General features: G+C 33.9%; 1 protein-coding gene across 1 annotated transcript; it reads left to right on the forward strand.

The window, feature by feature from the left end:
• The first annotated feature begins 367 nt into the window (after positions 1-367).
• On the forward strand, positions 368-47,247 carry LOC143244736 (uncharacterized). Its single transcript, XM_076489933.1, is given in 15 exon segments — positions 368-745; positions 21,258-21,588; positions 23,205-23,333; positions 23,618-23,739; positions 27,080-27,997; positions 31,753-31,850; positions 32,681-34,037; positions 37,682-38,589; positions 39,697-40,318; positions 41,499-41,771; positions 41,774-42,961; positions 44,000-44,797; positions 44,799-45,012; positions 45,781-46,057; positions 46,974-47,247. Coding segments are annotated over 14 exon segments (7,296 nt in total). The 5' UTR covers positions 368-667; the 3' UTR covers positions 46,041-46,057; positions 46,974-47,247.
• Positions 47,248-72,089: the final 24,842 nt, after the last annotated feature.

The raw sequence follows: 72,089 nt of genomic DNA on the forward strand, positions 1-72,089 counted from the left end.
TTCCTGAAGATGGCCTATTTCAAGTGGGTTCTCGTCGTCAAGAATAACAACATTTGTATAGTATCAACTGCGTCAGTTTGAAAAAAATAATTATCACGTGAATCTGTAGTGTTTACTGAAGATTAAAATGTATTATTTCTTTTTACATTTAATAACAATCAAACCAAAACGAAACAATTGTAAAAAAATACCATCTTTTTAACACTAATTGTCTGAGAATTTATGTCTAAAATCTTACGTTATTGTTTCAGTAGAAATAATTAGCGTATTATCTAAATGTTTTGATTGTAGCAAAAAACTATTGTTTAAACCTTAACAGCTGGTATAATAGTGCCCATTACACCGCTGGTTAAGTTTATTAGGTCTTGGGACGTCCCGGGCTTTCTAATCCAGTCGAGTCAGATGACGCCAGTAACGAAGTCGTGAGTTGTGATATGAGACACGAGTAACGTGCCATTGTTGTGGAACAGTAGTCGTGCAGCTTGAACGTAAGATGGAGTGTGCAAAGAACAGCATCACCCGTACTACATTTTACTGACTAAATACAAACGTCTTTATTCCTCCATGAGTTTCACTGTTACTGTTTTATTTAGTCAGTTTGATTTGTTTCGAATTAAATTATTTGGGTATTCAGGAATTCTACAAAACACAGCTATAAAATATTTGTATGATTCCGTACGATTCGCAGGTGACGCTCAACTTCAATAAGTTACTGATATCAAGAGATCTGAAAGTAAACAAAGAGGTAAGGTTTATCGTTTAAAATTTTTTTTTTTCTTGGTTGAATCTTGCATTGGGTATTCGTGATTTTGTTGGTTAAATAAAAATGTTTCCTGTATTGTTATTATTATGATAACAGTGAATGTATCCGTTTCCAAGTTTAAAATATAAAAACTAATTCACTCTGTAAGAAAGAAAGCATCGAACAGTATTTAAATATACAATATAAGATTTTTCTTTTTCTCTGTACTGAAATTCTTGATATAAATCTATCATCAATTTCACACAAGGAAGACACTGATAGCACTAAAATAGATCTAAGTGATTTTTTAATCCTGTTTTTCCTTTTAGAATCCTTAAAAGTTGTATAGAAATAGTTTTTTAGTATAGATGATATTTTGCTTTAAATGTGTGTTCCTTCGACTTAACGAAAATTAAACCGAAATGTCGCCCATTTTCCGAAGTACGTTGAGCATCTTTCCACTATTTATTCGCTTTGCTAGAGACAAGGACAGGAATTAGAATTTAATGTTTGTCTTCTGATGGGTTATCGTGTTGTAAAATATCAAGTGACAGGAAAAGAATTAAAAAGATAAGATTCTAATGCATTGTTTCTGTAGTAACTTATTTCTGTACTAGTTTTCCAGAATTAACATTGTCTGTAACTTCGAATATAATTTTTAATAATAAATTAGCAAGGCTTAGGGAACATGAATCCTGTAAGTGTGACACTAATAAATACATTAAGACTGAAGAGAATTTCACTCATTATAGCCAATAAATGATTATAATAAGAATATTATACCAATACTGCTGAGACCAATATAGATGTTTCTGCTTGTTTTTGATATTGGCACAAAACTGCAAAAAAGTTAGCTCCTCCAGCCACCCTTAATTTTGAGCTAAGAGACTAGAGGGAAGACAACTAATTAATAACATAAACCGTAAATTATTGGACTACTCTAACCAGATAAATAGGATTTGAAATTTACTGTTATAATGCAACCGTGACACATTTGCTGGCAACGGAACACAAACTATAAATCCTCAGATTCACAATCCAGTATGCTGACCACTAGACTGCGTCCTGCTTACCTACATGCAGTGAATTTTCAAAAAATGTCTTGTTACACGTTCTAAAATCTACAAATTGTAATAAAACAGATCCGATTCAGTGTTATTATAACCTAAACAATAACAAAAGTAATACAGACCTAGTGTTATTCGAACTTAAATAATAAGTAAAATAGTATAGATATAGTGTTGTTGGAACCTAAATAATAAAGGCCCAAAACATCCTGAACTATCGAACTAAATTGGAAAATTGATAAACTTACTGTTCTATATGTCTATTGATTGGTTTGTTTTGATTTTCGCCCGAAGCTACACGAGAGCTATCTGTGCTAGCCGTCCCTAATTTAGCAGTGCAAGACTAGAGAGGAAGGCAGCTGGTCATCACCACACACCGCGAACTCTTGGGTTACTCTTTTATCAACGAATAGTGGGATTGATCGTCATAATATAATGCCCCCAAGGCTGAAAGAGCGAGCATCTTTGATATGACGAAGATTCGAATCCGTGACAAGTCGAGATATCTATTGATCACTTGAGAATAGATAAAATAACTTTAATAAATTGGTCCGTCTATCACGATGTAAGTAGTTTTTCCGGATCTAAGATTAACAAATGAATATTTACATGTTTTTTGAATATAGTCTTTGCTTTGTTAAGTTTGTTTGAACATCAGGAAACAAATATAATCTTATAGAAAAAAAAAGAAAAGAGACGAGTAATGTAGAAGTACACTGACTTTGAGGTTATCAGGAAAAATCCCAATGACCAGTTCCGTGTGTCAGAAACAAGATCAACAACAACAGTACATTTGTAAAAAAGACAACGCTTGCCACAAGAACGAAACATTGTTAATCTAATACCCCTTTACCCCTGTGTGGACCAAACCGAAGTGACAAAAAGGTGCTTTTTGTCCGGCCTATTGCAAAAACAATAGTTTAAATTCTTTGGGTGTAAGATTTTGGCATTTTAGTGACTGTGTCGTAAACAAACAAGGAGAAAACTTTTTGTCAACGTCTTCAGGTTAGATGAGATACTATTAATACAATTTGTATTATTAACTGGGTAAATAAAATTAACAGCAAACGTACTTGAACTTAGGGTGTAATATTTCAACAATACACTTTTTAGTTCATTTTTTTTCATTGATTTTTTTAATCTTTAATTCTAAGATTTTGGTAATTTTGAGCAATTCACTTGTGTATATTTTTCTAGTTGTTTGAGGAAGGCGAATCCAAGAAAACCTTTATAATCAGACATGATCAAATTTTGTTGGCAGTGATAAATATAAAATGAATTATTATTTGAATTGGAATTTATATCGAATTTTATCTCTGATTCATATCTCGAACACAAGCCCCCAATTTATTATATTAATTTATTTCGGACGAGTTTCCGATTTATTATGGTACGTATGTTAACGTATTACTATTTTAAATAATCGGAAATTTTAATTTAGAAGTTAATTAAATTTTAATGTGTATTAAGTTTATGTCATTTGTCAACAAGATTGATACACATAATTTCTTTTTTAACACAAACATAAAACAATATAATTTAAAATAACGGCTATTACTAATAGTTATTACAAATGATGGTTTATATACAAGAATTTTACAAACTTACAAACGATACTGAGTTTTATATCCACTCTAGAACTGAATATTTTATTGACGATCTAGGTCCACGATGAGCACATTAATTCTGAGTTGATATTGTTACACCTTGCTTAAGCTAGCTAGGTTGGCTGGGATAACGTTGCTTATAAGCTGAATTTTACCAAAAGAGATATTTAATGTCTTCGTACACACACTAACGTTCAAACTTGGTTCACTGAAGATGAATGTTTTGTAATGATCGAAATATATAAAAGTTCCTGTCCAGTTCCGTAGTTTTCTAATTAATAGATGTCAATCATAGTTATAACGTCTGAGGCTTATAACACACTGACAGTAGCTGACCATAATAATCTATTACTGTCTCTTGGCTAGCTGCTTTTATATACGAATCACAATGCTCAAACACGCTAGAGTTTTCGTAAAATTAATATTGCTGATTCTTATTCTCAAGAATTTTCTATAAATTTACAGAACAGGCTGGACTTGAGTAGTACACATTGGACAATATACGTCACATGAATAAAACTGAAATACACGTGGGTATCAAAGTAAATGTATAACGATAAATCCTTTGAAATATTCAAAACAAGGCCCCCCAGTGGCGCAGTGATGTGTCTATCAACTAACAACGCTAGAAATTGAATTTCGATATACATGATGGGCAAAGCATAGCTCATTATGCAGCTTTGTGCGTAATCAACAAACAACTTAAAAGGAATTAAAACTGCATATATTTTTTACACTAATAGTTATCACAGTTGTATCCAAAGTTTTAAACAAATGTATCTCTTTTGCCAAAATTTAATTCCTTTAGAACACCCTCTTGAGATGACAAATTATTCTCCTGTATATCTGTTATTACATTACAAGCTGTGAATTTAACTTTAGAAGTCTCTTATATATTCTCTTTATGGCAAGACTCACAATCACGCAGCCTTACTTTACTTTCACTCTCACTAACTTACTTAACTTTCACTGACCTGGTAGTCCATTTATATTGCCCGACTGAGGCTTAGAACTTTATATAAACTACGAAATGTTATGATGCCACAATACTCATACAAAACAACAAGAACATTAAAAGGATTTGAGTAATAAGACGTCATTTCGAAACAACTGAACTACGCAACAAGTGATTTGTGAACAATTAAATAAGCAAACGTGCCATTACTATTGCTTCTAAAAAGAACTTCACACAATATAAACTAATTGATACTTTTGGATTAAACTTAAAATAAGCAATGATGTATATCTAATAATAATCCCTAGCAAAGAAAAATACAAAGACTGTTTTTAGGTCATAAACAAAGTCTAATCATACAGTCTGCACCAATATTTGCAGTTCCCTTGATGGTTTCAGTACGAAACTGGTAGTTCAGGAGATACAATACTCACCTCATGATTCTCACGTTGCTAATTTTGCACATCTGGATATGTGCAAGGTGCTGATGATCCATCTGTATGATGAACTCCTTTCAATAAAAATAGATCTGAAACTTGTTGGCCAGACACTCGTTCAGTCAGCTCTTCTCACTACTCAACAACTTCTTACTTATATACACGAGAGTCTATCTTCATGTTTTTTAGGAGTACTGCTCCAATTTCAATATCTGAAGTATCGGCTTAAATGATGAATGGGTTGTACAAGTCTGACATTCTAAGAATTGACAAACTTGCTAACATGTCTTTAACTTCTGGAATACCATCTACTGTGATCGTTGCTACTTCACCGTGTTGGTCAGATCAGTCAACTGCGCACAAACTTCAGCATAGTTTGGGACGTACACCCTGTATTATCCTGCTGTTTGGTAGTTAGAGCTGGTGCATCTTGTATGTGGGCTAGTTTTTCTTTTCCCACGTAAATCTGTAGTTTGCTCACCTTATGTCCAGTAATGTCAAGCAAAGAATAGCCGATGTAGCACTTAGCTGGTATGGTTATCACACCTGCTATCCTCACTTTTCTGAACAACTTTTAAGCTGTTTCCTTCTGGTTTCGTTGGTCGGAATGCCATCCATATAATTCTCAGTACAACAGAAGTTAAATGTTGTTGCTGTGTTGACTAAATCAAATGGCATTATTTTAAGCTAGTAAAATCTGCTTGGTGTAACAAAGGCTGTGTTCTTTTTAGATATTTTCTATATCAGAATCTGCCAAAAAACTTTTATTGAGATAGATCTTTCAAAAGAACTTGACTGTGTCTAGTTTCTCCATGATAGCTGCTTGATTGCCTGTAGGTTTGGGGTCACACTTTGTCAGTTTCTGGAAGTCTATGTAAAATTGTTTTGAACTATCCCTCTTTTTCACGATTACCATTAGTGAACAGTCGACTGAATTCGAAGGATAGATGATTCCAGCTTTTAACATTACCTTGACTTTCTACTTGATCAAGTCTCTCATTGCATAGGGCATTTGATAGGACTTCACCTTGACTGAATCCCTGATTGTGGTCTCGATATTGCGTTGCACAAAATCTATCTTGTCTGGTTTGTCTGTGGTATTCGCAAACAGGTGTAGTACAGTTTATAGCTCTTTTCTTAGCTTGCTTGTCAGCTTTTCACTGATGTTGAAATCTTTTATATGTTTTATCTCCGCTCAGTGATCTTAGGTCTAGTAGATCTTCATCTTCTATGACAAAAGTCACTATCTTCTGATCTGTGTCTGTGACAACTTCATGTGCCATGTCCATCCGTGCTTCAATATTAGTACCTATTAGGCCTTTTTCCTCTCAAAGTATCTTTTCAACAGGCGTAGTAAATCTTGGTCTTCCAGTCCAATCTCACTATATAGTCCATTCTGTTGACTAATTCCTGCACGTACTGCATGGGAATTTGTTGTTGTCTGTAAGTAGCAGAACCAAGATCTTCTCTCCGACCTTAAAATGTCGATACTTGTCCTTTTTGTCATAAAAGAGCTTTTGACTGTCTTTGATGTGTTTGGTTTCCTTAGTAGAACTGCTTTGATTAATTTGGTACAGTACTCCTTTAAAGTTCTCTGGTTCGTAAGCTTCTATTCCCTTCATCTTGTACTCGACTCTTTCTTGGGCACAGTCAAAATGTTTCTGCAGTTTAGGGTCATTCTTCTCCACTTCTTTCAGTTTCTGTAGACATGCTTTCAGAAGTCACTTTTCGAGGATTGCAGGGACTTGTTTTCGTATTTGTTTTTTTCTTGAGCTATTGTGGTAAATACCGATGCCTCACCAGTCTCTTTTTGTCTGGTTTCTTCAAACTTCTACTGTCTCATATACTGCCAATTACCAAGTCGTATATGGATACCTTAAACATGGCCTCAATGTCTCCCATGTTATGGGAAACTTTCTCACTGTACCATTAGTCAGAACACGCAGACATGCTTTCTCGTTATCTTATGATCAGATACTAGACTTGTTTCTACTGTTGCAACCAGTGTCTTGTCGGACTTCATTTTCTTGTCCATGATGTACCCTTTACCTGCTGCCATGTTGTAATTTGTTGACATTTATTGATGTTTGTTTCATGATCCAATCACAATTGGCACTGTTGATCTATTTGATAACTTGAGCTAATCATCTGTTATGCACTATTTAATCATGAAAATACCAGTTTCTTCTTGTGGTGAATCTGATGCATTTTTTGTTGTTTTTTTTGGCAGTAGCATCCAAGGTGATAGTCACTCGTTTCTTGACAGATTTGCACTTATTTACAATGTTCACCATTTTAAAACAAATATAACATCTTTTCAGCATTTTGTCAATTGTGTTCTTGTCACCTTTGGTGGTAATCCTTTTCCTTGGCAGCCACCTATAGTTTCATTTTAACCGATTATTCTTGTTAGTTATACTCTCTCCATGGGCTTCCGTATACTGTTCTGGCAGCTTTATTATTTCATTTACATCTTTTGCTGCTCTGTCTTTTAGGACCAGTGACATGTCAGTGGAGTATGTGTTCATGAATTGTTTACGTATAATTAAATCTGCCAAACCCTAAAAGCAATTTTCACATTTAGCCCTATGATTCATTTTGTAAGGTATCTTCGTAAACGTTCTAGAACCTGAAACTTAGTTTCTCCAGTGTCAGGTTTGACTTCTTTAAACTTCTGACAAAAAACTTCCTCGGTAAATTCATAACATTTCAATAAGGCCACTTTTAACTTGTTTTAGTCCATGGCATTTTCCGATATCATACCTGCATACATTTGGAGACTTTTTTATGAAAGAAGTGGGCTAAAACAGACTGCCTGATTATCTTTATTCAAGTTCTGACTTTGGATGAATCTTTCATATCTCTCCAGGGAGACATCCGTGTCATCTTTCTGTTCATCAAATTTGAGCAGCTTGGGTCTGGTGGCTCTGACTACATTGTCATTTTGTTGAATGTGGTTTGTGCTCTCATTTTGTGATCTCATTCTCTTTGTTTCTGGTCTCTTTTCTTTCTCTATTTGCGGTCTTATTCTCTGTCACTCCATTTCCTTTTCTTTTTTTTCAACAATACTCATTTAAAGTAATGAGAAAAATTTAGCAGTTTCGAATAACATGATATCAATTCCTAACAACAGAACTACGCAACAAGTGATTCGTCAACAGTTACGTAAGCAAACGTGCCATAACTATCACTTCTAAACCTGACTAACGTTCACAGAAAATAAACTAAATAATACTCTCATATTGAAATTAAGATGAGCAGTTGTGTATACCTAACATTGTGTAACTACTATTTATTATCAGATTAACTGTGGAATGGATTAGAGATTGTATGTATAAGTGTCGGTTTAACTACTGTTTAAGATGACAATTAGGTGTTTGGTGTGGTATGGATTAGAATTTGTTTGATGTTTTTGTAACTATTTCTCAAAGCCAGAATTACTTAATTAAATGTGGCATTTATTAGAGTTTTTCGGTTTAGCATTTATTATTATTATTTTGGTTCATAAAGTTTGTCAACAAATTCGTGGAATTAAAGTAAAAAACGCTTAAAAACATTATTAAAACGTGTATGTGTGAGATTTTCTCTGAAGTGATTATAAAATTACATTTCAGGTTAAGAACCTAATGATGTGGAACTTGAAATTTTTTTTTTCATTCAGTATTAAGTTATTTGATTTTAATAACAGTTTGATCGCTGGTGGCGAAATATTCCATAAAATGGCTTGGAGTTATTATCTTGTGTGATGAATATTGCGGTTTTTGATATTAACGCCATTTCAATCGTTGATAAAAACCACTGTATTTTTACACTTGAGTTATTATTTTCTGGTAGGTTTTTATCCCCATCAAATTTTATTATTGGTTACATTGATTATTCATTTGACCAAAATGGCACTTTAGAGACAACGTACTTAATGTGGTTCAAACTTAATAACCCAGTTCATGAAAATTTCAGCATATTATTAAAATATTTACTAATTTGTAAATAATAGGGCGTGAGCTTGAAAAATCATAATTTCTTCTCTCTTTTGTATTCGAAAGCGTGCAAGGAGCAGAGAAATAATAATGCAGACAAATTAATTATAAATGATATAAGATGATAAGATTTTTTGATAGTTACTTTGTATCAGCAGGGAAACTAATAACTGATGTTTCGTTTGCAATTTTCCTGTTGTGAGGAGTCACTTAGCTTTAGAATAAGGCTAGTATGGTCTAGTTGTTAAGGAACTCGACCCACAATCTAAAAGAAGCGGGTTCGAATTCGGGTCTCTGAAGCTGCTCACACTTTCAGTCGTAGGGCATTATAAAGTATCGGTCAATCCAACTATTCGTTGGTAAAGGAGTAGCCCAAGTATTAGCGGTGAGTGATGTTTACTAGCCACTTTCCCTCTAGTCTATCACTGCTAAATTAGGGACGGCTAGCGCAGATAGCCCTGGTATAGGTTTTTGCAAAATTCAAAACAAACCAAACCAAAACTTTGAAAACCAAAATTAAAAAATTAAAAACATATCTGGAGGTAATTACGTCACTGATAATATTTGTTAGGCTATAAAATTTTTAATAAGTGTTCTACGTGAAACGTAATAACGATTTTTTCCCTTAACCGAAACAAAACCAAATCATAATCAGTGATGAGGAGAAAACCCACTTGTAGAGAAAAATATATATGTAAAAAACAGCTGGTTTGGGTTGAGAAAATTTTTTACGTAGAGGAGCCAACAACGTTTCGACCTTCTTCGGTCATCGTCAGGTTTACAAAGAAAGGAAGAGGTACAGTTACGATAGAAAGTGTTCGTACTCCTGCGTCGTGAGTAGTTTTTTCCTTATAACTTAAAAAGTATCAAGATTAAGATAATGAAAGTATAGTTAATTATAAATATTATACTAACAAATATGTACATAAACTTGTATGTAAATTGAAGGACAAACAAACTGTTTATAAACAAATAACCAAACATAGGAGGGGCAGAAAGTGTTCGTGCATCTACTTTAATGGTCAGTTGTGTAGCCTTTCAGGTGAATTACTTGGCGCAATCTCTCCTCATAGCCCTCCATGATCGTTTGACAGTACTCGAATGGTATTTTCTTCCATTCTTCTTTACAGAAGGCCTCCAACTCTTGCAAATTTTTCGAATGACGCTGATGAACCCTGGTCTTCAACTCATGCCAAACGTTTTCAATTGGGTTGAGATCGGGTTACTGCGATGACCACTCCAGAACGCTTATATGGTTCCTCTGCAACCAGGATTGCATATATTTCGATGTATGCTTAGGGTCATTGTCGTGCTGGAAGATCCAACGACGCCCAAGCCGCAAGTTACGAGCATCATTCTTGATATAAGTGCCTAATATATCAACGTACTCTTCTTTTTTTATGATCGAGTCCTCTCCGTGTTCTTTGGAAGATTTCGTTCCCCTTTCTTACGGAAAATATTGCGAACGTCATTGTGGCCGAAAAGCTCGATTTTAGTCTCGTTTGACCAAAGAATACTCTTCCAATAGGTAAAAGGTTTATCTACATGCTTTCTTCCAGAGCTCAATCGTGCTTCTAAATGAATAGGCTTTAAATATGGAGTTCTACGAGGACGGCATGCTTTGAATCCAGAAGAGCGTAACATGTTCGTAACTGTAGTGGTGCTTACTTCAACCCCAGTTTCCCTTACCACTTTCTGCATGTCATTACGTGTTAAATGAGGGTTCCTACTAAATTCTCTGAGAACTTTCCTCTTGGTTCTCTCTGGAGTTTTGGTGGGGCGTCCGGAACGAGGGAGGTTAGCAGTTGATCCTGTAAGCTTAAACTGACAATTATGCTTTGAATAGTAGATTTAGGCACATTAAGTTGTGTGGCAATGCCGGAAAGAGACACACAAGACTTGTATTTTACAATAATTCGGTTTTTTAAATCACTGGACAATTGTTTCCTGTTCGCCATGATGACCAAGCAGATAATGACGGAGATGGCGCTAAATTGCCGGAAGTAAAATTTTTTGCTGGCTAAATTCCAATAATTATAAACCCAGTGTCTAGTTCTGGAATGGTATAATGTAGTTTATTCGCAAACTAAATAAAATTTTTACGGGAATATCAGTTTTTTCATACGTTCTGAAATGTACGAACACTTTCTGCTCCTCCTATTTTTGGTTATTTGTTTATAAACAATTTATTTGTCGTTATTGTGTGTTATTGTAATATTTATGATATACCATACGTCTATTAGCCTATTCATGATACTTTTTAAGGTATGAGCAAAAAACTACTCGGGACGCAGGGGTACGTACACTTTCTGTCGTAACTGTAACTGACCACATGTTGTGTAACTGTGTGTTGGAATGTATAGGGCGTGCTTAAATTTTTGAAAATATATTATTTTATATTATTTATTATATTTTTTTAATATAGGTATAAAGGTGTTCCTTTATATTGGTTTAATTGGTATAATACAAAGGAACACCTTTATACCTATATTAAAAATAATAAAATAAATAATAATAATAAAATAAATAATATAAAATTATATATTCAAACATTTAAGCTCGCCCGCTACATTCCGACACTCAGTTACACAATCCCTTTCAATCATGCGGTCAGCTTCCGATCAGTTACCTCTTCCTTTCTTTGTGAACCTGACGATGACCAAAGAAGGTCGAAACGTTGTTCGCTCCTCTACGTAAAAAATTTACTCAACTCAAACCAGCCGTTTTTACATATATAAAACCAAATTATCTACTAGAATATATATTTTTTCGCTACTTGATTGAACGGTTTCGTTTAACTGTTATTCCTTTCTCACACACGAAAAAGTGTTCTTCCTATTATCTTCCGATTTCAGGATATGGACAATGTCTCATCGAAATATTTTTTATATGGTGTACCTTTTTTATTTATTTTTATTAATTTTTTGAAGAGATCTTGAAATTTTGTTCGTTTCAAAGTGAGAATATAATTAGATAGGTAATTTAGTAATCATAGCTTGCATTTTTCAAAAAGTATTACACGTTGTTGAAAAAATTCGGCACTTTGTTGTATAAAATTATCAAACATTTTTCAGTTAAATACAAGAGACTAAAATTTGGAAAATACAAAAGACATACAAAAAACAATTTTGTCTGAACACAAAACAAAAAATATGACGAATAAATTCATGTAAAGAAAAACTTAGAGCTATTGCCCATAATTGAAACATCGTTCAGAAAACTTCTTGAATATTTATAATAACTAAAAAAGTTTTGGTGGTCGACTTCTTTTAATGACTTCATTCAAGTTTTGTATTTATAATTCTTCATAAAGTATTCATTTTATGCTATATCAAAGTAACGCCAAAGTTTTGCAAAAATCTGTGTTTATGAATAGAAATGTAATATCAAAAGTTAGTTTGTGTTAAAGCAAGAGTCAGTAACCATGGAGGTGAGACATTGTCCTGGATACTTCGATTCCACTTGGAGTATGTTAAAGATTAGTAAAACTTTTCTCAATTTTGATGTCCTTCCCCAATGGTTCAGCAGTAGAATTGAGGGCTTATGACATTAAAATACGTATTTTCATCCCTGGATTAAGAACAGTACAGATGATCCACTGTGCAACTTTGTACTTAACAAATAAACAAATTTTTGATTGATATACATGAGTTTTTAGAGTTTAAGCCTTCATTCAGACTTACCGCTGCGCTGCTGGAGGCAAATATATATTAAACAGCTTTATGTTGTCGGTTGAGTTTAAATTTGTTCGAGAGTAAAAGCAAAAAATAAAATGAGTGGAAGAAGAAAAGATAGATGTAAGAATAATAAAAAAGAAAGAACTGAATGATAAATTCAGAAGAAGAAATTAATGCACGGTAGATATATCTTCCTGATTAAGAATTATGAAAGTTCCGTTCCCAAAATAAATAAACATATAAAATATGAAATTGACGATAATCTATCACCACACCACAACATTTGATATTCGTATATATTTTGCCCCGACAGATGATAGATGCTTGTAAGTTATGTAAGAATAGTAGTTTATCTAATTTAGCCTTGAGAGTAAATAAAAAATATTGTTAGGAGCATGGTGAAAATAATATATATACGTCTTAGTTTAAAAAAAATTGTTTCGGAAACTTGCAGTATTCTTAATATTTAAAAATTTGTGAAAATATGAATTGGTTGATTCAGGTTGTAGATTTGAACACTGCTGATTATAATTTTTTTCAAAAGTTACTGCTAATGTTTCAGCAAAATAAGCATAGCTGTTGCTAATATTTGGTAGCTCTAGTTTGATATTACTTAGTATTATAACGAAGTGATTTTGATACTATTTTGATTTATCTGTTATGCATTGTTATAAAATATCACTCGATATCATTTTGGGACTTTACTTTGTACCTTTTGTACGTCCTTTGACTCGATCTCTGTGTGGGAAAGCTTAAAGCGTGAGAATTAGGCTAGTCAGGTCCAGTTTAGGTTTAATTTGCTGAGTTTATTTCCAGTGGCATGTGCGTTACGTGCAGTTTAAAACTCAAATCTTAACACTTGAATGATCTTTGGAGCACGTTTAATAGTATTAACCTGTTTCTGTGAAAATACACGTCGGAGGCGATTTATTGTGTTGTTTTAACAGAGTATATACAGCTTAAACAGTCAGTTTTTTGTAGAATTTTACAATAACTCCAAGATATGGTGACTTCAAAAAACCAAAACCTAACGATGTATAAAATGTGAAAATGCGGATTGATAGATGTGTAAAGTAATGGATAATAAGATGAAAAGTCAGTAAAACCTTGGCTGGGTGTATATTGGTGTAAATAATTGTCTGAATACATATCATTGGTGTGAATAATTGATTTAAATTTATAATGTTGGTGTTGAAAATTCATTGACATGTCCTGGAAGAACGTAGTACTTAAAACTAACAAAGAGTACAGACCATTGCCATCTTTCTTCACGGAAAATGTAATTAATGGATATTTATCCTCAGAAACGATACAATTCATATACGATTTTCTCACTAAACTTATGGTTCATAGATATTCTTTGTTATGAAAAGTATAAATCATGAACACTCCACACGAAGAGTGCACTAAACAGGTATTTTTCTCCATAAAGAGTAAGTTTACTTACGTGATAAAAATAAAGAATATTAATTTCAAAGTTTTCATAACAGCATTATAGCAATTTGCTTTTAAAACCAAAACAGTTGTTATGAAGTTTAGATTTGCAGGCCTGATTAATTAATCAGGTTTGTTTATGTAACTGTTTATGAATCATTTGTTGTGTTGTTTAATTGTTGTCAATTGACGTCACGTTACTCGAACCTTGCGAAATATTTTGTTACTTTAAGTGAGTACTGTTAAAGCATAGTGTATGAAGTCCGTAGAAAGTTCTAGGCCTCAATCGGGTTATGTATATATAAAATCATTTATTGCATTCCTGGTTGGCCCGGCATGGCCAGGTGGGTTCGACTCGTAATCTGAGGGTCGCGGGTTCGAATCTTCATCGCACCAAACATGCTCGCCCTTTGAGCCGTGGGGCGTTATAATGTGACGATCAATCCCACTATTCGTTGGTAAAAGAGTAACCTAAGAGTTGGCGGTGGGTGGTGATGACTAGCTGCTTTCCCTCTAGTTTTACACTACTAAATTATGGACGGCTAACATAGATAGCCCTCATGTACCTTTGCGCGAAATTAAAAAATATACCGTTCCTGGTTAATCCTCTGTAATCATAACGGATTAAAGCTTGGGGTAATAGCACCCAAAAAACGTAGATATCTTCTCAATCAAAAAAGAAGAAGAAAATAAACCAAGTTAAACATCATGGAAATTAAAAGAAAAAGATAAAGAGACGAATTCTTAAACCCACATATTCTCACTTCCTACTGCCATTCGCTGTCGGGAGCCAGAAGTGAGAAAACACTTATCTTTAAAGTTATTCAAGTTTTAAAAGTAGAAACAGAACAACTCAAAATTTCTACGTTATAGAACTCCCAACCACTACCCTTATGAAGTAAAAGTAAGAAAACGTACTTATAAGTTGTCGAATATGTAGATATAGAACGGGAAAGCTGAGACAGGTTCAAATACTTGAAAATTTTCTTTCCAGTTCTGGCATACTGAATAAAAACAGGTTGTTGAACTAAGTCAGTTATTAGAAGTCACTCTTGACAAAGTAAAGACCTCTAAGTAAGGTGTGTGTTTTCTTATGGCAAAGTCACATAGGGCTATCTGCTGAGTCTACCAAGGGGAATCGAGCCCCTAATTTTAACGTTGTAAACCGTAGGCTTATCACTGTACCAGGAGGGGACTCTAAATAAAGAGTTTACCATAATTGAAAATTTATTATAAATATACTTTATTAGTTGAATATTTCTCTCTCCATTATTTTTAATTTGTTTATGAATAAAGAAACATTATCTATGAAAGAGTTATTGATATTGCATACTATTAAAATTATTTTCGTTTATGATATAATAGTCCCATTCAACAATACACTTTAGAGAAAAGGTAAACGAAGAATGGAGAAATTAAATTTCCTTCTTTATATGAAAAATGGTTAACTAAACTCTGCTTTCTACAAAATAAATTTCCTTGTCTAGATAATTAGCTATTTGTCGGTGTTTAACTGGCCACTCATATTACTTTCAACAGTTCTAGATGTTTAACTTGTCCGGCTACCATGGATTTTTAAAATATACGACAACATATATAACTTTGTGAAATGGATGGTGTTACTTGTCTTTAAACTTGTGGTATAGGTGGTCTAAAATATGTAGGGCAAACTTCTAATCCTTAATCTTAGGATTAACCTACATAGATCAAAAACAAAAAATGATTTCCTCATACAATAGAAATATATCATTTTAATAAACACTCGTTAAATAATGTCAGAATAACTATTTTATAAAAAATATTTAACACTAAGCTATTAACAGAGTGAGAAGAATATTATATTCTAAATAAAAAAAACCTTTATCTGTACAGACTAAATCAGGACTTTTAATAAAAAATACTGAAACATTAAGTAAATATTTGTATAAAGATTTTATTTTAAATTCAAATCTCTAAGTTAAGCGCAATAACGTAGGGGTAAAGATAAAAGCGTCTGATAAATGTTATAAGTTAATAAAATTCATAACTGAACAGTTATTTGAATTTAAAAAAAAAAAAATTAGATGTTTTTCAAAGTATTTGTTCAATTTTGGTTTTTATTCATATAAAATATTTAATTTTTGATATAATAAAATTTAGTACAAGTTGTGATGCAAGGTGTGATGTCTGTTTATTGTTGAAATTTATCGCCAACAAGTCTCAGACACCTATCATAAAAAATTTCGGCCTTTATAAAACCTGACAATATATATTTTTAATGTTGCTTAAGGTAGTCAATCACGACAATAAAGGGATGACGGGATTTTATTTCTTGGATGTTACCCTCTTTTTAACTACAGAACTTTATTCGTCAAAATCGTGATTAACGAAAAGTAGGTGCTTTTTTTTTTCGGCACAAAAGCTGTACGCTGACCCCATAAATTGATCGAACCCCAACTTTAAGCAGTATAAACTAAAAAATAAAACTTTTTAACTGGATTCAAATTTAGTACACAAGAAGTATAAGCTTAAAAGACCAACCATCATAATCAAAGGTTTGTTATTTTACTGATGTACTTTACCAGACAAATAATTCACTGTAGTTTGTTTCATATCAATTTAAACAGAACAGTTCATATAAACCTGAAATTTTACCAGACAAATAATTCACTGTAGTTTGTTTCATATCAGTTTAAACAGAACAGTTCATATAAACCTGAAATTTTACCAGACAAATAATTCACTGTAGTTTGTTTCATATCAGTTTAAACAGAACAGTTCATATAAACCTGAAATTTTCAAAACTCGCCTTACAACTTTGAGAAATGGTGCTGGATAGTTAAATATTGTTTATTGTATGAAATAAATGTTTGACTTTTATACAATAAACAATCATGATGTTTTGAAAAAAAAAATTATAAACTCACAGCTAGATTTCAGTCTCTGGCATGAATAAAAATTAAGGACTTTTAAACAACGATCTGCATTAACTTGTCTAAAACTTTATTAAAACGTTTTTTGTATAATTTTATTCACTGAATTTATAGTTTTTTTATGAATGGAGTTGGAAGGGGTTGAATACTCAAACGTGAACACAAATCTGATTTGTATTCTAATTTATTACATAAAATTGAGTTTAGGCAAGATCTGCGTTCTTTCATTCATTTCGAACACTGTAGGGGGGGGGAAGTACATTCTGTTTGTTTTCAAACAGTTTGCTGTGTGTATAAACAAAATATTTAATGTCCAAAAGCACATTTTTAGAAAATAATATGTTTTGATCTTTGACTTCCGTTGTTCTGTTAATACTTGTATGGACATTGTCGTGGGTGAAGCTTATATTTCGTTTTACTCTTTGCAACTCATTTGTATTCTCTGGGATATGTTGTGAGTGTTCCTTTTTTGTTATAACTTTACAAGATTTGTTAATTCAGTCGCTACAGCATTAGTTCTTTTAAGTGAATGTCTCATACTCGGTCTTGGTTTAATGATTTTGTATTTAAATATTTCAAAACCTAATCTTCAAGCAAGTAATTAGCTGGAGTCTCGATGACACATATTTAAGTAAAGTGTTACTTGGGCATGAGAATATGTGGGTTTTATAGAAGAAAATCATCTATCTTGATATACGTATGTGCGTGTGTGTTACATTTCTGAAGTATAATTTGGATTTAAAACAAGAATTGGAAAGGAAAGACAAAATCAGATCTATTTCTATTGTTATTTTTTGTTATAGATTTTTTTTCGAAATTACTATCATAAATGATACAATAAGCAAACAATTTATCTGTTAACTTCTGATTATAATCACTAACATGCACAACAGATGACAAAAAAAATGATAAGATATAATGATTTGTTTGGATTTGAGACACTAATCCCATATTAATGGACGTAAAATGAGAAACTAATTGAATGAGATAAAATGTTGTACACGCACAACATTGTTTTTAAGTTTTAAACAAAGGACGATTCTTTGATAGTATTTTAAAATGGACATTGTAGATGTATTTTATTCAATTTCTCGATCATTTCTATATTCTCTATACTGTAAAATGTAGTTGCCATTGTTATGCAACTTAAATTAGAAAAATAAATATGGAAGTACGTCAGGTCGATATGCAGGAAGAGCAACGGTAGTACATAAAGCGATCAGAAGTCAGAACTAACGGTAATAGGTCAGACCGATCGGAATTCAGACACAGAGTAAACAGGCAAGGTAGATCAAAAGTCAAACCCAGCGACTGTAAGTTAGGCTAAGTGAACCACACGTTTCACAAACCTTGTAATTCAAAGCTTTTTCACTAATATTTTATATTGTTAAGTGATGTTTCATATAAATGGAGAATATAACAAATTCACACATAAACCGGAGTTCACAAATATTTATTATATATATGACCGCATTTTCTATGTAAGTGTAGTCTGATGCCACGCCCTGAGTTGAAATAATATATCCAAATCTCATTTTTTTGCAGAAAAGTTTGATATATTAGCAGGCTTTTCCAGTGTTCAGAACAATTCAGTATTAGTTTAGTGTTTTTTTTCCCTCAGAGATGTTATATACAGATAAAAATAATTAAAGTCTAGAAGTACAAGACGACATGAAATGTTGTGGTCATTTGTTAGAGCCGTACGATTGGAAAAATGAAGTTAATGATTTTGCAGGTGTTCAGCTGGATGACTATTACTGATGGAGGTTCCGGTAGTGACGCCAGTGATCCACTTTAATTGTTCTTTGAAGGTGTTGAGAAGTTTCCAACAATGACAATAAAAGCTTTACTAGACTAGATTCAGTAATTTTGTAGCCAGTTTCAAGTGCTATTACCACTTGTGGAAGAGGGAAAAAAGAAGAGGTTACTTTGGGGATTATATCTAGGGTTTTTATAATTCATTCAGGTTTTCTTATTCCTAATCGAATGTTGAGTCAACATACACTGACGGAAATTGTTCACCTTTGTGCACTGTTAAGAGTAAAAGGCTCTACAATGAGTAATGATATGAGGCTTGTTCGACACAAGCTTTCACCTTACTGGGTCCGGTGTAGCCCAGTGCTTAGCGTGCCGGGTTATAGATCCGAGGATTCATATTTAGCGGCTCATTACCATAAAAAAACCTGTGCTTCGTACTTTTGAGTAGTAAATGTGTTTTAAGAGGGACGGTAAAACCCTATATTTTAATGACAAAAGTCTAAGAGTTGGTAGTGGATTCTATTAGCTAACTGCCTTCTCATTAATCTATCAGGTCATATTATGAACAGCTAGAGCGAATAACCTTTAGGTGGCTTTATATTGTACCGTTAATGAAATAACAAAAACAATAAGAAAGTTTGTGTAGGTAGAAACATGTTTTTAACATGTTTTATATCACTGTTGCTTGTTTATATTATTTTAATACAAGGTTTAACAATGGGCTATCCGCGTTTTTGCCACCGCGGGAAATCGAACCTGGAATTTTAGCATTGTAAGTTACCGGTTACCTGCCAGAGACTTTTGTTAGCACTTACTTGATATAGTGTTTTCAGTTGTGAATTTAGTTGATTATAGAAGAAAACAGAATGCGTGATTATGTAATAAACACTTTATCCCTTCTATTCCCCACATAGGGGACTAAAACACTATGACAGTCATGTAATAATAACTTAGCCAGTTGTTAGGGGCTGAATTTGGACTTGACTGGAGAAAACAATAAAATACTTTTTTACCTTTATCTTACACATGAGAGTCTGATTCTTCCTATTTAGTAAGTTACTGGGTTATTTGTGAGAAACATAAAGTGAAGAGTTCTTTACTACGAAATAGTTTTTGTTTCTTCTGTAGCCACTTTCCTTTAATATAAGCGGTACTTTAATTTACTGATGAGCAGAATTATCTACGATCCTTTTGTTGCTTCTGAAAATTCTTAATAGATAATATGTTCCATTTTTAATTAACTTTAGTTATCTAAGGAAAACTCATATAATTAAAGTTCTGTTTACTTGTTATTAGTACAAAGATACACATATTTGTTCTCTGTTTATAGAAATTGCCTGCGTCAAAGGCGAGGACTGTGGAGTATCTAGATTGTGTATCTTTTGGTCAGAGTGTTTCCGATGTCACAGAAATAAAACAAAATTGATTTAGCTGTTTACGATCACGTCAAGTTCGAATCAAGATTAAAGTGTTGATATTATGAGACTAAAATAAGATTTGGAGTTAGGTGCAACTTCTATGTACTTGTTTACTCACCAGTCTTCCCACGTTGTTCTCAGCTCAACTTCACATTATGACTTGGTAACATGTACCAGTAACTATAATTTGTGAACTGTTACAATTTTAGAGTGAGAGTTAGTGGTTCTGAATTAAAGAGCACCATTTTGGTATTTCATCATCATATGGCGACGTCGAGGTATGATCAAATACACTTATATTAAAAACTTACTTTTACAGCTTAGTTTTGCTCTCCTCGCCAGTACAGCGGTAATTCTACGGATTTATAATGCTAAAATCAGGGGTTCAATTCCCCTTGATGGACTCAGCAGATGGCCCGTTGTGGCTTTGTTATAAGAAAGTACACACACATTTAATTTTAATTTGTTATTATGAACATTAGTTGCGTGTGTGCTAGGTGCATATGATAAAATTTTCATTTGTAATAACCAAGACTATTTTGTTACTTTGCAGAATGTCTTTGTGTTGACCATATTCATATAATTTAAATTAAAATGTTTTACGGTCTCTTTATGATCACCGAGATATTCATGTCTTGAATCTAAAGAGACTGATGAAAAGTTGTTCATACGTTCATTACAAATAGCTCACATGTTTGTTGTTGTTCTATATTGCATAGTTATACTGTCTATCTGCACTTTATTCAGGGTAAAAGAATCTTAGATTTTAGCATTGTAAGTCAGTAAATTTACCTCTAATAAACAGGGGAATATGGAACTAATTTTGGCCCAAATCCAAATCTCCAAACCAAACAGAAAAGATATAAAATCATACAACCCTAGAATGCTTTAAATATCAAACAGAAACACGAATAATTTGTATTTATTGTACACGTTAACACTAACATGATCCGGTAGAGATCTTTAGAAGACCAAAAGATCCTAATGACGAAAGATTTACTCAACAAATCGCGCAAGTTTCTTATGGAGGATCGTTTATCAGGACTTAGTTTAAAGAAGATCCCATTAAAGCAGTTAAGTTTTATTATGGGAACCGTTTAATATGATTCAACCAAATATAGAAGAAAACAATAGAAGCTCTTAAATTTTATTATGGAGGATTCTTATCAGGATTTCATTTAATGAAGAAGAACCCATATTTTAAACCCGCTTTAACTAAGGATCAAGAAAAGATGCCTGATTAATCTAAGGTTATTTGTTTTCTTTTTTACAGATTAAAGAAATGTCTTCATTTTGTTATACTTCTCTCAGTCTTTTTGCCCTCGTGTCTATCCAGTGGTCAGTGATTAGTCAAAATCCAATACTTAAAGAATGCCTCTCACAGAGTCAATATGTAGAAGTGTTTTCAGATGCCGATGTTTTTATTGGAGTCCTGCTTAACATGCATGATCAAGGAAGAGGAATTTATGGTTGTGGTGAACCAAAGATAGAGGGTGTTGAAACATATGGAGTTTTACGATGGGTGATATCTTTGCTAAATCAAAATAGTACCGTCATTGACGGTCAAGATGTTACAGAAACATTTATTCCTGGTATTAAAATTGGTAAGTTTATTTTCTAAAATCTCGGTTTTCATTAACTGATGGCAGAAGTTAACATACATTTAAGTATGTTATATACATTAACATGCATACAGATGTATACATACATTCAACTAGTTATATATAAACATTTAACTAGCTGTCTTCTACACACAGACACTTGACTGTCTCGTACAATCATCTTAACAGAAATAAATAAATTCTCGTTGAAAATAGTTTGTCCTTACGTAGGATTCGTTCATGAGCAAATATCAAATATTATGTTGTCGCTTCATAAATTGTTTGCTTTCTTAAGTATTAAACTATTTTCTTCATGCTAACGATCTTTTTGAATATGGCAGACGATATGTTTTTGAATTTCGTGCAAAGCTACTCGAGGGCTATCTACGCTAGTCGTCCATAATTTAGCAGTGTAAGACTAAAGGGAAGGCAGCTAATCATCACCACCCACCGCCAAATCTTGGGCTACTCTTTACCAACGAATAGTGGGATTGACGGTCACATTATAACGCCCCCACGGTTGAAAGGGCGAGCACGTTTAGTGCGACCAGGATTCGAACCCGCGACCTTCGGATTACGAATCGAACGCCTTAACCCACTGGCCATGCCGGGCTCATCGCAGATGAAGTATAATGTGGTCTTTCTTTAAAGCGAATCTGGTTTGTTTTGGGAATTTCGCACAAAGCTACTCGAGGGCTATCTGTGCTAGCCGTCCCTAATTTAGCAGTGTAAGACTAGAGGGAAGGCAGCTAGTCATCACCACCCACCGCCAACTCTTGGGCTACTCTTTTACCAACGAATAGTGGGATTGACCGTCACATTATACACCCCCACGGCTAGGAGGGCGAGCATGTTTAGCGCGACGCGGGCGCGAACCCGCGACCCTCGGATTACGAGTCGCACGCCTTACGCGCTAGGCCAAAGCGAATCTATTATTGACGTTTGTAAGTTATATAAGTCATTATATATTAAGTACAGAGATATAATTAGTCTTAGATTTTGTCTTTGAATTAAACAAAGATTGTGTGTTTGTTTCTTTTCGAATTTCGTGCAAAGCTACTCGAGGGCTATCTGTGATAGCCGTCCCTAATTTAACAGTGTAAGACTAGAGGGAAGGCACCTAGTTATCACCACCTACCTCCAACTATTGGGCTACTATTTTATCAACGATTAGTGGAATTGATAGTAATATTTTAACGTCCACAGGGCTGAATGAGCGAGCATATTTGGTGTGACAGTGATTCGAACCCGTGATGCTAGGATTACGAGTTGAGCATCTTAACCACCTGGCCATGCTGGACCTGTTAAACAAAGAAATGTCATATTTCTTATAATCGATATAAATATATGTCATAAACTTTGTGTTAATTAAGAGAATTAATGTTCTGAATGTAGTTAAATGTCAAGTTGTAAAGAACTGTTAATTCAAAATATTAAATAAAAAGCCTAACGTATATTTCAGGTATATTTCATTGTTTCTGAATAAATAATATATTATTTTTATATCTAGAAAGTGACATCTTATCAGAACATTAATTCTAACATAATAATATTTTCTAATAAAATTTTATGTCATGTTGAAAAACTGTTAGTTAACCAATTTTAATCGAAATATTTAGGATTGAAGATTTATGACATCTGTAGCCACCAAGGAATGGCAATAAAACAACTGACGGATTGGTTTCCTGAGTTACTACCCCGATCCAAATCCTGTTCAACTGTGTCAAATTCTTCAGAACTCATTATTGGTATTCATTATTATTATTTTAAATTTATAATTATACGTTTTCATGTATCATTTTGAATGTTTTGTCATGGAGTGTTGTATAGCATTATATTTTGTTTTTCGTTTAATTTGTCAATAAACATAAAACTTCCAACATAAACAATTCAGGCTTTTTACACCATTAATTATTTATTCGTTAAAAGTTATGAAACAGAAAATTCTTATTTTTCGTGTATGTATACCATTTGGTTATCTTAACTGTTACGGGACATAAAGTTTATACTGTTCGTGTATCTATACCCTCAGGTCTTCTTGATATGTCAGGAACAACGAAGCAGCCTCACGTAATTGAATCATTGCGTGATTACGTCATTCCTAGTATTTCCACAGAGTTTAATACAGCGGTTCCACCAGATCATCTAGCTATGGTACGTAATTAGCTCGAAGCTTCAATGATAAAAGCAAAATAAAACAAGATACTAAAAATATAAAAAAAATGTATTTTTGTGTGTTTTCACACTGGTAATATTCTTGTTATTGTAATATTCTAAATAAATTTGAAGTATGTGTTTTTCTTATTGTTTTTAATAGAAATTTCATCAACAACTAATTCAGGAAAAGATGAAAGAATCCTAATTTCTCCATATTTAGAGTCCCCAGTGGCTCAGCGGTATGTCTGCGGACTTACAACACTAAAAACCGGGTTTAGATACCCGTGGTGGGCAGAGCACAGATAGCCCATTGTATAGTTTTGTGCTTAATTCAACAACAACCATATTTTAGAAATAAGGCCCTACGAATGGACTTCAGAATCACAGAGTGCTTAGTTCAGACAACATAAACCTGTATTTATTGTGTCATAGCCTTTTATTTCTTAATTTTTTCACATATTTTGTAAACATTGTTTATATATATTAATAATACAATGCACTAATTCAATTTCATGCAGCTAATAACTTTGAGTTTTTAAACTTACTGCATAGCTTCATAATAATGGCACATCATAAAAACAAATAGTTATAATGTCTAATGATTGGTAATATTATTTTTTTACAATGAAAAATATCGATATGTTGGTATTGTATGCAGCTTCGCAGTTGTTGGAAAGCTGGAAATGAACGGTAGGATAGGGCCCAGCATGACTACATGATTAATGTAATCCAAGGATCGCGAGTTCGAATCCCCGCCATACCAAATATGCTCGCCCTTCCAGTCGTGGGACGTTATAATGTGACAGCCAATCACACTATTTGTTGATAAAAGAGTACCCCAAGTATTAGGGGTGAGTGGTGATGACTAGCTGCTTTCCCTCTAGTTTTACACTACTAAATTAGGGAAGGCTAGCGCAAATAGCCCTCGAGTAGCTTTGCACGAAATTCAAACCAAACCAAACAGTAAGAGGGTTCACTTTTGTCATATAATTTACATTAATTGCGTTAAATTAAATAAAATTCAATATATAATATTTAGACAAAAAACAACAAATAATGAAGAAAATATCTGGCAGACCAATTGATCCTTTTTATCACTGGTGAAATACCTAATTTTGCTTACAACAGGCACTCTGTTAATTTCTGGTCTGTTGTTTACCATAATCTAATCACATAGAACAAGCATTCTCAACCTTTTGACTTAGAGGCCCATTAAGTTACTTCAGATAGTTGTAAAGACCTTCTTATGCATTTATGATTCGTTAGTTTAGGGCAGTAAAATGTATTCCTTCTGGTGGCGTCCCATAACTGTGCGCGTAACTGCCCAGTATACATACTATGCTTACATTAATATTCAGAGTACTGTATTAATAGAGTATTATTGTTATATAATCTATATGCCATATGATGATGACTGGTTTCCTTCCCTCTTGTCTTATACTGCTGCCCTCCGCTAGTACAGCGGTATGTCTTCGGATTTACAACGCTAAAATCAGGGGTTCGATTCCCTTCGGTGGGCTGCGCAGATAGCCCCATGTGGTTTTGCTATAAGAAAAACATACACACACACTTACACTGCTAATTAAGGGAAGACTACCGTGTAGCTTTGCGCGAAAATTCAAATCGGGCCGATTGCAATACAACAAAGACAGTAGGGTCTATTCTTTATTCATATAATTAGCAAGTGATATGATATGAACTAGTTAAGTAAGTAAATTTTAAAGATTATCAATTTTATTTATGTTATTTACAAACCAGATTTTTAGGGTAAGGACTAATAACAGAATACACATCAATTTATATTATGATTCAGTAAATCGAAATGTTTTTATTTTCAAAATGAGAAATAGTTACATAAAACATTGGTCGAGCTGTCCTACTGATCAGTATGCCCAAATTGTGAATCTAAGATTCATAATTCAAGACTCGTTGCCTTGGATGATGTCTACAAGAGTAACTGTCAAATCTCACTTGAGTGTGTGTTTTGTGTTTTTCTTATAGCAAAGCCACATTGAGCTATCTGCTGTGCCCACTGAGGGGAGACAGTGCATGCTGGATGAACAATATTATGCGCATATGGGGTATAAGAACAGAATTGTACTAAGTTTCAACAACAGTAGGAAATTCTTTAACTTTCTGATTTACAACAACTAAATTTCAAGTAATGATTTTTTTAGTAGTGATAAATTTGTGACCACGCTTTACAAAGTTGTTTAACTTTATGATTTTATTACATTTGAATTTGAACAAATTTTATGAACTGGGGAGAGCAGAGAAAGATACAGTGAGGCCAAATCTAAACTTAGAATAGCTATAGCTTTCTAATTTACAGGTGTTGAACTTTAGTGTAAATGCTTCTTGACGTTGCTGACCACCAGAAGTTGCTGAAGTTGTGAGAGTAATTCGTTTACTTATGTATTGAATTTACCGTTTCTTTTATTAGCATATCGTTTATTTTACTTTGTATTTTATAGCAAATTAACACATTTTGCATTGTGAAAATCTGGGGAATATAAAATGTCCATGTGAGAGATAAACATGATTTTGTTTGTTTGAAGTTAAGCACAAACCTGCATGCTCTTTGTGCTCTGCTAACCACGGGCATCAAAACCTGATTTCTAGTACGAAGACATGCTGCTGTGCCACAGACAAGCAAGAAAAAGAATCGTTAAATATTCAATTTGTTCATCAGAATCTATAATTCATACTGCTGTGGTTCAGACATTTTCGAGAAAAAAGATATAAAAATTACCTGTATATTCCAATTAATTCAAAAATATTTTTATTGCAAGACTTGTAACCTACGTTTCGCCATTACGGCTTCATCGGGCCTTGCACAAAAATTAATCCGTAGTTTGTATTAAATTTTTTTTTAATTATGTGGAAAGCTTAGTTTTTTGTGTAGTGTAAAGCTATACAATACAAAATCTTGACTTTGTCCACCACGGGGAATTTAATTTTGAATTTAAACGTTTTAAGCCCGCAAACTTATCACTGACCTAACAAGAGGTCTGTTTGGTTAGTTTGGATTGTCTGGCGTTACACAAAAACCAGATAGCGATAATTTTTTAATCATATTTATTGAAATCTGTCTAATGATATCGTAAATTCGATCTTTGGTGATTGAAATTGATATTGATTGCCTTATTGTATTTTTCAAATCTTAAAAAAAATACATTTAATATGTTACTTTGGGCAATTATGAGTTTAAGCCCCTGCATATTTTGTTAAAGATTCTTTATAAATACGGTAAATTATATATTTTTACCTCTAGATTGATTTAATCTATGTTTTAAAGACTAAACGTTAACGCAGAGAGATATGATTTTTGTTACAGACTATAGCAGAAGTTGCTCATGACATGGAATGGCAGGAGGTGGCCGTCTTTCACGCAGATGACGAACATAGCATTGCAGTGACCAGAACACTCGGGAACATAGCAACAGGTGGAAAATTATGCATTATTAAATTTGAAGCCATCTCATTAGAACAAAACGGAAAGAGGTTTGAAGCAAAAGCATACCGTAAATTACTTAATAGAATTGCTACAGTGTTAAAGGATAACACACCTGTTATCATAATTAGCGAAGGAGAAATTGTTCGTCATCTTGTTAAGGCGATGGGTGATGTTCCTCAGACAGTCTCTCGTTTTCAATGGTTATTTTCATGGGTCCCTGACACCGTTTCTCTTGCTCGACTCCAGAACACACTGAATCTAAAGAATGTCTTCTCTCTAGCCCCATATCCGGTAGCTATTCCACAACTGGAGCAATATTGGTCGAAACTTCAGGATTTAGCAATTACAAAGAAACAGCATGACCACTGGCTTCTAGAGTATTTTATGAGCATAAAAAAATGTAGAGTTCCAGATCTTGTTGATTCAAACCATAAACATCTACCAATTTGTTCAAACATTGTTTTTACTGAGTCTCCAGGACAAGTGTTGTCGAGAACAGCACATGCTATTCCAAGTGTTCACGCACTGTTTACCTATGCGCATGCTCTTCGAAAGGCCTGGGAAATCATGTGTCAAGGCAAGAGCGGTGTTTGTCCAGCACTACGCCTGATGTCACACCAAGAATTTGTTTTGCAGTATCTAGAACCTTTAGAATTTATTCACAGTACTGAGAATAGAAGCCCACCGGAAATAAGTGGTCGGAAATCGTATGGTAGCAGACCAGGAGAAATTGATTATCTTCATTTAGGTTTAACTGTGTACACATATGATGCAACTTTAGGAGTTAAACCACAACAGGCGAGTAGATTTCACAAGTATTCTACATCGTTAGATACTTAACTTTTATAACATGATATATTGTTAATAAAGGCTTAATTGTGTATAAATATAGACAGATGTTAAAGAATGTTGTTAGATATGTATATGTTTAAAACCCCTTGAACAATTTTTCATGTTCTTCCTGATATTACGTGAACAGCAACAACAAAAAGTTGTACAAATGAAACAACTAAATATTACTATACATGTGTTTAATCAGTGTATCTGCTATTCGGTTTTAGACAATAATTTTCAGATTCAGGTGAAGAGATCGCCGCTATTTACTGAAATAAAACGAAGGATTTTCAATTGATTACTTTTTATTTTTTTGCATTTTCTTGGTACACAGTTAAATTATTAAAGTAACAAATACATTATTAGTTATTCCAGCTCTTGCGTAACACGCCGGCAGAGAGCGCCACAGTTATGTCGACCTCAGGCAAAAGGGGAAGGGAAGATGCCATCACAGTTCCACAAAATGTCATCAGAGAGACACTTTGCTACGTCGCCATGAGGTGGTACCAGCATAACATGTTTCAACATAACTATATTTAATACATTAGATTTAAATAAGAAATTTATTTTGTCTTAATAAGGGCGCTTAACATTAAACTATTAGTTAATTACATTTTCCGACCATTTAAATCGTCATAAAAGGATGATATCATGCAATAATTAAAACTTTATTTTTATTGTCTCAGCATGTCTATATTTAATGGCCTGGCGTGGGTTAAGACGTACAACCCGTAATCTGAGGGTCGCGGGTTCGTATTCTCGTCGCACCAAACATGCTCGCCTTTTCAGTCATGGGGGCGTTATAATGTGACGGTCAATCCCACTATTCGTTGGTAAAAGAGTGGCCCAAGAGTTGGCGGTGGGTGGTGATGACTAGCTTCCTTCCCTCTAGTCTTACACTGCTAAATTAGGAACGGCTAGCGCAGATAGCCCTCGAGTAGCTTTGCGCGAAATTCAAAAACAAAAACAAACTATATTTAATATAATCAGTTTAAAATACCAAACCATTAGTTATTTATATTTACTAACCACTTAAATCGTTTCAGAAAAGAACATATACCACTAATCTATTAGTTACCTTCCCTTATCACTTATACGTCATAAAAGGACAATATCATGAAATATTATGAATCAATTAAAATTTACTGTTACATATTATAATTTATCTTGGACAAGTTTCCGACTTATTATCTTATTATGTTTCGGCACAGCATGGCCAAGTAGGTAGGGTACTCCATTTGTAATCTGAAGGTCGTGGGTTCGAATCGTCGTCACACCAAACATGCTCGCCCCTTTAGCCTTGGGGGCGTTATAATGTTTGGGCAATCCCACTATTCATTGGTGAAAGAGTAGCCCAAAGGTTGGCGATAGATGGTGATGACTAGCTTTCTTCCCTCTGGCCTTACACTTCTAAAGTAGGGACAGCTAGCACAGATAGCCCTCTTGTAGCTTTCCTCGAAATACATAAAACAAACAAATAAATTTACGTATGTTAATGTATTACTATTTCAAATAATTTGAAATTTTAATTTAGAATTGAATTAAATTTTAATATGTATTAAGTTTATGTCATTTTTCAACAAGATTGATACACACAATATACATAGTTATTACAAATGATGGTTTATATACAACAGTTTTACAAACTTACAAATAATACTTACTCTTATATTTAGTCTAGAACTGAATATTTTATCGATAATTCAAATACACGATGAACAAATTAATTTTGAGTTGATATTGTTGCACCTCGCTTAAGCTAGCTGGTTCTATTGGCCTAACACCGCTTATAAGTTCACTTCTTGCTGAGGGAGATATTTTAATATACTCGTAGAAATAATAACGTCCGATGTAAGTTTCTGAAGCTCAACGGTTTGTAATGTTCAAATTCTATAACACTGGTGGTCAATTCTGTACTTTTCCGATTAATAGACGTTAATTACAGTTTTAGCTTCCTAGATCTATAGCCCACAGACTGTAGCTGTCCAATAATAATAATCTTTTTCTTTCTCTTGCTAGATACTTTTTACATGAATCATGTAGACATTTCAACAGTGATCTAGCTTGTTTTCGTAAAATAAATATTATTGATTGTTACTGTCAAGAATCTTCTACAAATTTCTAGAACAGGTGAGATTTGTACAATGTACAGTCAAGAATATAAGTCGTATGCGAAAAATAAAATTATACAGAAACAAGTGTACGAGTGTGCACTAAGATAAATGTACAACGGTAAATATGTTACACCTCTCTCAATGGAGAATTAAGAATTGGCGTTAGACAAGTTTTAACCAAGATGTTTTATATACATACACATTGCGACCCTTACATTAAATATAATACATTGTCAAATAATTATACAACTTCAAAAATCATGACAATATACAACATAATGAATACAATTAATCTTATAATAATAATATCACACAGCACGTGAAAGTGCCTAAACACAAATGTTATCTTTTTGGCTTAACACAATTATTACATGATTGAGATGTTCTTTGAATATTAAGTTTTTAAAGGAGTAACACAAATTTTCTTATTAGGTTTTCTAGTTACTTGACATATATGACAAGTTTTACAGAAGTGAGAAACATCTTGCCAAATTTTTTGCAAAACAAAACGTCTCGTAATTTTGTAATATGTCTTGTTTACATGTAAATGACCTCCATTGGGTAGTTCATGGGCAACTTTCAATATTTTCGAATGATATGCTTATGGAACAACAATTTGATTATCTACAACCCAGTCCTTCGAAGCTGGTACATTTGGTGGTTTCCATTTTCTCATGAGCACACCATTTTTGCAAAAGTGACCATATGGAACTTTTCCAATTAATTGTTTAGAAGTGCATATTCAAATACTTGTGAGATCTTTGGATCATTTTCTTGCTCAATGATTAGTTTACTTCTAGCAAACGAAACTTCACCAGTTGAATCAGATCCCTCACTACATTATTGTTAATCACCAAAGACTTGTCAGTAGTACAATCATTCACAAGATCCATGTAGAAGACAAAAAAAAAAACTAATGTGACAAATCTATAGTGTTGCCCTTTGACTTAACTTCTTAGCTTGAGCTCAAGTCACAGCACACGAGGGAAACACGTCTAGATTCTCCTCAACAGCAACATCATCCTTAGATGAAATAATGACCAGCTCAATAGCCATCTTGAGTTCAGCAGTACATCCTATATTTCGTTGAACTATTATTATCTGATCGTTCGTTATGGCCTCTTGCCATGGCTATCTAGTAGCGCGTCTCCAACAATGCGCCCTCTGACTATTTGTTCTGAACTATGACATCGTGACTGTCTATATTGGCGACAGAGGTAACGCGTCCCTAACATCGCGACCGCTGGTGACATTTGTGGAATTATGACTTCATCGGCTTTGATGACATCATCCCACACCATTTCCCTGTTGCCTTAGGTAGACACCAATGTAGCGGCCTCTGCCACCATGTTGCGCAAGAAATGAGATAACTACTCACATTAGACTGTACATTTTAGAAAAATGTATCCCGTGCATACAAATACATAGTATTGCACATCTTAATAGAGTGTATTCTGTGTGTACAAATACAATGTACTGTGCCTGTTACTATTATGTGTCCTGTGCATATAGAAGTTCGATTTTTTCATTTTCTCTGCTTTGAAAATCTTACATTATTTCTGTTTTTAAAGACAGTATGAACAGCTTCTTGTTTTTTCTATACAGTTGGTGTTTTACGACAGCGTTCAAGCGCATGTTATTGACAAGGATTTCAATTATCGCCCCTCTAAGTGCCCAAAGAGTGGGTGCAACCACTGTCTCACGTAAGTTTTAAGAACTTAATATATCCACGTACAGTGGAACGTTTTCGCGATAGTGTCTTGTTTGTTTGTTGTTAAGTGCAGAGATATTGGTACTTTTCACACTACGTTTCTGAAACCCGATATAATAAGCCATTTGACTATCACTTAGAAAAAGGGGGTGGAGATAGCCTCTTCCAATTTACGTTGATCCTATAGTATGCTGGAAATTATTCATGGACTGGTGTGTTTTAGCGGTTAGTGTACCTGGATTTTGGATACGATTATTTATGGTTCGCAGCTCATTGCCGTAAAAACGCACTTCACACTTTAGGATCAGGGATGCATTATAAGAGTGACAGTCAAATGAAAGAAAACACGGACTGATTTAGATTCCAAACAAGACAAGTGTTTTTAGAAACGGTTTGTTATTCAATTTTATTTTTATAGAATCTTGGACTTATTTGTTTGTTAATAAACGAAAGAGTTTTTCTTTTTTCTCTAGCAATTCATTGTTCTCTAAGTGAATTTATTGAGACACGCCGTTTTCTTTCGTTATAAATTTGTTTGATATCAAGATATCAAACACACAGTTAAATACAAAGAGGTAGTTTATAAACAAATTTATGTTTTAGGAATAATATTATTATTTCAATGTTAAAAACCCTTGAATAAAAGAAATAGAGAATGTGTTATAATGTGTTACTTGTCTAGAAGCTTTTTACGTCCGTACTTTTAAGTTCAAAGTAATTCAAATTTATTGCTACGTAATTATTTAACTCCAATATTATAGCTAAACAATTTTATTGTTTGTTATGTAGCAAACTGACAAAACAAGTTAATATTTTTGGTAGGATGCGGCAAGGTCGACTGGAAAACTCTGAAAGGGAAACTAGTGAGTTTTTCATAATTGAGCAAAAGGCAGATATATTGATACCAATACTTCTACCAATTCACAAATCAGGATCTACGCTACTAGAGTGCAGCACGTCCATTAACAGTGACGCGATACAAGACTTAGAAGCAGCATTGTGGATACTGGATAAAATTAATAGTGATCCCAAAATTTTGCCAGGAATCAGATTAGGAACCGTTGCTATTGACACCTGTGGATCGTATTTGAAAATTACCCAACAATTATCCAGTTTTCTTTCCGTTCAGGCTAGCAGTTCTGAGACGATAGACGTCAAATCTATTTTAGCTATTATCTCAGATACGTCTGCTGAAGAATCAAAAACTATAGAGGACATAGTAACACCTCTGAACATCACAAGTGTGAGTACAGGTGACCGCTTGGCTGGCAACAGAAGGAGTCCCTACAGCTTTCAGATTGCTGTCCCAGCTACCGTCAGAGCCAAAGCGATAGTGGAGGTCCTGAAACACTTGGGTTGGTCATTCATTTCTGTAGTTCACAGTGCAGACGAAGAAAGTGTTCGAGGCTTTCAGGCATTCAGAACAGAAGCTAAAAAAAACTTTATTTGCATTAGCAATCAACTATCTTTAGAGGATATAGGTGATTCTGAAGTTGAAGAAGTACAAAAATTTAACGACACAATTAAGAACTTGCTTGAAGCAAGAAAAAATGGAGCAAAAGTCGTCGCTCTTTGGCTTAATAATCGTGATTATCAGCTTTTCTTTCTAGCTATTCAGAAAGCCATCGCAGAAGAAATAATCAAACAAGACCACTTTATTTGGCTAAGAAATGGCATCTGGGGAGATGATACGAATATTTTACAGAAATATGGAAACAAAGTTGCTGGTTCTCTTGTTTTCAAACAGGGCCAAAATGATCACATTCAGGAATTTCTGACATATTTTCGGTGTCTTAAGCCAGAGAACAATAAGAGAAATCCGTGGTTCCAGAAGTACTGGAAGCAAAACGTTGGGTATGAAAGTGAGAAATGCAATAGTTCTTTGTTGTTTACTCCAGCTCCGAAAACTATTGCCACTATGCAAGCTATAATGGCTGTTACAGCAGGTTTATCTCGCTTGCATTATGAAGTTTGTCAAACCGAAAAAGGGCTTTGCCCTCGCTTGTTACAGCAATCATCGTTACGCCACTTATTGAACGAGTACATCAGATACACAGCATCCACAAGACTCGATGAGAAGGAAAAAATGTTTATGTTTACGAAAGATGGAGTTGGAGATATTCCAGTGGAAATTTTCAATCTCAGGAGAGGGATTGGAAATATTTCATCTTACAAGAAGGTAAGTTTAACCGTATATTCAAAGAAAATAGTTGTCTGTTATGACAGAGTTTCATCTTAAGTAAGAAAGTAGTGAATATGTGTTCGCTCTTTCAAACATGCTCGCTCTTTCAGCCCTGAGGGCGTTATAATGTGGCGGTCAATCCCACTATCCGTTGGTAAAAGAGTAGCCCAAGAGTTGGCGGTGGGTGATGATGACTAGCTACCTTCCCTCTAGTCTTACATTGCTAAATTAGGGACGGCTAGCGCAGATAGCCCTCGAGTCGCTTTGTGCGAAATTCAAAAAACAAACAATAAAGTGAAGTTTAATTATGTTGAAGTTTTTGACAGTATTTGGATTAACTATCTCCAGAATTGTTTCTTTTGACATAATTTATAGTTCCACGTATTATCTTGGCAAATTCACAACTTATTTTATGAGCAAATTCTCTTATACGTAGAAGAAATAGTATGACCACTTTTTACATCATTTTTGTGTTCAATGAATTATGTTATCCAAAGTTCTACCTCTTTCATCAACATAAACTTTTTTGCAACTTGGACACTCTGTTCTTTATCTTGAAGTACAGCTTTTTGAAGGTACGAACATTTTTTAATGGTATTGGGATATTTGTGAACAACTATGAATTTGCCAGTTAGGAGGCATTTCTCTAAAGGCACAGTATTAGAATTGTGATTAAGGCTTTTTTTCACAAGTAGATGGTGCTGTTGGTTGGCCACTGTTTCTAAAATTCTCTCCCTTGCTTTTTCATGTGCAATTTCGTTAAAATACATAAGATACTGCAGTTGTTTAAATTATTCATAAATATTTAAAATTTCTTTATCAAGGGTCATGTATGACAAACCCTATAAGCTCTTAAATACATTAAAGTTATAATTCATGCTCTAAGCTCTAACTGTTTTATTGTGGCGTGAGAAAAAACATGAACGTAGCGTAATGAGTTTGCTGGTTTTCTATACAGAGAAACAACAGGTCCAGTTTCTGCCTTAGTTATGAGAATGTCTAAAAGCGAATTATTGCTTTCCCGTTCAACTTCAAACTTAATAGTACTGTGAAGTTCATTAATATTGTGGAAGAAACCTCAACAATTACTTTATTTGCTTTCAAAGTATTGAGGAAAAGGGGTTGTTCTTACCCATACATGCAAATGTTACCTTTAATACATATTTCCAACAGGGAGATAAATGTGTGAACCAGCACCGGAAACAAAATTTTGAGTTCAGGTAAATTTCAGGTAAATTTAAGAAATTTAGGTTTTGTCAATTGAAACATCTGTAAACAAAGGATCAACGTCAAAACTGATCATTTTCCATCATTTATATTAGTTTTTATAAAACTTTTATTAGCTAGATCTATATTGTTCTAAATATGGGGCAAAGAGAACTTTCCCAGGAAAATAGATAGGTATTGTACTAGTCATTTTGACAACAGATGGGCAACTGATCCAACATAAGAAATAATAAATTTAAGAGGGCAGTTATAGTTACGTGTTTTAGGCAAGTCATACGTGTAAGGTAGCGAAGAACTGATCCATTTAAATGCTTTTTTAGGAAGTTAGCGAGATTAGCTAAAGTTATTCGTAGGAATTTTTTGAAATCAGGTACGTTTTTGGAAACTGGATTCAATAGTTTCTCGTAAGTATTTTCGTCCTACAGTAAATCTTTCAAATTCGTTTCGTCGGTGGATTTATTCAGGATAGTGATTTATTGCTTTGTTTTGTCAGATTTAGTTTATTACTATCTTTATTCTATTTTTTAAAAATTTTCTTAAGGTTTCTATGAAACAACGAGAGGCCTTTAAGCTTTCATTGCCATTGTGAAAACATGTGGCTTAAACATCTAGAAAGTTCGGATTTTCTTTGTTGCCTTTAGCCGATGTAACAACATCCGGAACTAAGACTTATTATAAACGTTGATGTCAGCGTTTTTAAACGAAGATGAGAAACCATAATCATATGTTACTTATTTTAGATCATTAAAAGTGTATGACGACAGACTTACAACATTCTAATACTGTTATAAGCTTAAAACAACATACTCTTTCTGAACAGTTTGCCAAATTTATTGGCCCGGCATGACCAAGTGTGTTAAGGCGTTCGACTCGTAATCCGAGGGTCAAGGGTTCAAATCCCGCTCGCACCAAACATGCTCGCCCTTTCACCCGTGGGGGCGTTATAATGTGACGGTCAATCCCACTATTCGTTGATAAAAGAGTAGCACAAGAGTTAGCGGTGGGTGGTGATTACTAGCTGCCTTCCCTCTAGTCTTACACTACTATATTAGGGACGGTAGCGCAGATAGCTCTCGAGTAGCTTTGCACGAAATTAAAAATAACTAACCAAATTTATTTTTAGTATTATAGTCTTCGTACTCTAATTTTCTTGCATCTAGTATTTTTGATAGCTTGAATAAATAATTAACTTTGTCTGTAGAAGATTGTGTTTCAAGTTGTCGTGCAACTTTTCGGGAATTGCAAAAGGATTTGTTAGTGCCCAATTTATCTTTTCAATTTCTTTTATCTGGGTTAAAATTAATTTCGCTGGAAGGCGAAGAATAATTCTTTAACTAGTGCTTAGGGCGTTCAGTTTGAAATCCGAGGTCGTGGGTTCGCTTCCATCACAAAGAACATGCTTCTCCTTTCAGCCGTGGAGGCGTTATTAAGTTTTGGTCAATCCCACTGATTATAAGTAAGATGGTAGTCGAAGAGCTGGCGGTGGGTAGCGGTAATTAACTTCCTTCTTTATACTCTATAACTGCTAAATTAAGGACGGCTAGCGTAGATAGCCATCCTACAGCTTTGCGCTAAGTTCAAACCAAACAAAATTACTCTCAAAATAAATAACAGGATGTCTATATAGTTATAAAATAAATTGGAAATCAGCCAAGATAATACATAGAGCTACAAAATATGTCAAAAAAGAATAATGGAAAGTTCATTAATCCAAAGGTTGCAATACTTCACTAAAAGTGAGCTTTCAGTTAAACCTCTTTCTGACGTAAAATGCCATTGAAGCAATTGAAACCAACGTTATAAAATAAGCAATGAATGTGTTTCTCTCACACACAAAAAAAGAAAACAACAAAAACGACATTAATGTGGATTTAAACTTTATAGTAATTTACCTTACACGGTTTTGTGTATTTACCTATTATTATAAGTCAGTGTTATATAGAAATATGTCTGTTATAAAATACCTATACATGTGAGATGCCTTAAGTACCTATTTATCTGAGTTACTTTCAGTAACATTCACCTATTTCAGTGACTGCTTACTTGCCAATGAGACATAAATAAAGGAGGAGTAAATAATTAATATACTTGTCTATCTGTTTATTCCAAGTTCCAGAAAATGTGCCAAACGTTATATGGAATTGACGATTTTGTTTAGAAATATGTAATTGATTGTGTCATTTGATATTTATTGAATAAATCTGAACCCTAACAAAAATATTTATCTTATTTTTAGTACAACCAACAAGAGTAAGATATAAGATTTCAAATTTTTAAAATGTGTTTTAATCAAGTAATCAAAACAATCCCTTATATTTTTAGGAAGTGTAACAGGCAAATCATTTTAATATAACAACAGAGAATTTTCCCTTTTTAGCAGTTTGTAGTCGGTATATTTTATGGTTATTTTGTAGGTTGGAGAATTTCATGATCGGTTGAGCAGTCTTGACGCTATGGTAACATACGGGAGTCATGGCGAAGAAGTACTTTTCGAGGACATTATATCGGAATGTAGATTAGAATGTAGTCACTGCGGGAATCTAAACCATAATTATTTAGTAGAACATTCTACGAATAATTTGTACTTGGGCGCGACCTTTGGTGTTCATAGGTCATCCAAGAATCCTTTGGCATGTGGAAAACTGAATCCATTCACTGGGCTTCAGCACGTGGAAGCATTTTTGTGGGCACTGGACCAAGTAAACAATGACCACCGACTTTTATCTGGAGTCACTTTGGGAGCTGTGGTATTTGACACATGTGGTAGTAGAGAAAGAGCATCACAAGAGATTTACAACTTTTTGAGCCAATCCTCGATAGGTCCTAAACATGTTGGTCAATCAACGATATTTTCTGAATCCACTAATCAATCACTTAATCAGCCTGAACCCGCCAATGCTGGTGCTAGTTTTAAACTACCATCTGTAAAGGATGTACTTGGATTCGTTGTAGGTGAACAGTATGAAATTGTCAAACCTGTTGTAGATCTTACTGTTGCCCAGAAACTGACCACATTGGCTTCAGAGGTTATCTCCACAGAGTTTAACAACTTGAACTGGTATGATTACCTTTTAAGACTTTCATTGCCAGCTAACCTGATTGCTAATGCAATAGTTAGAATTATGCAAACTTTTCGCTGGAACTATATTTCTGTAGTATATTCTAGCGAAGTTCGTCAGCAAACAGATATTTTACATAACTTGAAGATTGGAGCTGAACAAGAACGTATTCAGTTGGCCCTGACTGAGAAAGCTCCGAATAGTAAAAGCAGTTGGACAGTGGCCATTCAAAAGCTGAAAGCTAAAAAAGAAGAAGGAGCCAGGTAAAAAAACATATACCAAAGCTTCTGTTGGATCTTTTACATTTATTCAGTTGTTGTACTCATTACGCGCTTTTCTGGGAAATGTCTTTATAAACAGTGAGGTTGGTCCGTTAGTAAAAGCAATGATTGGGAAGTTTTAATGCAAATAGTTAATTTGGTGCGTCAGAAGTATGTTGTTGAAAGTTTAATTACAAATTGTGGGACTGCTCCGTTAGGAAAAGTAATAGCTAGGAAATTTTAATGTAAATTGTGAGGCTTGTCTTTTAGGAAATCAGTAGCCAGGGAAGTATCACTATAAACTGTGCGATTGGTCAGTTAGAAAAAGTAGTGGCTGGGAAGTTTTGTTATAAATTGCGAGATTTATCAAATGAAAAATGTATTGGCTTAAACAGAGTGAAGAGTGCATAAGAAAAATAGGTGTTACTATGAAGTAGGTAATCAGTTTTATTACATTTAAAGCTCTCATTCTTTTTCTGTAAGATATTTTGTCAAGAGTGTATCTAGCAAATATCGCCAAGTTTATTCGTTGGTTATTTCACATTTTGACGACTAGCATGTTTTTGACCAAAACAGGAAGAAAGAAATTAGTGTTTTACTGGCAAATAGAAACAAAATAATCCTAATGTTCACTTTGCTGAATAGTTTGCCCAATAATGTGAGTGGACTCAAACTGATTTTAGGGATGGAGGTAAGGGTGTAAAGATTTGATTAACTTTAAATAAGAATACTTGAAATAAATTGAAAAATCACTCAGTAAGCGATTATCTTGTCTAGTCATTATGTTAACGTGTTCTAAGTTTATATTAACGGCTGAAAAAACCCACAAGTTTGTCTTCACATCAAAGTTGAGAATGGTATTATATAGTGGACTTCGTGTTCGAAAACTCTACAGAGTAGCTCGTATTTTTGCATCCAGTCTGTTTATCTGTTACAGAAAATAATTATACGTTCACATACTCCTAGAAATCATAATACTGTAAAACATAACTTTAACAGTTTAAAACACTTTTTGGTGCAGTTTGTCATCACATTACATTTTATTTATTCAGTTTACAATAATCATAGGGTTTGGTCTAAATTGTATTTTGAAGATTATTTATATTTCAGAGTTGTTATTCTGCTACTGAGCGATTATCATCTGAATCAACTTCTCCAAGTCCTCTATAACTCTAGAAAGGAAAAAACTGGCCAATATGGACACTTTGTGTGGGTCTCTTATGGTAACATTGAAGGTTTTCAACAATTTCCTCAATATTCAGCTGCTACCATCTGTGTCCGACCAGAGTTTCGAAACGTTCCTGCTTTCCAAGAATACTTCCAAAGTCTGGATATTCGAAATAATTCCAGAAATCCCTGGTTTTTTGAATATTGGAAACAGGTATTCAGATGCCGAGGAGCAGCCTGTTATAATAGATTTCAGAGTAACCTCCGAGACGTTCCATTCAGTGAAGACCCAGGTGTATTCAATGTAGTTGCTAGTGTCTTTGCTCTTGCACATGGTCTGGAAAAGACAAGAACCACTCTTTGTCCTGGCGTGTCCATAGGATTGTGTTCTGATTTCAAAAAGAGTCATGATTTAAGAGAAATCATATTCAAGTCAACAAAGCTCGTACAACTCGATGGACTTAAAGGAAGAGTCGACTTATTTACAAAGAATAACTATGGAACTGGAGGATTAGAAATTTTAATCTTTCGTCAACTAGGAATCAACGATTATTCTTTCGTGAAAGTAAGTATTTCAACAAGGTCGAACCAGAAAATAGTTTACAAACTTGTAACGAGTAATGAATACATGGAGAGATTAAAGGACTAAATTAGTTAGATTTTGTTCTTCTAGAAAGTAGTTTACTGTCTTAGGATTTTATTATTAGTTTTAAAAATTCTCAAGTCAAAATAAGAAAAAAATTATACATATATGACTAGAAAAGGAAACAGAGAGTGCAGCCTTCATCGTGTTAATTTATGAGTTTTGCAATAACAAATCAATTGGCTTCCACTTCCATGATCTGTGAAGTGACTGGCCTTCAGCTTGATCTTGAACTTAACGTATATTCACTGAAACTTAATGTGTTTTTGAGGGAAGCTCAATATTTGTAAGAAATTTGATGAAAATCAAAGAAAACATTTACTAGAGGAACAGAAAAAAGGAAAAAAGACAAAAACATTTGAATATTTTTAGTGTTGCTCTTAAAAACTTTTTTCTCAGGGCTAGATGTTTGCGTTTTGTATGAACTAGGTAAAAGTAACAAACGTTTTTATATAGCAATTTCCAATTTGTGTACTAAAAATCATACCAATCGTTTGTTTTCTAACTACTGGACTAATTTTAAATGTTCAGAGAAAAGTTTATAAGTTTCAGGGAATGATGATTAGCAGTGTGAATATAGAATTTCTAATTTTACAGTTAAGTATAATTATAATAATATATATGATAACAATAAACAGATGGATTGGAAGGGTTACAAAGGAGTAAATTATTTTAAAAAGTGTCACTTTAGCTGTGACGTTATTTCACTGCTCTATAATCCACTCTAAGAACATTACAGCAAACAGTAGGTCGTTTTAGCGCTTTATAATCTGTGTTAAACGCATTAAGGTAAACAATGAAGTATTTTGAGTACTTTTTAATCCGTTGTAAACACATTAATTAAACAAATAATGAAGTAGTTTAGTGCTTTTTAATCCTTGTTAAATACAATAAAACAAATAGTGAAGTCTTCTGAGTGCTTTCATGTCCGCGTTAAATGCACTCAAGTGAGGAAAGAAGTTGTTTGATTGCTTTCTAATCACGTTAAGTGGACTAAAGTAAACAGTGAAGCCATTTTATTGCTTTCTAATCTGTGTTAAGCACAATAGCACAAATAATGAAGTCGTTTGAGTGTTTTTTTAATTTCTATGTTACTGTATAGCTTGGAACTTACACGGAAAAGGATGACTTGAAGATTAATATAAGTCAAGTTCGTAACTACGACAGCAATGGTCGAGTGAGTAATCTTAATGATGTCATCTCCACCTGTTTAAAGAGCAACATCTGCGGTGAGAGAATTGGTTTTCGTCTTCCACAAGAAATGAAAATGGTTTCAGACAATTCAAGCTATGTCATCACTTCTTTAATGTCAATACACCAACGAGGAGAAACGTTCTTTTCGTGTGGATCACTGAATCTGAAAATTTTCAGAATCTTGTAGCGCTTACTTTTGCCTTGGAGGAAGTGAACAAAAATGTAGGGTTAAACATGGGCAAGGTTTTCGGGGCGTTAATACTAGATGACTGTGGTAGTATTCAAAGGGCCCAGGGAAAACTGTTTCGCTACTTAGAAGATGAACGTGAGAACATGCTAAGGACATCAGGCTCACAGACCCAGACTGTCGTTACTGTTCTGACTTTTGACTATCAGGTTGCATTAGAGGTTTTACCAATTGTACAGGCTAATGGGATCCCTCAAGTTAGCATGTCGCCCGTTTTGTCAACTGTTACCAAAGAATCGATTATTGCGATTCCAACCTATCTCTACCTACAAATATCAGCTGTAATAGCGCTTTTGCAAAAATATCATTGGACATACGTGAATATCATCCTAACCAATGACGAATTCGGAAAAGAAGCATTTTTTCAGTTTTCGAAAATAGCAAAAAGGAATGGAGTTTGCATGGCTCAGCTTATCAGAGTTGATATAAGTTTCAATGTTAAACAGATAGCAGTGGAGATGTCTAAGTTCTTCTCCAAGCCAAATGTTAATGTCGTAGTACTTTTAACCAATGAAACCTTAGTAAGAAATGTTATTTGGCAAGCCGCTAAAGAAACTAATATTCTTGACCGCTATATTTGGATTGCTACTGAGAGCTGGAAAGATGACCATAATTTAGTCAGAGCTATAAAAAACACTACAGTAGACGCTTTTGTAGTAAAATTGGAAAATCATGATGTCCCAGAATTTCACCAGTTCTTCACTAATATGACACTAAGTAGACACGAGCCCTTCCCTGAAGCTTGGTTCGAAGAGTTCTGGCAACATCATTTTCGGTGTCAACTAATGAGCAGCCTGGTTGTCCAGCAACAGTACCCTAATGTTTGCACCGGACGAGAACTTTTGAGTGAAACAGATTTTCAACAAGAGGACCAGGTTTACTTCACAATTACAACTGTAAAATTAATAGCCCGAGCATTACGATCACTGCTGGCCAAACGCTGCCCACCGTTTTCCAACATTAAAGACTGTGAAGACGTTGTAGGTTTACTACTGGCTCAAGAAATTAAGAAAGTACTAAAAAACCAAGAAACCCAATGTGAAGATTCTAGATGTGGTTCTATCTTTGGATACCAAATACATAAAGTGCACAAACATTCTGATGGACAGTATTCTTATAAAGTGGTAAGTTTTGTTTGAAATTTTAACTAAATTTTGACCTCTGCATACGCACTTGTCTTCTTTCCTAGTATAAATACCCTATGAAGTGATGACTTACAACATAGACATTTAAATTAGAAGTGTCTTTTTATAGTATTTTTTATTAGAAATGCTGTTATTATATAATATTTTTTCTCTACCCAGTCCTAGAAATTTGATAATCTGACACTTTCCAAACAGTTTCAAGGACGAATTGAAGAAGTCATCCCATAAAACAGAAGTTTCACCTTCTAAACCCGGTTATCAGGTTTTGAAATATTTAAAGAGGAAATTCCCTTTTCAAAAGCTGTCGGGTTATTGAATGATCCCCCGAATAATTCGCTTTAGGAATTTGATACTTCATATGAATTATTCAAAACATCACACATAAACATTCAGTTATTTAATACTCTCTACAAGTGAGCATAGACGGTCTAGTCTTACCTCAGTTCTTTATTTGTTTGAGGAGGGATGAGCTACGATGGATGTAATTATATTGTTATAGAACAAAGCTGTAAACTGATAATAGAATGCGTCTTTATTGTATTCATTGTTACTATTAAGTGTTATAATAGATTGTGTGGGTGTGAAAGAGAGCTCATGCCCTTTAGGCCTCTGCATTAATTCAGTCATGATTAAGATTCTAGAGTGCTAAATGGTTTATTACAATATAACTGTCACTCATTCGATCAATTTACCATAGTATTGTTAATTATTGTTTGTTATTTTTCTTTCTTTTGTTTAGGTTTTTATGTATAACCGCTTATTCATTACTGTACGAGGCCTTTGCTTGTTTCACTCTTTCAAACAACACTGATGAGCTGTGAAATCAATAAAAATAGTTTGCTGCAGCAAAAGTAGCGAAACAAAGAATAGGTTAGGCCTTTTTGCCATCTTTTATTCATTAAAAATTCTCTTTTGGTGAGGAAAAGAAATTCACTTCTGTTTAATCAAACTTTATTAATAATTTGTATAGTATTTGAGGTGAACTTTATTTTGTATACAGTTTTTAATTCCATACAGGTGGGATTATGGAAGAACCACAAGCTTGACCTCAACGAGAAAGATGTGACCTTTTCCTATAGTAAGGTTCCAACATCTGTGTGCTCCGAGAACTGTGAAAAATGTAACAATGAGCAAGATCGTCTGGTGTATAAACCTGCATTGTACACGAATTTCAAGACCATTTGGGGAATCATTGTCACTTCTTTGTCTCTTTTTGGAATCAGCTTGGTGGTTATTTGCACTCTGTATTTCCTGATGGTTTTACCAGCAGTCACTGAAACCACCAAGCTTGGTTTTCTTATATTATTTGGTATTCTGGTTCTATACGGGCTAAACTTTGCTTTCATTTTAACTCCAAACATCTACACATGTGGAGCGCGCAGATTCTTAATGGGTTTGGCCTACGCCATTATTATTTCAGGGATGTTAGTGAAGGTAATGAATGCATGGAGGTTTATGGGTTATAAGAATAACAGGGTTCTAACAGATTGTTCTCGTCTTACCAGGCCAACTAGTCTACTACTGATGGTTGTGGGTCTTGTCGCCATCCAGGTCGTACTAAGCACGGCTTTGTTAGTTTTGCGTCCTCCAGAAGTTGATGTGTACAGTCAGGTGTGGAGGTGTTCTCCTTCTACGTTTGAAAATGAGTTGGTTATCTCCTTAGTGTACGTAATGCTTCTCTTGGCCTTGTCCATTCTCTTTTCTCTTTTGTCTTGGAAGAGTAGTGATGGAAACAAAGAATCACGTTGGATACTACTTATTTGTATCTTGAAGGCGGTAGTCTGGTTAGTCTGGACTGTTTTTTTCCACCCAGTTATATCCACAGTATCGTGATGTTACGATAGTGGTGGCCAACTTAGTGTGTGCTACCATTGTTATGTTGTGTCTACACCTTCGCAAGGTCTACCTCTACAGTAAGCTCACGCGCAGAGCGCGTGAGAAAGGTGTAAGAGAACAGCTACAATTATGCACTAAGTTTCGTTCTAGATATGGGACTCTGCAGAAAGAAGGGATATCACTTTCTTTTTACGGTATGTGAAATGTTATTTACTTGTATTTTAGAAATTCTGTGAACATAAACCATATTTTATTTATCTATCTGTGTGTTTATTTTAAGGTTTTCAGAAAGTTTGATTTTTCATGTATTTTGAGTTGCCTTTTGCTGAATGCTTCAAAATCCCATTTGATTTCGAAACTTTTTTTTTGACGAAATATTATTCAGGAATAAATGATTTTATTAACACGTTCCTGTGTATAAAATGTGATGAAATTTAATTAGGTGAAACTGCTTAATGAAATTTCTACAATATCATGAACATCTAAATAAATTGTCCCCCAATTGCTCAGCGGTATGTCTACGGACTTACAACGCTAAAAAACTGGGTTTCGATACCCGTAGTGGGCAGCGCACAGATAGCCCATAGTGTAGCTTTGTGCTTAATTCAAAACAAACTAAATAGATTATTTTGAATGTTATTCTATAAAAATGGATCTAATCTTCACGGCTGCTGTTTACAAGCCATATTAATAGTTCAGTACATTCAAAATATTATTACATCAATAGTTATTCACTTTTATATTTTACTTTTATAATTTTAGAAATTAGAAAAAGGAAAATTGTTATTGGTCATTGCCAAAAGTGTTGTGAAGGCTCGTAATAATCTCTAAAAGTTGCACCTGTTGTAGAGTTATATCTAAGTTTGATGCCTGAGTTTGTTTTTCAGTTACATGTGTGTGTATGTGAAGAGAAATAAAATCTTTAAGTGAAATTTAAAAGAATTAATAAGATCTTTTTATAGGTTCAATGGCGTCTCTGCATAAAATTATGTACGGTTTTGGCCCTTTTTCACCTCGATCTTTTCGAAATGCACCGTCAGATGGCAATAGCTCCAACTTTTCTCAAGTTCAGGGAACAGATCTGTATCCGTTGGAGATGTATAGCGGTGGCAGCCAGTTCCAATCAGCTGGTGTCCTTACTGAAAACGAAATGCTGGCGTTGAATGACAATATGACCATGACGCAGTATGAACAAACATTACTGACTAACACAGTGCTTTAAACTGTAACTATAACATTGTAAGTATCGTTTAAAGTTGACATGTGTTGACTCGAGAAACGTGCTTATAAATTTTAATAATTTATCTTAAAAAACAGAAATAAAAAGCAATCTATATCTCTTCTGGTATCATGAACTTGGTACGCATGCTCTAATAGGTAATTATGTTTAGATAAAATTAAATTTTACGTCATTTTTACAGTTGGTGAATACAATTGTACAAACACTAAATGACCAAGCAAAATTCCAATAAATAAAATACTAAAAAAGTAAAAAATTCTATTGGTACTTTCAACCTAATGATGCTTAATACAATATAAGTTAAAACATTCAGTTTATAGATCTCCAAGATTTAGGCATAGCAGCGCTTAATTTAGGGCTATTGAGCATAGAAAGAAAAAGGGCAACAAATCAGCAGCACAAATAAGGCTACCCTTAACCGAATAGTTGGGTTGATTGTCAGCAGTTAAAAGTGCTAAGTATAGTGAGCGACATATCATTGGCTCGACCCATAAACTTTTAGATCTACCGACATACATGTTAAATACTAGGCCACACAGACCCTCACAAAAACATGAAGTTGCTAAAATAGAACTTGGTATAGTATGTTGGTGTTAGGTATTTTAAAAATCTATAAATCCCATAACTAAGACACAGCAAAAGCTCGTGGCTAGCATTAATTCAACTTGTGGGAAACATTGCTTCTGTGTGATTTCAATTTTGCAGTAAATTCTCCTGGAAGGTGAGTATATAGGTTTGAAGCGTCATAAATTGACATGGTAGTTTTGTGTCTTTACACGTCGTATTACTTTACCCGTTGTTTTTGTGTGTTTATTAACAAACTAAGATTTACATGTTCATGTTAAAAATGGTTTCATATAATAACTAAATTTGACTTATATAGTGGGTGTGTTTAAATAACATTTTCTTTCACAGATGATGGCTTCTACGTGAACCACCTGCATTTTCAACTTCTGAAAACACTACAGTTAGGTACATTTGTCGCTCAATTTTCGGTAATTTATACGAAATACCGCTCTGAACGAGACTCGACGAGACTGATAAGATTATTTCCATAATGTTGCATGAGATAAATTTTATTTTTATTTTATTATACAATTTTCTACAAATATAAATAATATAGTAATGTTTAATTTAATAATATATTACAGATCTTTAATAAAAAAATAAACAAATTCCGCATGCGTCTTATAGCAAAATTGTTTTTAAAATAAAGAAAATAAAATTGAGTTTTGTTTTCATAATTTTCACATCTTCAGTGTGGAAATGTTTTTTTATTTTTTATTAATTCCACCATAACATTGCAGTTTTTGTTGTACAACAATTGTCATGGTATGGACGCTATTTTCTAAAAACAAAAACATTATTTTAATCAATTACATTTATCATAAAACAAATATAGAATGATGTTTCTCTAAGTATAGGAAAGATATATTTGTAATAAGACTAATATAGATATTGGAAAAGCGAATTCATCTTTGTAGAAACCTATACAAATGCCTCCTTCTGCAGACCAAGGCTATATTTCATATTATCATTCTCATCCTGAACGGCACCTCATGCGACATGAGTTGCACACACGTTATAATGTGCTATTGTAATTATATTTGATAAAATAATCAAGCCTGATAAAAAAGTATTGTACAAGTAATTAATGTTTTAAAATACAATAAGCCTAATAATATTCTCTTATAACAAAAACAATTGATTATAATAACAATTTGCCACCAAAGGACGTTCCCACAACAACAATTATTATTCTAACAAATGGATTATATGAATAGCGTTTCGACCAGTATTATATTTGTTGTGTCCAAGCCGCCCTGGGAAGATCTATATAGAGTGAAATGCCTTGTTGGCAGTAGATAGGTGTATATAGTGTGACGACCAGAATGAAACATCACATTTACATACGTCTTTTTTTATTAATGACACGGTGCAGACTGCAGACTTATACTACTACCAACCGGATTTTGATACGGTGGGCCGTACACAGATAACCCTTTGTATAGTTTTGTGCTTAATAACAAACAACAAATATTTCGTTTCTTTTTACAAATTTTATTTAAAACATAATTACGGCCAAGAAATAAATATTCTAATACTGTGAGTTAAATTTGCTGCAAAGTGTTCAGTTCCGATAAACATTTAACAGAACCTTAATTCTTAACTAGTAAGATGAATAAGGGATTATATTTGTTAATAACAAAATTTCATGTTAAAATTTATAAGATTAAAAAATACAATATTTTTGTTACGTTGGTGAAATGCTTTTTAAAATACAAAATCATGCTTCTTTAAAAGGAAGTATTAGTTTTTTCTGAAAAAAAAGGATTGTGAACTTAACAACACTAAAAACACAGGTTTTTTTCCCTTTGTATAACTTCGAGCTAAAACAAACAACAACAAAGTTTGGGTTTTTGTGACTCCACTAAACTCATTCCAATAGTGAAGAGTTAATATTAATGAAAAATTTTCGATTTTTTAATTATTTTAACCATGGAACTGTGTTGCAACCATATTTACGTGTAGAATTGTTTTATTCTTCTTAATTATTGCTATAGATATATTTCTTTTAATACAGTGTGGCTTAATACAATACGTGGTTGTGTTTTGTTGTTAAGAATTAGTTTATTAGTACATTTTTAGCTAGGTTAAAATTTTATTTTTTATTAATCCAATCAAATATACATTTACAGTGGTAGAAAAAATTACATCACCCAATTTCTTTCACATTTTCTTGGTTCCTGTAATGTTTTACAAGATTGGGCATAATGAAAGTGTCAGAACTGCAAAACGGTTATGGACATTGTGTGGCGTATGCTGGCTTATATTTCAGTATATATGTATCTTTTAACAAACTAACCGTGACACAGTATTACAACAGATGATCATTAGGTATTTGGCAAATACAAATATGTTTGCTGTCTCAGTTGAACCTCATCTTTCAATGCATGTTTTCCTATCTTAATTTTGACATCTCATTAGTAAACTCTGTATCAAACCATTTTGCTACGTAATAAATGTGTTTAAATACTATTACAGAATAACAACACTTACCTTTTTTTTCTTGATTAATCTCTGAGGACAGATATAACTAAACTTTCTTCTACATTAGAGATGTAACTGACACCACTTACATTTCAAGTAGGCAGTTCATCATACTTTAACTAAAACTTTTGTATGTCACTAAATTTAAAAGTCAATAAACATAATTCTCTCACTTTACATACTAATACAAAACATTAAATGCGTCTTCTCGATATTTCACTGGACATTTCACTTAGCATGATTTATATTCAACAATGTGCCCAACATACAACAATCAGTCAAAAGCTAAGACTGAAAATGAAAGATCAATTAAATTTCCCTTGTGGTGATACACAGGATGATAACACAATCAGTTGTTTCTGGGTAGTGTTGATAATTTTCATCACAAGTTCAGTCTAATCTTTATTTTTAAATATTTATAAGCTTCTGACCTCATATTATAATTGTTTATCGATGTTCCAGAGTAAAAGTATAAAAATATGACAGTTGTAACACATACTGAAACATTTATTCACAAAACCAAGAAACATTCTCAGACTTAAGTATCACACATGCTTAAAACAATTGCTAACAAAACTTTAAGGTACACTAATATACTATTTACAAAAACATTTTAGTTGATAAGATACTGATCTATATATGTCTAGTTTAGTCTTGTATGATAAACTACACTTCATGAATCTCAGTTTCTAATTATACGTGCAATAAAAGTTTTCTCTTTCACAGAATGTAATAAATATTGAAAGAACTTTCAAATTTCATATGCTCAAACAAAACAGTTTTCATCAGAAGAAGAATAGCATTCTTCTTCACTGTCTTCAGTACGAATATTCACTGGAAATACATTATATTTGTTTTCTATAATACCAATGGTCCAGTGAAGTAATAATTGAGGAACATATGAATGTGTAAATAGAACAAATATCTAAAAACAAAATAAATAGGACACTCATAAAAATTAATTGTACATAGATGATTATCACATAATTTGAAAAGTCACCACAGAGTATGCACTCATAACCCCTGACTACTGTTGTGTTTATTTATTATCCAGAACTTGAGGAAAAGTGATGTGTTCATTTCTACAAAACGGACAGAGAAACTAGAAATTATGGTCATATATTTGATTACAAATTACAATAGTTTACAGATATAACTTACCAAGATTTGGGCATTGTCTAATTTCTTCAAAGTGTAATTATTTAAATATAAGATAGTTCTAGTTTTTACATTTTAAACATTAGTGAAGTTGTTATAATATTTAAGAAAATTTAGTAATGTGCACTATAGTAACATAAATAAGTTGCAGTCAATACATATTATCACACATTCTCCTTAAGTTACAGTTACCTAAGTTTTATAACCAGTGTATAGCAGAAAAGATAGAATATTATTCATTTGTACAGTAGTTTTGTGATCATCAACACTAAACATTTTGTCACTGTAGTGTTATTTCTGTTGGTGGAAAGAAAAAATATGGACCTAGTGTTTAATGGCAGCAAGAGCATCTGAATTCATACGGATGCTGGATAAGACCTTTTGCTAGTACCCAAGCTCATAGTGTCAGCTGAAAATGTAACAAAGTATCAGCCATTAAAGTAACATCATTTATTAAGATGTTTAACCTAAGATGCGACATTTCCAGCCATTTTAGGTTCTTCCCCTGTGATGTTGCTATGTACGTTCTCTCGTAGGAAGGATTGCCGTATTCCAGTCATACTTTGTAATTGAAGACAGTGATCGTTTTCTCTGACAGATCGCGTGGCACCTTAATATCATGTCTTCCATTATTTTTATATTGGAATGGCTAACGGTGACGTGAGTAATGCATGCACGCTGAAAGGAATTGCATTATATGATCTTGTATATAATACTCTGATTTTATATAAGCACATAAGTTAATTATTAAATCGATATTTTTATTTCCAGATGGAATACTGCCAGTGAATATAGCGTGCTTGTTAACTATGATTTTTTGTTGTTAATTGATAAAAGTTTCTATGCACTTTATTTTTACATTGTGTCTGGCTGTTTTCTTGAAACTCAGTAAGAGTTAACAAGTTGAATATTAGTTCTATGGTACTATTCCTGACGTTTTTCAAGCCATCGTAATTTGGTTGGTTATTATAATATGTTAGTGTTATGATACTCAAAGTGTTGGTCATTACAATTTCCTAGTGTTATGATACTCAAATTGTTGGTCATGACAATTTGTTAATGTTGTGATACTCAAATGGACGGTCATTATAATATGTATAGTGTTGTGATACTCAAATGGTTGATCGTTAAAATATGATACTCAAATGGTTAGTCATAGCAACATATATGATTGTTGTTGTTGTTTTTGAATTAAGCACAAAGCTACACAATGGACTATCTGTGCTCTACCCACCACGTGTATCGAAACCCGGTTTTTAGCATTGTAAGTCCGCAGACATACCACTGAGCTACTGGGGGCCGACATGTATGGCACACAATATATTTTGTGATACTCAAATGATTGGCCATTATAATATGTATAATGTACAATATATTTTCTGATAATCATAAATGGTTGGTCATAATAATTTCTGTAGCGTTTTGATATTCCAATGGTTGGTCATAACAATATGCACAATATATTTTGTGAAAGACAAATGCCTTTATTTAAAAACAAAAGTCAACAAGTGAAATATAGGATAAATGGTAGGGTTCTTCTAACTTGCTACTTTCTCTCTGGTGAGTAATTCCAAATTAACGATGGTGACAGAAGGCATTACCAGATTTACTATAATTTCTATATACAGTTAGTGTTTTACAAAATGGTCTCGATGACAACAGAGTGAGCATCATTTTTTATTTATTTTACTGTTGGATTAATGAAGCGTTCTCAAAAAATATGACAGTCGAATCCAAGTTCTCGATCTGAGAAGAATAATTCAAGAGTTAGTGGTGAGTAATGTTGATTAGTTGCCTTTTCTCGAGTCTTTGACTTCAAACGTAAGAACGGTTAGCGCAGACAATTGTGCAGTTGTGCGTGAAATTAATATATATATAAATGAAAGTTCCAAAAATTTGCAAGATGTTTTAAGAGGTGTCGTATTTGAAATATTCTGACGAATATTAGGTATCATGTGTACTGCGTGTGACGTAACAATAATACTTAACTATTTTGTTAAAACTTTACACCGTAAATTTTAACAAAGTACACTGTTTTAAAGATGATTAAAATTAATTTTATTATGGAAAGATGTAAAAATAATGCATAGTGCTATAATTTTACTTTGAACGTTTCCATCAATCTCGTTTGTTTATTAACTATGACATGAATATTTTAGTACAGCTTCCCTCTTGAGTCAAAATATTAAAGTTATTATCCTATTATCAAAGTTTAGTTTGATTATGCTTGAGACTGTTTAAATGTTTGTATTGAAGTAGCTGATTATGAGCTGTAAAGTGTGTGGATTATTTGAGTAGGGAATACTTAAACCTCCAGCTGTGTTCCATAGTTAACATTAGAGTTAAGACTCGTCCAACAAAAATGATTTAAAGAATACACTATCTATTTGACATAAGCTCAACAATTATTTTTCTTAACTGAGAGCTAAGAAGCACGTAACATAATGTCCGTATCACAAGTAAAATCTCTTACTATTATCGAGCTTTCATCTGTTGGAAAAAAAAGGTGTAATTAAACCATTAAGAAACCCAACCCGCTCAAAAGTATTCGAAGGAGCATATACATTACACAATACAGTTAAAAAACATTGTATCTGCAATTAATAGTGGGCCCGGCATGGCCAGGTGGTTTAGGTGCTCGACTCGTAATCTGAGGGCCGCGGGTTCGAATTCACGTCGCACCAAACATGCTCGCCCTGTAAGGAAATTAAAATGTGACAGTGAATTTCACTATTCGTTGGTAAAGGAGTAGCCCAAGAGTTGGCGGTGGGTGGTGATGACTAGCTGCTTTCCCTTTAGTTTTACACTACTAAATTGGGGACGGCTAGCACAGATAGCCATCGTGCAGCTTTGCGCGAAATTCAAAACAAATCAGGAAGCTCCAAACATCAAGATGAAGATTCCACCTCCACACCAAACACTTCAGAGCATTTCCAAAACCATAGGGTAGTGACGTCATGCTTAAATTGTTCAGCATGACAATGAAGAAGTCGCTTGACCTTCTGCTTACTCCTTAAACGGTAGAAATGTAGGAACACAATCAAGACGTTCTTTATCACGTTCAGTAGACGAAGAGCAAGGTTGAATTAACCCAGATTCTGTGGCAGCAGGTCCATTAATATCACCAGCTTCACGGTCTGTCTCCACGTTCCTACAGACCCCTACAACCACAGAACCTAATGGTGCCTGAACCATAAGTTATTTTTCAACTCCTCAACAACGTCGAGCAGTATGACTTTGCGGACGATAAATCGGCTGAAGAAAATAATTGTATAAACGATCCTCAGTGAGACACAAATTACATACATACCATTGATGATCATGTTTTATTTTAATAGAGACTTTTACCCCCAGGATCTAACTTTTTACCACATAAGGCAAAGATGTTCGGGAATCAGAAAAAGACACACACACAAACCTAACACCATTATAAATTCAAGGGTCCTGTTCCACACGATAGCACTCTTAACTTCACACTCAAAGTCTTTTAACTTAGAAATAAGGTTGTCATCAGTAACGTATTCAGGTAAACCAAAAAATGAAACAGTCAACGTACTACTAGCCGCACAGTTTTCGTCATGAATATTCAGTCCAGAATCTATCACAAGTTGAACATTTTCCGTTAAAATAAATTTCACATTATAACCTCCTAAACGAGGTACAATAGAAGAAATGCAATCAGCACCAAGTTGAGTAATAACATTGTATAACCTCACCTTGGTTAATATAAGAAACATCTACAAACACGGTTCTCTTCATTACATCTAAAGACCTGGGGCGCCCAGTTCAAACATTAGTGGAGGTTTGGGACATAAGTTAAGTACCATACTTTACTAAATAGAACAAATTATCTTCCTTAATTCAGATGATAAGTTAATATAGTAAGTTTTATTTTGCCCACCAATCTATACAGTTTTGCATAAATTATTGAATAACAGGGATTAGCATTTGGCTTGCGCTCCTTTCGGTTGCGCCCTGGGCAACTAGCCTTTCCGCCCTACCCTAGCTGTAGTTCTGCATACAGGAATCACAAACAATGAATAATTGCGACTACGTTTTCACGTTATCAGTGTTACAAAAGTGTAAAATAAAAGTGAGTAAGTAGTACAATGCACTAATAGTTCGTGTTTGCTTTAAACAGAACAATACACCTTTTTATGGCGGCATCATTTATCAATGTATAATTGTAAATTAATGATCCAAATGCCCTGTGTTACTCACAAAATTCACTCAAATTGTTTGGTAGCTGTTATGCCCTGGTACAATTAATGTTCATACAATAGAAGACTATTAATTTTCTTATAACCACCTTACTTTTTCCATAATTATTTACGAAACTGTAAATATGTGTACTCTAAAGCCAACCTCAGTTTTATGCAAGATTCTGAAAGTGTTGTAATTACACACAGTTTAAAGTTGTTCTACTTCCCCAACGTAAAAATACAATGGTATTGAAAGAAAACAATAATATGTGTAACAGTTTAAAAAGCTAACGAAAACAATAATTCTAAATGATATTATTTTACAAGTAAAAGCATAATTTGAGCGATTTTACATTCTTATATGAATGTGCCTATTTTCCAATACTGGTGCTATTTTCTACGTCAGAGATAAGTGTTTGTGAAATTGATGGCTCCAGGCTCTTCCTATTCATTTTAGGAATACTTTTGTTATGGAATGGCTTTGCAAAACTACTCTAATATTTATTCTATCTGGGTCGAACGTGGCCCAGATGTCAAACAGCTTTGCAAAATTTCCCCAACTATAATTCCACCTGGACTAAGCGTGACTCAATGATTAGAGTAGTGGACTATGATCTTGATTGCTAAAGTTTGTCTCGTTACCGCCAAGGAAAAAAAACAACAACATTCTCCACACATTGGGGTCGTGAGTGCGTAATAAGTGTGCGGTGAAATCCAACTGTTTGGTTAAACATAATAACCCAAAAGTCAGTATTATTAATAAACCAATTTTTTCTTGTCCGTCAGTACAAAATTAGGGACAGCTAACGCAGGCAGTTCTTCAGTAGCTATGCGCTAATACTAAAAAAAATATATCTATTTCAACATTACATTATTCAACGGTTGCGAATTCGCAGTAAATCAAAAACATGGATTATAAACGTGATTCTACTACGGCTTGCATTTTTGGCGACACGCGAAACTATTAAAGTATACAAATCTCTGTTATGAACTAAGATCAGTTTATATATAACTAGGTTCTAAAAATGTGGGCCTTGAGATCGACAATATCTTATTACATAGTTATGTTAAGTGTCTTTCCTAGAATTAATTATGGTTCTCTACTAAAATCTGCATGTTTATTCGATGGATTTATGAGCATTTGGCACCTGTTGATTTAGTTTTGTAGGTACGGTTCCGAATCAAGAAAGGTTTCATTATGCAGAAACAAACAGTTCTCAGCTACTGCAAAAGAAAAAAGTTTCAAGCTTCTTGTGGTATATAGTGTTTCTCTAACGCCTACTAACTCACCTTTATTTTAGTACCTATACGACTTGTTATTGTCACAAGTGAATATCTATCATGAGGTTATAAGAGTTTTTCTCGTGTTTCAAAGCCTTGAAAAACAGACTAAAAATGGTTTTTCAATATTTTTGAGCAGCTAGTTACATATTATACTCTCTATAATGTTTTATTGCTGGAGTGTCTATTAATCTTTCTTTTCTTACTCGTGGCCCGGCTTGGCCAGGTTGTTAGGGCGCTCGACTCGTAATCCGATGATTGCGGGTTCGAATTCCCGTCACATAAAAAATGGTCGCCCTTTCAGCTGTGGGGGCGTTATAATATACAGTCAATCCCACTGTTCGTTGGTAAAAGAGTAATCCAAGGGTAGGTGGTGGGTGGTGATAACTAACTGCCTTCCATCTAGTTTTACACTGCTAAATTAGGGAAAGCTGGCATAGATAGTCCTTGTTTAGCTTTGCGCAAAATTCAGAAAACGAAAACCAAACCTTTCTTATCTGAACTAGTTCGGTTACTTTTTCATCATGCTTGTTTTACATTCTGTAAAAAGATACACAGGAAAAGATAATACAACCGGAATGTTTGAATACTTTCCCACTCCTTCTCTTCTTTGTACACAAGAATAACGACATAAATTTCTTGTTATTTAAAACGCATCGTATCTTCTCTTTTATTCTTGTCAGTGGCTTGTCTCAGTTCATTTATAAAGTTTCTATTTTTTACACTAGAGGTCACTAAACAAAGAGTCTGTGTACCTTGGTTGCTGTACTGAATTAAGCAAAGAGGGTTTGAAACAATAGCTGTCTCTTGTAAGTCGCTGGAATGCATGATTAACTACCATGTTAAGCAAGAGACTTTACATATTATCAACAAAACGTTTGGAATTTTCAAAGGAATTCTTAAAATCACATGTGTTATATATATTCCAAATAATGTTTTGAGTGTATCTTGTTAATACTTGATAATTTCGAATTAGGATGTATGACGAAAAGTAAACATTAAGGTACACTTTATTAGTTATAAATTCGTTATAGAACACATTAGATATTTTATACAGCGATTAAAATGTTAAGTCAAAATTATTGGTCTCAATAATAAAACGTGTTTCATCGATTTAATCATAATTCCTGAAAATGTTCATGCGTTTTATTCATTGTTGGAGTTAATAGCTGAGAAAACGGGCCTGGCATGGCCTAGTGGTTAGCATTACAGGGTGCGTATGGGCAGGTCCAAAGTTTGAGCCATCGATATGTTGTTGAAAATGCTCTTTGCTATTATCTGCTGGCGCATAATAAAAGTGATTTTTGTTACATTTCACCTTTTCGCTGTCTCTAATTGTGAGTTGCTAGTTTAAAAAGATGGCAGATAGTCAACACAGCTTTTTCTACTCTGGCTACTCTTCTACCAATGAATAGTAGAACTGACCATCATATTATTACATCCCTACGGCTAAAAGGGTGAGCAGTCTTGGTGACGGGATTCAAACTCACGACCATGATTGTGAGTTGATTACTCTAACCACCAGGCCTTTTATAAAAGTGAAAATCAGTTTTTTTATTCACTTAAGAGTAATTCGGTAAATAGTGGATGCTATTGACAGGTTACCTTCAGGTCAGTAATTTTAAATTAGAGAAAGATATGTCTGAATCTGTGTCATATAAGGCACCGTCCAAATTGAAAATGATAACTATTTAAGAAAAAAAAAACACGATTTAGATCTTAAAAGCCAATCCTGGTACACCCACATCCCAAGTGGCTCAGCAGTAAATCAAAAGGAATATAACGCTAAAAGCTGGGTTTTGATATCTGTAACAGGAACACTAGATATGTTTCTTTGTTTTGAATTTCGCACAAAGCTATACGGGGGTTATGTCTGCTAGCCTTCCCTAATTTAACTTGTTGACTGCCAAGTATTTCAGCTGCTACAATACAACTCTAATGCTTCTTCATTTTGTAGCTTTTTCCTGACGCCATTTTGGATCGAAAGTGAAACAATTTGTAAGTAGGTCAAATGTATGTATAGTGCTGACATCTAGCGTTGAAGTTAGGTATTATTGAGAACGAATTAACTCGTCCGTGGCACTGTGTTACCGATCGGCTTGGACGAGTTATCTCGTCTATGGCACTGAACAGGCTAACAATGTAAGACTAGAGGGAAGGCAGCTAACCATCACCACCCACCGTCAACTCTTAGAATACTCTTTTACCAACGATTAGTGGAATTAACCATCACTTATAACGCTCCCACGGCTGAAAGGGCGAGCATTTTTGGTATAAGGGGGCTGGAACTTACGATTCTCAGATTGCAAGTCGAGAGCACTAACTATTTGGCCATGCCAAGCAAACTACAGATGACTTATTGTATAACTTTATGCTTAACTACAAACAAACCAATGCTATAGTAAAAAAAAAAAGTTGATTACTTTTCTATTCATGAACGGTTCCTTTAGAGCTCAGATATGAATTGAATTAATATTAGTTTAGAGAACAACATTACTGCAGTAAACAGCTATTCTTTATCGAATACAGAACATTCATAAGCCAAACTGCCCACTTCGATCTATTCTTTCATCTTTTGGGTCATTCTAATTTTACGAAATTTATTGTTCTTTTATTCTTCAACCTTTGGCTCTGATGAATTTATTGTCACAAGCTAATTTATAAATAGAATCTTTTTACTCCAACATTCTTCCAGGTGAAACTTTACAAATAATTTACTTTCGTCTGTTCCGAGCATTTGATCCACCTACTGGGTCACCACGGTTTCCCCTCTTGGACCATCAACCTTAGTCGCCAGTTTTTCTCTATCGAGCAAGTGCTCATTGGTTTGCAAGGAGGCTTTACATAAGAGCTACTTTGATGACGTTTTCACAGTCGTGTTAAGCGTTTCAAACTTACCAGCATACATTTCGAAAGTCTCAGCACCCAAAATTTTGGTTCTTATCTGAACACGAATAACAACGGATAGTCGTTTTTCTAAATGTTAAGATAAATACAACAAAAACAACGTTTCTATTTCTGTATACTGGACAAAATTTTTCACTGGTCTCCATACTAACTGTATATAACAGTTTTATTTCATTAAAGCTAGCAAAGTATGACTGGTTAATGACGCATAGAAGCTAGTAAAGTTTGATTGGTTGATAATACAAATAGCAAAGCATGATTGGTTAATTATTGAGGACATAACAATGACGATATACAATACCTTTATTGACGTCTTTCTTTCTTCACTAGTCCTATACAGATTTCTAGTAAATAATCGTATTTCAAATTTAACTTATCACTTTATGTACGCTACTTCCTACGATATACACCAGAAATCATCTGAATGGCATACAAAATTATGGAGGCCCTGCACAGCCAGGTGGGTTGAGGTGTTCGACTTGTAATCTGAGGGTCGCGGGTTCGAATCCCCGTCGCGCCAAACATGCTCGCCCTTTCAGCCGTGGGGGCATTATAATGTTACGGTCAATCCCACTATTCGTTGGTAAAAGAGCAGCCCAAGAGTTGGCGGTGGGTGGTGATGAATAGCTGCTTTCCCTCTAGTCTTACACTACTAAATTAGGGACGGCTAGCTCAGATAGCCCTCGAGTAGCCTTGCACGAAATTCAAAAAACAAACAAAAACAACCAATCCTTCTAAAGACTTCATAAGCTGATTTTTTGTAATAATGCTATAGTTTGAGGAAAGTGATTTATCATAATTTTATCGTGAACCTGACGATGATCAAAGAAGGTCGAAACGTTGTTCGCTCTTCTATGTAAAATATTTTCTCAACCCAAACGAGCCGTTTTTGCATATATATTAGAAATCTTACTATCGTTTCTTCTTCCTGGTTACGCCTCACAATGTCATAGACAGTAGTTACCTGGATAAACAAATGCTGTGTACACTTGGAAGGTCAGGTTTATGCAGAAGCTTTAATTTAGTTTAACTTAGTGATCCAAAGAGAGATACTCCACTAATTTTTTAATGGGAATAATATAATACATTAAAGTTGTTAAATACACATATTTCATAATTGATGGAAGACGTGAGGAATCCTAAAACTGACAATGTTGCAAGTCGAGTGTTGTTATTGAAAATATTACAAGTAAATTATTCTACATCGCTGATGAATTTTTTATACAAATAAAAATATCTCGTTAATTCTTATAAAGAATAATACATAGAAGAACTATATCACTTAGTTTGCATTAATGGGAGTTTTACGCTTCCATGTGTCTTTCTGCAGTTATAAAATATGGGTATTAAACAACTTTAGTATACTAAAGTTTTCCCATATAAAATCATCGTGTTTTTATTTCGTTGGATCACTCTGTATATGTTTGTTGAGTAGAATAAATTTTACATTAAATTCTGTAAAAGTCATTGGCTCGGACCCTTATGCTACCTTAAATATCGGTTGGTTACAGATTATTTTGTCTATTAAACAATAAAAATGTCACAGTTAGTTTAAGGCCGTTTTTGGATTATGTCCTGTAAAATTACAGCTGGTTCAGGACCTTTCTTAAGTTAAAGCTTGTAAATCGCTTTTGACATGTGTTCTTTTTACATAAAACTTCTTGAAAATCAGATTGTTTGCTACATTAAACCTTGTAAAAGTATAATTGGTAGAGGAGCTTTTCACATTAAATTCTATAATGGTACACTTGGATGTAAGACCCTTGTTACATTAAATCTCGTGAAATCACGGTTGGCACAGAACCTTACTTTAAATTAAGTAGAGTAAAATCACAGTTGTCCACGGCCTTATGTTGCTCGAAATATTGTAGCATTACATTTGTTGTAGATCCTTCGTTACATTATTTCTTGTGAAATAACTCTTGGTACATATTCCTTCGTTAAATTAAATCCTACAAAACTGTAGTTAGTGCTCATCATTTGCTACAACAAATCACATGGTATCACTGTTGGTGTTAGCCCTTTTGTTACATCAATTAAATCTTATGAATCAAAGATCATACAGGCTCTTTTGTTATGTTCAATTCTGTGAATTCGTTGTTTGTGCAGGCTCTTTTGCTATAATAAATCTGGTGAAATCACTGTTGTTAAACGTTTTATTACACTACACCATGTAAAATCATTGTTGGTGCAGGTTCTTTTGTTTTTCAACAGGTTAATAATGTACTGTGTTTAAAGACTAAAAGGAAAAATGTCTTGACAAAATTCTATTAACCAAGAATGAAGCAACCACTCATTAAATATGCTGTTGATACGTAACAACTATAAAACCGCCTGTACAACATGGAAAAGAATCGGAAAATAACAAACAATGTTGCTGTGAACAAACATTATAATAAGATGGAACTCCATATGCTAAATCTTTGCGTTGAACTCCAGAAACTCCATATGCTAAATTGACTCATTAACAAACAACTGCTGCTTATAGTAAAATAAAAACTGGCACTATTAATTTTAAGAGATGCTCAAAATATTCTAATATTTTTCATGTTGGAATATATGTACATTACATATGTATTGCAACACTGAGTAAAAACACTTTACTGATACTTTTTATCTTTTTAATAGAGTAGCCGGACGGACTTTGTTTCTCTCTTCTTTTTTGTCATGACGTTATAAATGTAAGCCATTGAAACTTCTGATTAAGATTCTTGGTTTCGCCAGGTTTATATTTTCTACTACATTTTGAAATTGTACATTTTGAAACAAGAGAATAGATAAAAGTTCTTTTATATTTTGTTGACACAAAATTCTGAATTAATGAAATAACGTATTGTTAATGCTGGAACCATCAAATTCTATTTGTAAGAATTAAAATATAGTTAAAGAAAGCGGGTCTTTTTATCACAGTCGTTCACTCGTTGGGTCAGCAGTAAATGGATGGATTTATAACGCTAAAATCACGGATTCGATTTCCCGCACTTAACTCAGCACAGACAACCCATTGTCAGGCTTTGTGCAATAATAATTTCATCGTTATAGGAAAACTGTATTAGGCTGGAATAACATGAGTTTGATTTGTTGACTTCTGTCGTTCTCTTTTCTGAACTGTGTTTAAGTCATGTAATTAATTTAACCTTTACTTATTTTTTATATCTTAATTAAAGGAAATAATCTATTCACTCACCATAAATTAAGGTAGTGATTCAAAACAGGGATCGCCCATTTGTTTCTTTTTATACAGGGTGTTCGGAAAGTCACTGTGCAGTTTTGTAATCACATTTTATTATATTTCAGATTTTGATTCCAGTATGGTTTCAACAACTGAAGAACGTGTATGGCTCGTCGAACACGTATTCCGAGAAGGTGGTAGATACACAGATGTGGTGCGACAGAGATTTGCTGAAAAATTCCCAGATACACCTGTTCCACATCGCAATGCAGTTCGTAACCTTGTTGATACATTTCGGGAAACAGGATCAGTGGATGATGCCAAATGCTGTGGAAGGCCAGCAAAGCTATCGGAGGAGAAACTGTTGGATATTTCTGACAGTGTGATGCAGAGTCCATCAAAATAATTACGAAAGTTAGCTTAGCAGCATGATATTGGTCTTGGAACTGCTCATAAGGCCGTCAGAAAGAAATTAAAGCTCTTCTCATACAAAATAATGGCGGTACAAGAACTGGAAGCAACTGATAATGAAAAACGAATACGCTATTGCAGATGGTTTAACCAATTTATCGAAGAGAATACAGCTAATGTGTTGGATGTGACCTTTTTCACCGACGAAGCATGGTTCCATCTTTCGGGTTATGTTAATTCACAAAATTCAAGATTGTGGTCATTCGATAATCCTCACAGATTGCACGAAACACTTCTACGTGATTTCAAGGTTGGTGTGTGGGTTGCGATTTCCAGACGTCGAATTGTTGGCTCTATTTTCTTTATGAACACAATAAAAAGCGAGCACTATTGTTCGGAGATTCTTCACACCTTCATCGGTCAGATGACAAGTGATGAAATCAATTACTCATGGTTTCAACAGGATGGTGCTACTGCCCACACATCTCACAGATCTATGCGGTTATTAAAGGAATGTTTTGGAGACCACATTATTTCCAAAGACGTGTGGCCCCCACACTCACCAGATCTTAATCCACCAGACTTTTATCTATGGGGAATAGCAAAATCTGCAGTGTATCGAAATCGTCCGCACACGCTGGATGGCTTGAAAGCGTGGCCTAGCATGGTCAAGCGCGTAAGGCGTGCGACTCGTAATCTGAGGGTCGCGGGTTCGTGCCCGCGTCGCGCTAAACATGCTCGCCCTTCCAGCCGTGGGGGTGTATAATGTGACGGTCAATTCCACTATTCGTTGGTAAAAGAGTAGCCCAATAGTTGGCGGTGGGTGGTGATGACTAGCTGCCTTCCCTCTAGTCTTACACTGCTAAATTAGGGACGGCTAGCACAGATAGCCCTCGAGTAGCTTTGTGCGAAATTCAAAAACAAACAAACAAACAAGGCTTGAAAGCAGCGATAACAGCATTCATTTAGTCTATTTCAAGCCAGCAACTGATAGCGGTGTTTAGAAACAAAATAAGAAGAATCCAAGCCTGTATTGATGCCAACGGGGGTCACTTTTAACATTGTTTATAATTATCATTCATATTTACCTCCTGTATTCTGTATTGAAACATGTCTGTTAATAAATATATAAGTGCACAGTGACTTTCTGAACACCCTGTACTATTCACTATTGTTATGTCAGTATACAGCAAAAGTGGCTGTGAATATTATAATAAAACCTGACCTTTTGTCAAATAACAGCTCAATAATCAGTGATGTCGAGAAACCCACTTGTTGAGAAATTTATATGCAAAAACGGCTCGTTTGGGTTGAGAAAATATTTTACATAGAAGAGCGAACAACGTTTCGTCCTTCTTCGGTCATCGTCAGGTTCACGAGCCGTTTTTGCATATAAATTTAACAGCTCAATAGTTTTAACGTACTCCGTGATTTATATATAACTTAATAACCTGATACATAGATCAGTATATAGCTTAGTGCAGGCCGTGAATATAATTTAATATTTATATGACAAGCATGACACGTATATCACAGCAATTACTAACTTATTGTTGTAACTGTACTGATGTTGCTTGTCATTTGTTTAGGTATAGGATTCTTACTTTTTCGGACACGACGTTGCTGACAGAATCATAGTTTTTTTGTTTTAGTTTTGTCATTGTATGTTCTATTTCGGCTAGATTACAAAAATGTCTAAGCTAGCTTCCAGAATAGACATCTTTAAGATGTAGTTTCAAAAACAGCATCAGACGACAGGCAGTCATGGTGTTGGTTGATGGTAACTGTGGAATTATAGCCAATAATACGTGATTTCGAATTTTATAGACACTACAGATACAGACACCATCCTTAAAGATGACTCTATAGAGTGATAAAAATCGTGGACTCAGGACATGGGGAAAATGATGGCGATTCTATACGAAAGTGAGACAGAAATTTTGTTGCTACACTGCTGGCCAAAATCTTAAGGCCAACGAACATAAAGAAAAAATATGCATTTTGCGTTGTTAGACTCAACCACTTATTTGAGTACAGCTTCGAAAGATGAAAATAAGAAAAGGTAAAATAAAATAAAAAAAAACTTTTTTAGCATTTAATATGGAAAATGTGAACACTATGAAATTAACCTAAATACCAGCTGGTCAAAAGTTTAGAACTATACTGAAACGTTAATCGATAAACACGTAACGAAACTAAGTCATTTGTGTTCAAGCATTAGCGTTGTCAACATCTCCCACTGACATCTCCTTTGTTACATTGGGTGAAAACATGGCAAAGGATAAAAAGTTGACAGAGTTTGAACGTGACAGAATTGCCGAGCTGGAAAAGCAAGGTCTCTCTCAACGTGCAATCGCTGGTGCAATTGGGCGTAGTAAAACTGCTGTTGCAAATCACTTACAGTTTTAATAAATGATTGAGCGACGATAAAAAATATAAAGATTTTTTTTGAAAGTGATAAATAAGAAACTAAGTTAAAGTATTTCTCTCAAAGAACAAATGATGAGTAAAACAACAATAAAGATTGTGTTACTTTCATGCTTTACATTATACACTGTTTCAAACTTCATAAGGCATACAGTCCGTCAGGCCTATCACATAAGATACAGTACATCATATACTACTTCATACATCATCACACAACATATAATATATAGCATACAGTTCGTCAGGCCGATCACATAAAATACAGTATATCATATACTACTTCATACATCATCACACAACATATAATATATAGCATACAGTTCGTCAGGCCTATCACATAACATACAGTATATCATATACTACTTCATACAATATATAATATATAGCATACAGTCCGTCATGCCTATCACATAACATACAGTACATCATATATTACTTCATACAACATATAATATATAGCATACAGTCCGTCATGCCAATCACATGACATACAGTACATGATATACTACTTCATACAGCATATAATATGTAGCATACTGTTCGTCATGCCTATCACATAACATACAGTATATCATATACTACTTCATACAACATATAATATATAGCATACAGTCCGTCAGGCCTATCACATAACATACAGTATATCATATACTACTTCATACAACATATAATATATAGCATACAGTCCGTCATGCCAATCACATGACATACAGTACATGATATACTACTTCATACAGCATATAATATGTAGCATACTGTTCGTCATGCCTATCACATAACATACAGTATATCATATACTACTTCATACAACATATAATATATAGCATACAGTCCGTCAGGCCTATCACATAACATACAGTATATCATATACTACTTCATACAACATATAATATATAGCATACAGTCCGTCATGCCAATCACATGACATACAGTACATGATATACTACTTCATACAGCATATAATATGTAGCATACTGTTCGTCATGCCTATCACATAACATACAGTACATGATATACTACTTCATACATCATCATACAACATATAATATACAGCATACAGTCCGTCATGCCTATCACATAACATACAGTATATCATATACTTCTTCATATATCATCATACAGCATATAATATATAGCATGCAGCACATCATACACTACTTGCTATATCATCATACAGCACATAATATATAGCATGCAGCACATCATACACTACTTTCTATATCATCATACAGCATATAATATATAGCATGCAGCACATCATACACTACTTTCTATATCATCATATATCACACAGCCTATTACGTATAGCATATAACATACATTTTACCGTAGGCTACTTCCTACTTCATCATACAAAATAGTTAGTTAGTTAGTTATCACCATTAGATTCCATCTAGGAACATAGGGCCACAATCGCTTGCGGATTCTTCAACAAATATTTAAGTGAGTAGGTTGTTAGCCCACTGCACCGATCCGTCTCTAATTTAGCAGTGTAAGACTAGAGGGTAGGCAGCTAGTCATCACCACCCACCGCCAACTCTTGGGCTACTCTTTTACCAACGAATAGTGGGATTGACTGTAACTTATAACGCCCCCACGGCTCGGAGGGCGAGCATGTTTGGCGCTTGGCCATGCCAGGCCATACAACATATAGTACGTCATATATTATAAAGCATAGAATACACCGTATATTTTACAACACATTTGAGTGCTTGAGAAAAATATATTTACTGTTTTAGATGATCAGATAGCGCAATTTTTTGTTCGTATGATGATACAAGTTCGTACATGTTGTCTTTGGTTCATTTTATAGAAACCGTTAGCCACCTCAAAATCTAAATGTCTACTATTTTTCAAAATCGTCATAATTTCCCATGTCAGGGTCCTTCTTCTATATAGAAATTGATAGAGCTATCAGACTTGAACGATATTAATGTCTATTTCTATGTTTTTATACCATACTGGAACTAATTTGTTATAGTTGAATATAGACAATAATATTCCTGTGAAGACGTATCAGGACGAAACAATTTCAACAAGTCATATCACTAAAAATACATTAACACTGCTCATAAAAATTCACTAGAAATTTCAGTCATGATTTGACGACAGTGTCAAGAGCTCTAAATAAGATATAAAATTGGGTGTTTTGCGAATAGAAACCCCCCAGTGGCTCAGCGGTATATCTGCCGTCTTACAACGCTAAAAACCGGGTTACGATAACCGTGGTGGGCAGAGCACATATAGCCCGTTGTGTAGCTTTGTGCTTAATTCAAAACAACAACAACAGCGAATAGAAACGCACAAATGCTTCTACAGTCATCTCAAAACCTGAAGCTCATTAACAAATTGTATATTAGAGTTAATAAGGAAAAGTAGAGATCATAGACTTTACATAGTTTCTTTCGCTATTTACCTATGTTGGAAACTCATGTTTATTACAATGCAGTCTGATTTTTAAAGTGTTGTTTTTTAAATATTGTGTAAAGAACAAGGACTGACTGGTTCTTGTGAGAAAACTTTTCCTTACTTCTCTTTGAAGAGAGCAATAAAAGTGATTAACATACTTAAATAAAATATCTACGAATTTCTAAAATATAATAGAAAATTCTAGTCTACAAATGGAAGGAATTTCCTGAGCTCTCAGACTATTCATGAGAACATAGTTGAGCCATTTTTTTGCTGCAAGTGCATTAATGTATCAGTTGTTACTCATGGTATGTTCTCATAAAAGAATACACGCGGCAGAACCCATCATATATTGTGTGATTTAAGGTTCATCATAACAGTTGAAAGAAACCCTTGATACCACGGCGGAGTTATTTGTTGGTAATTGTTTTTAACTTCAAGGACGCATATATTATCTGTTACTGCATAACATTTTATTACCTCTATATCTTCTTAATGTACAATTAAATAAATATAAAGCCAGCAATAAAAAGCATGTTATATATCCTAGCTAGTACGAGATTGTAAAATATTCAAAACAGTTTGTTAAAGAACCACATGGTTATACCTCGGGGCATTCTTCGTTAGATCGTATTTGTGTTTATTAACAGAATTTCCGATAAATTAATTTAAAGAAAGAAAGAGCAAACAAAGAAAAGGTCACTAGTTTGGCGAGATTATAAGTGCATGTTTGTATGCCATTCTGTTTGTGAACATCACCACAGCATTACATTAACCAATATTTGATAATTTTTTTTACACGATAATAATTGGCGAACCACTGTTGCCACCCAAACTAAAATGTGCGCTTATGTCCCCTCTCCACAGAGAGAAATAAGGGATTGATGTTGAGATTTGACCACCCTATGTTATCCCTGGCCCGTTGAACGGTTGTATCAATTAATATTAATAATTTTTAACAACTAATGGAATAATTAGAGATTTTGTCAGTAATGCCAGTTTGGGAAAAATTATTATAAAAATTGTTAAATATCCAGAAATAACGCATATATGAATACATATTTTATGCCAATGGTGGCGAACCTATAGCAAAAAAATTTTGCTGGCACGCAGCATGCAGTGCCGCCTCTTGATTCTTTAAACCCTAAAGCTAACCCATAATAAATAAATAAATATATATATTATGATTATTATTATTGCCAAATGCAGAAGCAAATGATTATTTCCAACCAGGAAGCAGTGAGAAATGTTCACAGGATACTTCTCGCGCCCTCTTGGCGCCAGGTTTACGGCTGCGGGAACATGTGACATCGGATGATACGTTTTGAATTCCTCGCAGACCCAGTGTACACATTAATATTTGAGTAAAAATAGGAGTAAACTGTTGGTATTGGTTTCTTTTGCTTATGTTTTTCTTCTGTTGTTCGTGAATGAATACTCGATATTTGGTGATAATAACGGTAAATATGCATTTATTTTGTCGCAGTAAATATGTGAATTATATTATTAAAATTATGCTATTTGACATGGCATGTGTATATTTTTGTTCAGTTAGTTAATTATAGATTTATTTTTATATCAACGACATACATTGTCACCTGCTGTTATGTTACGGTAAGTTAAATTATCGTATTTAAGTTAATTTATAAGATATTTTTAAATTGTATTTACCGTTTCCAGCTATTAGAATGTCAGATTAACCAGCAAGGAAACAAAAACGTGCAAACTGAAAGAGCAGCAGAGATTCTTAAGATTCGTGAACTGAAAGATTTGATGTGATCAAAAAGGGTTATAAAACATTATGGGAATAGTGGGATTGACCGTCACATTATAACGCCCCCACGGCTGGGAGGGCGAGCATGTTTGGCGCCACGCGGGCGCGAACCCGCAACCCTCAGATTACGAGTCGCACGCCTTACGCGCTTGGCCATGCCAGGTCTAGTTATTAATAAGGTAACTCCTAAAGCTGTTTCATTTAAAATAATTCAGAATAATAATAAATGATAATCTGCTGCTAAACATTGCCATGGGAACGTAAGAGAATGTTTAAAAAGAATATCCCTAATTTTGGCACACACTCTCATAATTATTCGCCATCCCTGTTTTATCTATTGGTGATAAAGATAGTTCATCCGTGAGTGAGAGAATGAAAGGCAGCAACTTCCTTTGAGATTTGTTTCGGGAAGGGGAACTCTTACGAGGATCTAGAGGTTGGTAGCATCTCTGAAAGCTCTTGGAATTTTCGAAAACAAAATAAAATAAGATGGAGTCTAGCGATGGATTGAACCGTAGCTTTACAGATCACACATTAAAAGAGTAAAATTGACACCTTATTGTCCAGCTCTTCTAATCTTCCACAACTGGCTTCCTTGAAAATGATCCCAAAAACATAACCGTACTTTATTCTTATCTTATATGATCTCTGACCTGAAATGGGATGATATAGAAAGCTAAACGATAAAGAAATCTGTGAGTACCTTTTAGCTAAAATAATTCAAAACCGAGGATCATAACGAAAATCTGCATTTTAATAAAGGTTTATGGGAATTACCAATAATATTTATATATGTCCTTTACAATGCGAAAGAATTATTTCCAAAGCTTATTCCGTATGATGGGGTTTAGAAGGATGTGCAATCTAGGAATGTAACCAATATTTACGATATATTTTTATCTTGATGTTTTCTTATCTAGAACTACGTATTACATTTAGTTATTCTCTTTTTATATTAGACATATTTATTCTCTTTTTATATTAAACGTTTTTGGGGTATTAATATTGTTTTGTTGTAATATAAGAATTTAATTAAATGTTGAAGTTTTGACATCAGGAGTAATAATGTGGTGTTACTGTTTGACGCAGTGCTTGAATGTCAGAAACACTGATCACACTTGTTAGTCTTCTAGAACATTCAATGTAAGGATCGTTCTAGAAAAATAAATTCAATTTAGTTGGTTATATATACGAGTTTATAAAAAGAGCAATAATGATTACAAATTTAAAAGCTGAACAAAAGAGATTTCATGTTATTGTTCTGTAAGTTGTAACTCAACTAGACTTGAGCTGTAACCAGTTTAGAATAAGTAATGAATAAGTAGTGCAAAACTACAACTTCTTATGTTTGCACAATAATCATTTTTGTTTGGAAGTGATCTTAAGTCACTGTTATTACCAACATGCTTCGACGCTCTAACATATCATATTTAGGAATACAGATCTAAAGAATACTCCACTATTTCTACTCACACATACCTCAAAAACATCAGTTTATTTTTATTCTTCTATATTGGGTTTTTATCCTGTATGTATAAATCCGCTGAGAAGATTAATCAAGTAGTAAATAAAAGTAAGGACAAAATGAATATAATGGAAAATAAAAGATATTTATACAATAATTTCTGAATGTAGAAGTATATTCATTTGTCAGAATGAGAGAAATCTAAACTGTAGAGTGAATGAGCATAGCCATAATGCTAAAAATGTTAGTATAACACGATTCAGCGGGAGAAAATTATATTAATAGCTACACCTGAAAATAATATCAAAAATATTCGCGAATTATTGAAAACGATTAAATTTAAGGAAAATAATAATTTATTAACTAAAGATGAGGGCTTTATGTAGCACAGTGTATGTGGATAGCGTGATATTCCATGAAAACATGAAAAGTAATGTATGACATCAAATAGTGGAAAGTTTTTGTGATCTACAGATGTCGTGACTGTAAATCGGTCCCAACTAACAAAAATATTTGTTTTGTAAAGAAAAATTAGTTGCTGGTTATAATGGTTGTAATTGTAGTGTTTATTTATGACTTTACACAAACGTTCAATAAACATTTTAAATTTATAATCATAATTGTAATGAATGGAACTGATTATACTTTTTCAGCTGCTAAGCTTTTGAATCTAAAAATCGTTGTGCAAGCTCCCGTAGAATATTCAAATTATTTTAACAAATTATTAAATTGTGTTTCTTTACAAGTCTTTCAGTTTTAGATCAGTTCAATATAGTATATTTTTGTTTCATTTACCTAAAAATTTAGTACGGTTATTTACATATTCAGGTAAAAAACACGTTCTAATGTTTTAGGGGGCGATGAAAAATTAACCTTGAGATAATACTCGTTTATTGTTAACCATATAGATGTGAACATTTTTACCAAATATCTTCATTCTGAATTATCTTCAACTTTTTGGCTCCAAGAGCTAGATAAAGCGTTACGCGATTTTTAAATGAAATCAGCTCCAACTTTTACTTGTAACACTAAAAACTGAAATAGGTTTCGATACTCATAATAGGGACAGCATAGATAGCTTGACAAGAAATAAACTATTTGTGAAAGGAAATAAAACCTATAACTCGAGCGCTTTTGAAAGGTGGATCTTTCTTCTATAGGGGTAAACTGGGACAAACTATTTGTGAAATATGCTAAATAGCCTTTTAAACAAGATATTATCTATTTTACCGAACTTCAAAGTAATATTTAATACGAAACAATAACAACACATAACTCTAAGTTTTGTGTATGTGTGCTAAAGGTTGTCAGACATTCACTTAATATCACTCAAGGACAACTGTATTATCAGACCTGGCGTAACTCACGTCGATGCATGGTGAACCAAAATGCTGGATAGTGGTGGGTTAGAAACCTCGTTCACAAAATTAATTATTCGTTCCTTCTAATCAAGCCTGGCCTCCACGCGAGCTACAAGGGTCCAACAGACGTTAGCACACTGACGACTTGATAACGGCCCCATGCAGTTTAATTATTGATTAAATTCAACTTCTTCCTTTTAGAAGTCCAACGTTCCTAAGTCCATAGAGTTTCTATGGATGCTGACTTTCTTCATATCGATAGCAGAATTGATAAACCTAAAATTGAATGGTTTGGCATATGACACTCCAGTAGTAATCGTTGTACGTAATAATGAACAATTATTAAATGGGCATACAGCGTATGTATTTTGTTTAATATGCATACATATATAAATATTTGTAAGGAGAGTTCC

This window comes from Tachypleus tridentatus, chromosome 2 (assembly GCF_004210375.1).
Source record: "Tachypleus tridentatus isolate NWPU-2018 chromosome 2, ASM421037v1, whole genome shotgun sequence".
NCBI classification, from domain to species: domain Eukaryota; kingdom Metazoa; phylum Arthropoda; class Merostomata; order Xiphosura; family Limulidae; genus Tachypleus; species Tachypleus tridentatus.